General features: G+C 33.1%; 5 protein-coding genes across 8 annotated transcripts; 1 reads left to right on the top strand and 4 right to left on the bottom strand.

The window, feature by feature from the left end:
- Positions 1–17,215: 17,215 nt before the first annotated feature.
- Positions 17,216–18,502, bottom strand: LOC126691655 (histone H2A). The gene is made up of 2 exons (XM_050386704.1): positions 18,182–18,502; positions 17,216–17,644 (listed from the first exon to the last, which is right to left on the bottom strand). Exons 1-2 carry the CDS (start codon positions 18,389–18,391, stop codon positions 17,402–17,404), a joined length of 453 nt encoding a protein of 150 aa, XP_050242661.1. The 5' UTR covers positions 18,392–18,502; the 3' UTR covers positions 17,216–17,401.
- A 7,352-nt stretch (positions 18,503–25,854) lies between these two features.
- LOC126691654 (uncharacterized) lies at positions 25,855–28,380 on the top strand. The gene is made up of 3 exons (XM_050386703.1): positions 25,855–26,520; positions 26,952–27,281; positions 27,824–28,380. Exons 2-3 carry the CDS (start codon positions 26,967–26,969, stop codon positions 28,205–28,207), a joined length of 699 nt encoding a protein of 232 aa, XP_050242660.1. The 5' UTR covers positions 25,855–26,520; positions 26,952–26,966; the 3' UTR covers positions 28,208–28,380.
- A 585-nt stretch (positions 28,381–28,965) lies between these two features.
- LOC126691653 (arginine biosynthesis bifunctional protein ArgJ, chloroplastic-like) lies at positions 28,966–38,316 on the bottom strand. 3 transcript variants are annotated; one of them, XM_050386701.1, is made up of 17 exons: positions 37,973–38,316; positions 37,736–37,864; positions 37,471–37,594; positions 37,191–37,264; positions 36,833–36,877; positions 36,503–36,553; positions 36,334–36,402; positions 36,110–36,168; positions 35,820–35,889; positions 35,284–35,364; positions 35,113–35,199; positions 32,368–32,490; positions 31,776–31,838; positions 31,194–31,271; positions 30,974–31,119; positions 29,867–29,937; positions 28,966–29,143 (listed from the first exon to the last, which is right to left on the bottom strand). In XM_050386701.1, the coding sequence occupies exons 1-17, from the start codon at positions 38,057–38,059 to the stop codon at positions 29,061–29,063; spliced, it is 1,440 nt and encodes a 479-aa protein (XP_050242658.1). In that variant the 5' UTR covers positions 38,060–38,316; the 3' UTR covers positions 28,966–29,060. The 3 variants fall into 3 exon arrangements, with proteins under 3 accessions (XP_050242658.1, XP_050242657.1, XP_050242659.1); XM_050386700.1 differs by having other exon boundaries at positions 37,736–37,870; positions 37,973–38,314; XM_050386702.1 differs by lacking the exon at positions 31,194–31,271 and having other exon boundaries at positions 37,736–37,870.
- A 793-nt stretch (positions 38,317–39,109) lies between these two features.
- LOC126691652 (organelle RRM domain-containing protein 2, mitochondrial) lies at positions 39,110–41,554 on the bottom strand. Its single transcript, XM_050386699.1, has 3 exons — positions 41,315–41,554; positions 39,612–39,680; positions 39,110–39,523 (listed from the first exon to the last, which is right to left on the bottom strand). The coding sequence occupies exons 1-3, from the start codon at positions 41,442–41,444 to the stop codon at positions 39,288–39,290; spliced, it is 435 nt and encodes a 144-aa protein (XP_050242656.1). The 5' UTR covers positions 41,445–41,554; the 3' UTR covers positions 39,110–39,287.
- A 1,333-nt stretch (positions 41,555–42,887) lies between these two features.
- Positions 42,888–52,652, bottom strand: LOC126691651 (uncharacterized). 2 transcript variants are annotated; one of them, XM_050386697.1, is made up of 20 exons: positions 52,314–52,652; positions 51,188–52,210; positions 50,975–51,043; positions 50,690–50,888; positions 50,245–50,329; positions 49,821–49,937; positions 49,624–49,692; positions 49,440–49,521; positions 49,295–49,354; positions 49,120–49,172; positions 48,874–49,040; positions 47,734–47,917; positions 46,755–46,812; positions 46,600–46,656; positions 46,269–46,517; positions 45,895–45,956; positions 45,004–45,060; positions 44,802–44,895; positions 44,503–44,643; positions 42,888–43,563 (listed from the first exon to the last, which is right to left on the bottom strand). In XM_050386697.1, exons 2-20 carry the CDS (start codon positions 51,998–52,000, stop codon positions 43,477–43,479), a joined length of 2,703 nt encoding a protein of 900 aa, XP_050242654.1. In that variant the 5' UTR covers positions 52,001–52,210; positions 52,314–52,652; the 3' UTR covers positions 42,888–43,476. The 2 variants fall into 2 exon arrangements, with proteins under 2 accessions (XP_050242654.1, XP_050242653.1); XM_050386696.1 differs by having other exon boundaries at positions 49,821–49,946; positions 52,314–52,651.
- Between the last annotated feature and the right edge of the window lie 19,437 nt (positions 52,653–72,089).

Raw genomic sequence — 72,089 nt, 5'->3', positions numbered from 1 at the left:
TCGTCGACTATGGTCGCCAATCAAATCAAGAAGGATCTGGTTGTTTGGATCATTGCAGAACTAGTTGTGGATGGATTTTGAGTTAATTTGTCGAGGTGGGGTAGGCAGTGGTGATGTGAGAGAGTGATTCTTGTGTGGACCGTGTGTGAAAGAGAGAGAGAGAGAGAGAGAGTGTCTTGGGTTTAATTGTTTCGGAAAGGAAGACTCTGTGTGAGAGAGATAGTGGTTTTTGTTTGAGGAGAAATAGTATTAATATATTAGACAACAAATTTTACACGAACTAACGTGAATACTCTAAGAAATCATCATAGACAATATATTAGTATGTTAAATGAACATATTCTATATTTTGTTATTTAGATACTTAGGTAACCACTTAACCTATTTAAGTTTTTTTTTTTCAAGAACCAATTTATTAAACACAATTATGTCACTATACTTAATCTTATTTGCTAAAATAAAATTATAGCTTCTTACCATATTATTCTCCAATACATGAAACAAGTCCTCAAGAAGCCACAACCTACTTTGCCTTCCAAGCTCTTCACGTGATTGTTGACGAACAATTTTTTCACCCATTGCTTGTAGTAGATCATGCATCCCCAATCTTTCATCATATCTTGTGACAGTTAGGAGAGATTTGTCCAAGAGAACACTTATACCAATTCTTGCCTGAAAACCACAGTTCTCTAATATATGTATTACCTTCAATTTGGACCACCCTTTAAAGAAACATGCAATATCTAAGAATATCTCCTTCCACTCTTCCTCCTCTAGTCCATCATAACTTATTTTAAGTATATCAAATATTTCTGTTTTAGATTTTTTTTTTAACCAAGTCCAATGCACTTTGCCATTCATTTATTTTTCTTCCAAATAAAAAGGAACCCAATAGAACAAGAGCTAACGGAAGGCCACTAGCATATTTTACAAATTCCTGAGAGAGGAACATATAATCTTCTTTGGGTTGCTCATTATTGAAGGCTTTCGAACAAAAAAGTTGTAAGGCATCATCATTATTGAGTCCATTAGGCTTATATATTTTAAGAACTCCATGTTTGGCCAACAAATGTTCATCTCTTGTTGTTATGATGATCCAACTCCCCGATCCAAACCACTGACGCTCTCCAGCCAAATTTTCTAATTGGTCCATGTGATCAACATCATCTAGGACAAGTAAAACTTTTTTATGACGTAACCTATCCTTGATTATGGCAACTCCTTGATGAACATTCCATATCTCTATAACCCCCAAACTTTCTTTAAGAAATTGTTTTTGTAATTGAAGCAAATCACCTTTTTTTTACTTTTCCCTAACATCAGCAACAAAACTAGAAACATCAAATTTATCAGAATACATTTCACAAACAACTCTAGCAAGAGTTGTCTTTCCAATTCCCCCCATACCACAAATCCCTATCATGCAAACATTATTCCCAAAATCTAAATATGAAGTGATCAATTTGTCCACGATAGATTGTATCCCTATCAAGTTTTTGTTAATTCTTGAGAATTTTGGACTCAATTTCTTCCACATTTCTTCAACGATGTCTTTGATAAAGTTTGACTCATGCCTACAAATAAGATAGAAAATATTCATGTGAAGGCCAAACCAAATATTTTATTATTTCTCACAACGTGTTGGATGAATTCTAACTCATGCCAATGAACAAGATAGAAAATAATTACATGATGGTCCAAACCAATTAAAAAAAAAAAACCCCGAGAGGAAGAAAAATATTAGTATCCTTGCTTAAACACATTTGAATTCATTTGCTTAAGTAGCGTGGATAGAACTACCCATATAAGAACAGAAGAGAATTACGTGGACTAAATTTGTGGATGTAACTACCCTTAGTGGAAGCAAAACTATAAAATAAAGAACATATGAGAGTTACGTGGTTTAGTCTCGCAGTATACATCTACAAAGGAAACTCTTAAGAGCTACATCTTTAATACATGAGTGAAGTACAAATCTTGTATTACAATGAACCCAATCAGGGGTGGAACCAAAATTTTTTGTTTGGGGGAGGGGGGTGAGACTAAACTATCATATTAATTTGCAATTCAAGAAAAACTCAAGTTACTATATATCTCTATATACACAAAAGTTACACATCAACAAAATTATCTTATATGAGAATTGTACATCCTTTCTAAACTTTTCTTGAGTGTACATGAGTTTTTCAATTTGCCATAGATATATTTAACAAATATTCAAAAAAAAAAAAAAAAGCATTTAGCATCCTCCATTAAAATTATAATCATCAGTGGTCTTTCATATAATAAAAATCCATCCATTATCATCTCCATTGTGAAATTTTGAGCAATTTCTTTTTCAATGTAAACTATCAATTAAACATTATTAAGGTCACTTTTTGCTCTAGATTTCTCATATCTTTTGAACAACCATTAGTACATAACATTCATAGATATTAAATATAAGTATATAACAAAAAATTAAATTTAACAAAAACACTATAGGCAACCATAAAATAATGGAGAAATTACACTTTTCCACCCTAAATTATACCCCATTTACACCTACTCCCTTGAACTACAAGACTGTATGATCACCCCCTTAAACTAAAACTTGTGCAACACTTTATCCACTTCCTTCACTTTTCCAATTAAGTTAGATAAAAAAAAACATAGTCACGTGAAACTCATGTAACACTTGCTAACATGGATCCAATAATGCCACTTGGAATGACCGAAATACCCCTCATTATTAGTAACTTAAAAAGGGGAAAGAAAATACAAAGACATAATAGCCAAGCGCATAGTTTAATTTCTCGTTGAACCAAATTAAATAAAGAGAAGTAAATCTCTCTCCAAAATGAATCCATAAGAGTAAGTGAGAAACCAAAAATAGATGGATCATTCTCCAAATTCCTTCTCGTTGAACCTAAATTCCCTCTCACTGAACCTAGATTGATTCTCTCTATCTCTTGGTTTGTGTATAGACTATTGACATAATAGCTTAGCACATAGGAACCACACACCCAATAAGCCTTGAAACAGACCCGAACCTGATTACCCAACCACAACCTGCCGACGACAAAGAGAGAAGCTAGTTGTACAATAACCTTAACCTAAACTCGTCAACAAGAAAGAGAAGAAGCTAGTTGTATGAACCCACAAGAACAATGTGGTCAAAAATGGTTGTTCTCCCACCATTCCGACCATCACTACAACATGTGTTAGGTTAGGGTTTGGGTTTTAGCACCTCCTTCAATTTGCAATTATTCAGTAGTTTTGTCGATTTGCTACTTGGGTTTGAGGCAATCAACCTAGAATTTTGACATTTAGGTGAAGGGTTTTCATATCTAGTTGCCTATGAAGCCGAAATAGAGATTTGAATCGAGTCTGGGTTTGGAGAATTGGGATGAGGTTTATATCTAAGTTTGATTTGATGTTGTAATCTTGGGTTTGCTATTTGATCTCTTTGTGGCATAGTTCATTTTCTGGGTTTGTTGTTAATGTTTTGGGTTTGTTGTTCATCTGGATTTGTTGTTTAGCTCAGTGGGTTTGTTGTTTAATCTCTCTGGCATATTTCATTTTATGGGTTTGTTATTCATTCAGATTCGCTGATCATCACAATCGATTTGTTATCTGATCTCCTATGGCATAGTTCATTTTCGAGGTTTGTTGTTCATCTTGTTCATTTTCCTTTCTTTCCAGCCAAAAAAGATTTTAGGGGAAATTGGAAATTTGCTTTTGGTTTAAGGAGGGCATTGTGGTCATTTCAGTTGGTGTTAATGGGTTCCATGTCAACAAGTGTCACATGACTCAAGTGCTTTTCCCTCCAACTTAATTAAGAAAGTGATAGGAGGGGGAAAAGTGCTATACAGGTTTTAGTTTAGGGGGCTGATAGTGAATCCTTGTAGTTCGGGGGGTAAGTGTAAAATAGGGTATAGTTTATGGTGGAAACATTTAATTTCCCATAAAATAATTTAAACTCAACCAAAATAGAGATTTAAGGCCAAAAAGGGGAAAAAAAGTTAATATCACTTTTACATTTAAAGGCATTGTCAAATTTTGAATAATCAGGTGGTGCCCCTACTAATAATTGCACCAATAAATTTTCATACATCAAATTTTCTTATATATAAGTAAAATTTTTATTAATCAACTAAAAATGTACCTCCATGTACACAATAAGAACACAACTTCAGCATGAAATCTTTTTTCATTCATCAACTTCAAGATTTGCTCTTCTTCAAATATCAAAGCCAAATCCAATATTTTATTTCTGACGTGTGTATAAGGTTTTTTTTTTGATAAGTTAGTGCTACCAATTGATTTAATAAATTGAAGGAAAAAGAAGAAAGAAAATTATAAACTATAAGATAAATAAAAAGAAATTAATCTAAAATATAATTGAAAAAGGAAAAGAAGAATTTTGCACATTTCAAGATTTTAATGTCATTTTTTCCTACCTACAAATAAGAAACTTTTTATTAAGGAAGAGGGATGAATTGAGTGAGAATGTGAGAGCATTTGGATGAAAGTGAGAGGCTTTGCCTTTGGGGAATTTGGTAATTGGTTCCTGTAAGAATTTTGAGATATGAGAATACAAAGGTGGCTTCTAAAACAAGCTCATACAAAAGGCTAAGGATAAACTAAGGTACGATACCTTAAGCATAGTACATTAGGTTCCTAAATTAAATTAAACACCTTATTGCATTCACCAATAAATACAATATTATTCTTTCCAAGAATAATTAAATGCAGTGCAACTATGTTTTTGAAATTTAATTAGAGAACTTAATGTACTGCACTACACCTATAAATTAAAGGCTAAACATGTGAGGGAGGGAGTTTCAATTCAATAGAAAAAATCAAAATAATAATAAAAGCAAATCAGTATGTTAAGACGAAGAGAAAGCTCAAGGAAAGTGTGGTAGCTGAATTCGAGGACAACTAGGCCTCCTAGAGATAAGAGAGGAGTAACAAACGAGCACATTCTTATTGCTTGAATCATTATACAGATTGTTCTATGCTTTTATAGATTTTTTTATTGTGAAAATAATATTTTTTTTTTAAGTAAAATTTTTAACAAAATTGGACAAAAAGCCTGAATTGAATAAATTTTGTTGGCTTATTTAGTGACAAATTTTATGTACTTATTCTCCCATTTTTATGTAGTTTTGTTGTGCATAATTGTACATAATATATGAAACTTTTTTATTCAGAAGGGAATCATCATCTGAAACTAATTTCTCTATTTCATTTCCATTAAATTATCTAACTAGATTTATCATACACAACAGCATGAATAACTAAGAGTAATATATGAACATACTGAAAAAATGTGAATCATTAATATATGAATATATACATATAACAGTATGAATATCTAAGAATAAGAATTCTATGTCCCAACATCAAGAAGCTACATGCGTTAAACAACAAGCTTTCTTAGAGCATCTCCAACAGGAGAGCTAAACACAAAATGCTCTCTACTTTAGAGAGTAAACCCACAAAATAGGCTACTATTCTTGGCTCATGAACAGTAGCTCATCAAGTCTAATAGGCTACTATTCATTTTTCAAATATTTGTTTTCTATTATAATAATAAGATATTGAATAAAAAATGTTGGAAGATGTGTAGTTGTTAAAAAAAGAATAAATAATGAATGAAGAAATAATATTTAAATGAAATAGAGAATCTGTTGGAAAGTGTATTTGAAAAAGTGGGTAGCTAAAAGGTAAAAGTCACTGTTCATTCTCTAAACAGTACAAAATTTTGCCTAATCTGCTGGAGATGCTCTTAATTGTGTTGATTTAGTACCTCAAATTTCAAAATCAATCATGTCTTCCTTCAGTCTCTTTTCCATATAAAATTTAATTAAATCAGTAATTGAAATCAAGGTTTTGAAACCCAGACCAGACCGTACGGTCCAACCGAGATAACCGGAAACCATTCACTGAAATGGTTCTTTTATCCTCAAAAATCGGCATATATGAAAAACTCAGTGAACCGTGTGAACCGCGGTTCAACCTCACAGGTTTGAAAACTGTAGATGGTTGTCGCGGTTCTTGTAGGTTCAGTTGATTCAGAGTTTTTTTTTTGTACTTACAGGCTCAGCCATTGATGAAGCTTCAACCTCAAACATTGAGATCACACCACTATTTGTTCTTATTCTTCTTTTCAGTCTCGCTCGCCTTCTCTCTCTGCGTTTTTGCTGACTGCTTTTCTACATTTTTTCTTTCTCTACGTTTCGTTTGTTCATATTCTTATTTAGTACAAGTTTTGTTGGCTTATTTAGTGACAAATTTTATGTACCTATTCTCTCATTTTTATGTAGTTTTGTGTGCATAATTGTATTTGGGAAAAGTTTTGTCAAAGTCGTTGGAATTGCATCTGTGACCTACATCCTGGTTTGTAAACTGGTCTCTATTTTACCATCTAAAAGGTTACGTTATCCATTATACCAACTCATTTATCAACACACCCTATATCCTCGTTTTTATTCTTTAACCACTTAAATTAAATATTATTTTTTTAATTCTTTATTTACCATTTCTTTATTTTTATTTATTCTCTCTCTCTCATTCTTTCTGGACAAGAACCACCACAAATCTACTGACACCACCACCACCACTAGCAACCCACAAAAATCCACAATCCACCATCAACGCCCAAAAAAAAATTTGAAGTGGATAGACTAGCACCAATCCACCATCAACACCAAATGCAGCAACCTAGAGTCCCCACCACTGTGAGCAAAACCCAAACTCACGGCAAGCAAAACCCAGACCCACAGCCACAATCAACAAACACCCCCAACCACAAACCCAAAACAAGAAACCCATCCACCATCCACCACTCACCTCAAACCCATTGGAACAAATCAAAACAACCACATCACCACACCCAAATCGGAATAACCACATACCCATACCCAAATTGGAACAAATCAAAATAATCACATACCCATACCCAAACCCAAACCAGAACAACTAAACCCATACCACCGAACCATCCAACTAGCCACCACCACTGAAAATCTGAAGAACACCACCCTCAGACCTCAAACTCCAACCATCAACACCATAAAATAAAAACAACAACCCACGGTCCCCACCACCGTGAGCAAAACCCAAACCCACCAATCCACCACAATTAGAACACGGAGAACTTAGAGATGAGAGAATCGGAGATCCTACCTAAAATCACGAGGGAGAATTAAGAGAGAAGAGAGCTTCAGAGATTGAGAGAGCAGTGCAGAGAGTTGAGAGAGACGAGAGTTTCGGAGATTGAGAGAGACTGAGGAAGAAGTGTAGAGAGACAAAAAGTGAATAATTTTTTTAAAAAAATTTCAGAATAAATTATTATTATTTTGTTTACAAACTCGTGAACAGTGGTTTGTAAATATAAGTACTTCCTGTTCACGGGTTCTAAAAATTGGTTCTAAAATTTTTAAGTCCTTATTATAAAAAAAAAATTAAAAAAAAAAAAAAATTATGTCCCTAAGTAAAATAGTTCTTTTTTAATTATTGCAAAGAAGCGTACCTAAGTCCAAAGAAGAGGTCTCACTAAATATAAATTAAAAAATAAATAAAAAAAAGGTCACATACTATTTCTAATAATATAACAAAAATTTAACAAGTATATGTTGCAATATTTCAATACATGCATAATATGCTACATTTTTTAATAACTATTTATATTATATACTTCATGATATATGAAATAAGACTGGGTGTTTAATGTTTATATATGAGAAATAAATTTGTGATGAAAATTATACCTATTTTGTAAATCCCAACAAGAGAGATTAGCCACTTCTGTCAAAGTAGATTTCCATGTTTCAACCTTCTCTATGCTCTCCTTACAACTTTCTTTGTATTTATCAAATGCTTCTGCAAAAGTTCCCTTTTGTTTCCGTACATGAGATGGATCCATGTGGTAAAAAATTGGAAAAACTTCCAATCCTTTCTCTTTCCTGCATCTAACAATATGCTCTAGTTCATCCAAGCACCACGTTGAAAATGCATAGTTTATAAAGAAGATAACAATAGCAAATCTCGATTCTTTTATAACTTTCACGAGCTCTTGTGAAATGAATTTTCCTCTCTCAAGTTCTGTATCATCCCTAAAGGTAAAAATGTCTTTTCTTATCAAAGCATTATATAGATGATCCGTAAAGCCTTTACGGGTGTCCTTGCCTCTAAAACTGAGAAAGACATCATATGTCCACCGAGGTATTGAAGAAGAAGACGGTGATGAAGTTGAGGCTCCTTGGGTGCTCATGGAAACCTGTAAATCTTGAGCCATAATATAGATCCACGAAAAAAAAAAGATACGTTCAATTAAAATGAAGAGAAATATATTAAAAGAAAAGAAAACTAAGGAAAGAGAAAACAATTTGATGCGGATTTTTCATCTCAAGGGCGAAGTGAAAGGAAAGATATAAAAGTGATGAATGTGAGAAAATTGTGAACATACGGATCGAAACTCTCCTGAAACAACGCCTGATTTAATTCCTACTAGATAAGTTTCCTGTTTAGTAAAGGAATGAATACTGTTCTTTCTCCGTGTGTGTGTGTGTGTGACAGTGTAAGAGAGAAAGAGGGAGATTATTCACAATTTCGCATCCCCTGTTCTGAGTCGCCAACATGTCTTCTTTTTTTTGGGTAATTTCGCAGTGGCTTTCGCTATAAACAATATGCATCACAGCGTTTACCAAAAAAAAAAAAAAAAATGCATCACAGCTGGTTTGTCTTTCCCCTTAGAAAAATAATGCTTCACAGCGTGGCAAAGGTCAGAGTAACTTCGTGGTGACCAGCTGTGAAATACCGTTTAAATTTCTTGTCTAATGGTTATAAAATACTAATATTTGCTATAAAATTTAAATTTGAGTGAAGTCACTTATAGTATGAAAGTCACTTTCTAAAAGTGACATACTTCGTTACGGTAATTTCGCAGTGACCAGGCTATAAGTTGTTAAACATCACAGCTGGTTTGCCATTTCCCTTAGAATAAACAGTGCTTCACAGCATGGCAAACGACAGAGCAACTTCGTGGTGACCAGCTGTGAAATACCGTTTAAATTTCTTTCCTAAAATGGTAATAAATACTGGAGTAATATTTACTATAAAATTTAAAGAGAAATTACACTTTGTCCAGTTTTCTTGAAAAAAATTTTCCTATTTGTAATTTAAAAATTGACATTTTATTTATTAGAAATTAGTTCTGTTTATCTCTTGCTACTCACATCTATTAAAAATATGGATAAATTTGTATTTTGTTATCTTTTTATGTCTCTCTCATTTCAAAACATAAAAAAAATTCAAAAATCAAGAGAAAATAAGATCTAAAATGGTGGTCTTGTAAAAATTAAAATCTAACTTTTACATTTTCTTTTCATGTTTCAACTTTTAAATCTTCTATTTTAACACATTAAAAAATATAAATTTGAGCTAAATTAATATTCTTGAAGCCTCTGTCCAACTCCAAATGAAAAATGACAAACCCATTAAACTGATGATATAATGGGACTAAGGCAGCAATCTCAACAGAGATTGGGATGAGCACGAGCTTTGATAAACAAAGGAAGAATCGATAGAAATGTTCATTGGAACAAGAAGATCAAAAACAAAAACAAAATGCTAGGAAAACTCTGAAAATTCTACACAACAAAGTCATGGTTATTTGTATTTATTAAAAAGAGCAGCGGATAACCACATCTGCTCCTAAACAATAATATAAAAAAAGAGAGATATATTTCAGACCACCAAATGCGATTTTCAAACAACCCAGGATATAAAACCACATCTTATTAAAGAAATAAATTAGGAAAAACACTATTATTATTTTCGTGTGTGTTCTAATAAGTATTACCGTTTACTAAAAAAAAATAATAGAGATGTTTGTTTCACATTAGTTATGTGTATCTAGTATTCGTTATTTATAACCACAATTTACAACTACAAAGGTTAGGCCCTTTTGTAGTTGTATTCTGGTTATGTAATATATTATAAACATAGTTCAAAACACTATTATTATTTTCGTATGTATTCTAATAAGTATTAGTATATTACTGTTTACTAAAAAAAAATTAGGAAAAACAAATAAATATACTAATAAATAAATAAGCAATTAAACTGAAAACCTTGCAGCAGGCAATACACTCAGCAACTGATCAAATGGCTTGAAAGGTTTCCCTAATGTGAATTCAATTTTTAATTGATCAACACCACTAAAGTCTGAAGCAAACGGGGCATAATGATATGGGTAAAACCATTGCCAGGAGCATACTCCGTAGTAGTAGTAATGCATGACCCAGCAATCCCTTCAATATATTTTAAATCCGCATGTCTCCGAATTTTCAGACCACCAAGACATGAGACACCCAGGAAATCTAAACAGAACATGATGTAGTAGAACACATAAAAATAGAAAATCTAAAAGTTGGAACATGAAAAGAAGATGTAAAAATTAGGTTTTAATTTTACAAAACCTACCTTTTAGATCTTCTATTCCCTTGATTTTTGAGTTTTTTTTTAAAAAATGTTTTGAGAGGAGAGAGATATAAAAAGATAACAAAATACAAATTTATTCTTATTTTTAATAGAGATGGGTAATGAGAGACAAACGAAGCTAACCTCAAATGGGTAAAGTGCCAATTTTTAAACTACAGATAGGCAAAAAAAATTTTGGGCAAACCACATGTGGGCAAAGTGTAATTTTCCCAAAATTTAAATTACAAATTGCAAGTTTTAGGGTTTGGCTTACCTACAGTACTTTTTTAACTAAAAATGTTATTTTGTTTTAAATATACAATGACAAGTGGTAGTGGGTTTTAATCTTCACATTTTACTCAATTAATAGATGATGTGGCAATCTCTCATTAAAATGAAAGTAAATTCCTTTTTAAAAAGTATTGGAGGTAAGCCACACCCCAAGTTTTATTTGTTTAAATTTAATTTATAGTTTCATCAAAAAAATCAAAATGTTAATTCAGAGTGCGTGCTCCAGAGTTCAATTCTCATATAGTCATAATGCCCTTTTTTCCAAAAAATAAAATAAAATAAAATTGTTGCTTGAAATTTAATTTAGTCATGTAACTTTACTTTTATTTAATATGGTCCTTTACGTTTCAATTTTTTCCATTAGCCTTTTGTCAAAATTGTGCGTTGGCGACCCTTAAAAAAAAAGATCTAGTTTTTATTTTTGTCAAAATTGTGGGTTAGTGACCCTAAAAAAGGATCTAGTTTTGATTTTTGTCGAAATTGTGTGTTGAGCCTTTATTTTTTCTAAAAATTATTTTTATTAGTTTTTCATAATAATTAGGGTAAAATACTATTTTGGTCTCTAAACTTTAAGAAAAGTTTGTTTTTCATTTGTAAACTTTAAAAAGTTATTTTTTTTCATCCCTAAACTTTGTAAATAGTTTTTTCAATAGTTTAGAGAAAAAAATAGGGATGAAAAAATAATTTTTTTCAATAATTTAAGGATGAAAAAATTTTTTTAGTAAAGTTAAGGACATAAATAAAACGATTTCAATGATTAAGGGACGAATGATGAACTTTTCAATAGTTTAAGGACGAAAAATAAACTTCTTAAAATTTAAGAATGAAAAACAAACTTTTAATAAAATTTAGAAACTAAAATAGTATTTTACTCTAAAAATTAATACGAAGCATTAATTTTTTTTTTTTTTTAAAGGAAGAATTACACTTTATCACCCTAAATTATATCTCAAATTACACTTTGCACCATAAACTTTTCGAATGCATATTTTGTACCCTAAACTATAACCCTTGTTACACTTTGCATCCTGACGTTAAGTTTGCCGTTAACTTGGATAGAAAAGTATGACATCATGTGAAATGACCAAATTTCCCCTATTCTCAATCCATTAAAAATAAAGAAGAAATTAAACTTTACCATTCTAAACTATACTCTTAATTACACTTTGCATCCTAAACTTTATATGTTTATCCAAGTTAACAGCAAACTTAACATTAAGGTGCAAAGTGTAACAAGAGTCATAGTTTATGGTGCAAAACGTGCATTCAAAAAGTTTAAGGTGTAAAGTGTAATATAGGGTATAGTTAAGATAGTAAAGTGTAATTTTCCTTAAAAAAAAGCATTATTATTTATGAAAAATTAATAAAAATATTTTCTAAAAAAATCAAAGTCTCAAATCGTATCTAAAAAAACTTAATATGTTTCTCAACAAAGTTCATATGCAAACTAGTGTAGAGAAATTTCTCCAAATTGGGTTAGGAAGTATTTATAAAGTTGACATAGGTGCTTAACTCGAGTATTCCAAAACCCAATCCCTCTCTCTCTCCGCTTGTCTGTCTTTAAGCAAGCAATCATATGATCTCTTTCAATAATCACCCTCTATTATAATTGAAAGTTAAGCTTTTTCTTTTTCTGCATTGCTTTTCATTTTTTTTTTTTTAATTCACATGCCATATGGTGTGCATGTAGGGACGGAGCCAGAACATAAAGTTTAGGAGGGCAATTTTACTATTAGTTGCGTGCGTTAGCTCTAGCTTCCTCCTTAGTTGCTTAACAACTAATGAATTTTTTTTTTTTTTTTTTGTGTGTGTGTGTGTGTGTTTTTTATGTGTGCATCCAAGTACGAACAAAATTATTTTTTTTAAATTTTTTGGCAAAAATACTATTTTAGTCCCTACATTTTGGGGTCATAGTCAATTTGGTCCCTGTTATTTTTAATTTGCAACAAATTTGGTCCCTACCGTTAAATTGTTAACGGAAAATGTCTACATGTCAAATGGTTTGCATTGTTGGTGCACACGTGGCTACAATAATAATTTAAAATCAAATAATTAAACATTAAAAAAGCCACCTTAGCATTTTAATAAGAATGAATAGGCCATGTCAAATAATAAAAAACTGAAAAAATTAATTGGAAACAAATCAAATAAAATGAATTATAAAAGAATCAATTTATTTTCTTTTCTTTTTGTATTCATTCACTTTCTTAGCTACCAAACACTATACCCAGCAAGCAATATAGTAATCTGAAAACTTTGAAGCTTTATCAGTGCTTCGGTCTGCTTATCGGAGCGAATAGTTTGAAAACTTTGAAGCTTTATCTGTGCTTCGGTGATTGGGATAAGCTAAAGGAATGACTGGAGTTGAGATTTGCCAAATGATCAATAGGATATAGATTGGTGCCCATGATGGTGGGCAAAGCCTTATTCTCAACCGAGAAACCTCTAGTCATTATAAAACTAAGTCCAGATTGACACCGTCCACCAAGGAATGATGCAACATAATCAATATTGTGGAGAAGACAAGTCTCGTAGGCTTGAGTCTCAATTCTTGGAAGAAGACTAATAACCAATGATACAAGATATGTTGCCTGGTGTGAGTTCAAAACAAACACCTCCAGCATAGCATAAAAAACTCTCATCAATACCTATGAGATTTGCATAGAACTCTCAAACTAAATTTGCTGTGTATCTAGACTTGGAAAAAATGAAATTAACCTTTCTCGATGCTGAAGAGAGCTTAGTGGAAAGAGCAGATGCATATATCACCATACAGGCTACAGCACTAACCAGTAACTTCTTCTGGGCTTGAAGAGATTACTATTTGTTAATTCAAATAAAATCATCCTAGTCTTCCTAGTGGCATAAGATTGATAAGTTGGAAAATTACCTAATTGCCTTGAACAACTATATTTGGTAATCATATTGATATCTTTTTTTTTTTTTTTTTTTTTGATAACCGGTCAGAAAATATTGATATCTTTTCTAAGTATGGAATATTATGGTAAAGTACGGTCAGTCTCCGATCTGCACAGCAGAGTATGGTCAAGCACCCAGCTTCTCCATCCCTAATATGGAAAGCCAAAAAGGCATTATAAGTTTTAGTTCCATTTGGTGGAGGAAACGTTAATTCCCCCCTCAAATTTGGGTCCTCTGTTTTACCTATAAAATAAAATAAAAAAAGCAAGGGAAAATTGGTCAAAACAAATCGAGTGGCAGGTATGCTGATTAAACCAAATTATTAATGAGATATGAAAAATCACCTAAAAGAAGCTTGTTCTACTTCAATTCTACAGATCTTGCTCCATTTCTCATCAGCAAGAGGAATCATGCTTCATTCTAGCATTCGCTATCAGCACATGGACGAATAAAAAACCAAATGAAATGCAAACAAGCTTGGCCTCCCTTCACAATAACACAACTAAAACCCCGTGGGTTATAGCATCATTGTGAAGCATACATAACATGGTCAACTTTCTAAGCTTTTCATAACCACCTTTACAGAACTAGGATGCAAAACAAACAAATCATAGGGCAGCTAGAAATACAAATTAGAATAGGAAACATTAATTCGAAACAAATTATATACACTACCAAATTCATCAAATACCATTGTCAATTGCCACACAATCTCTCTCTCTCTCTAAACAATAAAACAACTCTTTATATTCTAAAATGGGTTAATGAAAAGGAAAATCCAATGCAGAATAGAATTATGAATAAAAATTGGTAAAGCTGTGAAGGGGACAACCAACCATACCAACTGTACTTAAGTTTGACAATAATAGCTCTTCTATCATAGTATACTCAAGTAGTATTCAATTCCCTATCATTTTATCCATCATATCCATTAGTAGAGGGTCATATTAGCAATATCATTCAAATGAGTTAACCAAGTCAACTAAGATCACAACTGACGGCAAATACAAAACAATTCATTGTACCTAAATATCTCCACACCTAATTGTTTAAGAAAACTGTGTATTCTTAATTAGATGAAAGAACACATTTTTCTAGACAATGCTTTCCTCTAAGCCAATTTGAAGGATGTCCTTCAACTTAATATGTGGTTATCAGATGATCCTTCATGTGCATTTTGATTACACTTTCTTAAACAAGTTATATGACTTAATAAGACGTGAATAATTGTTTGAATTTTCACGTATTATATCGGAGAATTCTATTACGTTTTCATAATGTAAATGATGAGTGTTTTATAAACTAGCTGATGATGATGACAGGGGACAATGGTGATGATAACATAGTGTGTGTTTGTGTTCAACTTAATTCACGTCCACGTTTTCCATTGCGTTTTTGTTCTTTTTTTTTTTTTTTGGTTTTCACGCGTTTTTGGAGTATTGCGGTTACTGTTCATTGAACAGTAACTGCAAATGTGACTTTCTGCAGTGAACAGTGTATATGTGCACTGTTTACGGACCCATAAATTTCATTTTTTATCAATTTTTTCATTAAAAATGGGTCCCACAGCACTATTCACACATTTAAAAATTATTTTGCTACAGTGTTTTCAGTTTTCAGTTTCAGCAAAATAAGTTCTATCCAAACACACCCATAACAAGAACAAGATGCACGCAAGCATCAAACTGATTGGCTTATTTCAAATTATTATATTACACTCCGCAACACATCTTTATTTTTTGTTGGTAGAGAAGGCTAATACTAACAGAAATTACTCGCCAATGTTAACAAGTACAATTCTGGAGACAAATCAACAAAATAACAAATATCAACCCTGGAGAGGGGATTAGAAAAAACATCTTCAGCTTGACTATGAGCCAATCGAGCCAAAGCATCAACACTTTACTTAGCCTCCCTAAACATATACAATATCTTTTTACAAGAGAAATGGTGGAAGAGACACCTGTAATCATCAATGAGGGCAAATAAACCAAGATTAGTTTTCACCGAACCATTTACAAAGGACCATCACTAGAGCAGCTAATTCTACAACCAAACTAGTGAACCTCAAAGAGAGCACAAGATATAAACCATCACTTTTTTGCCCACAATTCAACCACAACACTAGAAGTTATGCCTCCTAGAAAACCCATAGATCCAATTACCACAATAATCCCGTTGTAGGCCCCCTCAAGTAGCCAGATCAAGACTGCCCAACACCAAAAATTTGCATTCAACTTAACTCAATCAAGATCCAAATGAATCAACAAACTTCCATAGACATCTCTAAGTGATTAGATTTGGCATTCCCCAAAAGAGCATAAAGTTCAACAGCTCTATGCACAGAGTGGAGACAAAATAGATCTAGAAGAAGCTCAAAAGACTAAATTGTTTCTGTCAAGCTAAAGACTCCAAATCCATGGGAGACAAAAATTTCCAATGCACATCTTCTTTATGCTTTACGACCTTTACAGAAAGATCTGCTCTAATTTGACTACACCTATTGTCATCTTCGTGCTTTTTTAAGGAAACATGAATTACAATATTATACTTGAACTTCTAGTGCATCCAAGGTCAGTGGCTCCAGTAAGAACCTTAGTTAAGCCTCAGTTGATTTGTGTGGGGTTTTTTTTTTTTTTTTTTTTTTTTTTTTTTTTTTTTTTTATTGAAATTCAATAGTTACAACTTACAACTAGGGGAGGTGGGGATTTAAAAGCTAGTTCTCCTAATAAGGTAGAACATATTGTGGCATTACACTGCAAGGCTCTTGGCAGTTGATTTGTGTTTCTAGCCTGCCTTTGGGTCAAATCTTTTATTTTCAGGCAATGAACCAAAGACACCTCAAGTCTCTTCAATATGAATTGAAATCTTCCACAATTAACCACCACCAAGGCTCCACCAACAAGAACTCTTATGCTATGTTTGGAAGTTTGGAGGATAAGGAAAGTAAAGATGAGAAAAGAGGATAGGAAAATGGTTATCCTCCACCTTGTTTAGATGTTTTTAAAATTAAGTAAAAAGAAATGAAATAATTAGCATTTTCATAATTTGCAATTTTGTTAATATGATAAGAGTAAATTTAGTAATTCATTTGGTCAAGCATTTATATGCTCTACTCTCCCTCCAAATCTCTCTAATTTGGGAGAATTAAAAATGAGAGATTAAAAGTAGTTAGAACCCCTCCGAACCTCTCCCTCTCCGCCTCCCCCCTTAAAAAACATCCAAGTAATTTAACTTACTTTCCCTTCCTCTACTCCTCATCCATCCAAACAAGCTATTAATTTTTGAATGACAGCTTTCCTCAATGCTCTGCTCCTTACATTAAAACCAAACTTTCATCATCCAATTCCACATACATTACCAGGACCCCTTCAATCAACATCCACATGCAGCACAATTCTTAACTCACATGTGTAAGCTAGGATTTTTCTTCTATACACTTAACACAACAAACCAAATGGTCAAAACCACAAACAACCCAAATTAAGCCTAATTACATTACAACAACTTCAACCAAAGTAACAAATGAGAATACCAAACTGGGCTGCAATTTCATTTCAATGACTTAAAACAAAGGATGTTTTAACACTACAATGACATGGAAACAAAGAGTACAAATGGTCCTAACTCCTAACAACATTAAAAAGCTTCCCTACAAGCCACATACAGATAGGAAATTACATACAGTGACACAAAAGACTGAATTTGTTTTAACACATTAAGCTTTCTTGGGCGATTTAGTGGCCCTGGCTGGAGACTTGGGCTCCTTTGTGGCCGCCTTCTCGGTCTTCTTCGGAAGAAGGACAGGGTTGATGTTGGGAAGTACACCTCCATGTGCAATGGTCACACCTGCAAGAAGCTTTCCAAGCTCTTCATCGTTCCTCACGGCTAGCAACACATGCCTCGGGATAATCCTGTTTTTCTTGTTGTCTCTTGCAGCATTTCCAGCCAATTCCAAAACCTAAACCAAAAAAAAAAAACAATATTCTTAAAAGTGAACAAGAAAACTAATTTACACGTTAAGACCAATACACACAAATCATAAGTTTAAGCAAACATATAGCAAATGTAACAAATTCATTAACCTATGCCGTCATCATTACTTTATATCATCAAACCAAAATACCAATCGATTTCTGGTTTGGACAGAAATTGAACCCCAAATCTCTTATTCAAGAGACAAAACTTTACTAATTGAACTAACTAAAACCCGCAACAAATTCATTACTTGAGACTACAGTAATGCAAGATCTAACAGAATCATAGTTCAGAAAACCAAACAAATAAACTAATTTAAATGTTTGGTTCTAATTAAAACCCACAAATGAACATTAAATTAGCTTCAAATTCTTAAGTTCCGAAGTTTGAAAACCTAAATTACTTCTCCATTACAAGTTCTACTTTTTTTTTCATATTCTTTATAACTAAATCAAGCAGAAGCAACTAATTCAAGTAGAAACCCTAAATAGTCAAAAGCAACAAAAAAATATTTGGTTACCTCAGCAGCTAAGTACTCGAGCACGGCGGCGAGGTAAACCGGAGCACCGGTACCGACACGCTGAGCGTATCGGCCTTTCTTCAAGTACCGACCGATCCGACCGACTGGGAACTGTAGACCGGCTTTGACGGACCGGGAGACGGGTTTCTTCTTTGGACCGCCGCCTTTTCTTCCTCCAGCTCCTCTCTTCACTTTTCCACCTGTATCCATGAAAAAATCACACAAAAAGAATTTTCTCGAGAAACAAACAGGGAGTTAGGGAAAGAGTGGTTGGACTGGAAGTGGGAAATGGAAATGGAAATTGTGTGAGCGAGCGGTATGGTTGGGTGGGTGAGATTTAATACGGACTCGGCGAGAACCATGGTCTGTGGTTGGGGGAATCTGGGCTGTTGAATCTGGGTCTAATCGACGGTTGTGAAGTGATGAAGTGGCGATCCGTGTGAAGTGGGATGGACCAATGAGGTAAGGACGTGGGTTTAGATAAATCAAAGACCAATTTTACTATTTGGACCCTATAAATATAATATAGGAGTATCTTTGCTTGTGTTTTGGGGTTGACATGGTCTATCGTGATTCACGAAAGTTACTTTCATATGTGTCGATCAATAATCACAACAGGTTATATCATAGTAATTGTAAAAAAAAACTATGTAATTATATATATTTTTGTTTTTGAGTAGGATATATATATTTGTTGGAGAAACAATTAGATTTATTATATAATTGCATTTAGAAGAAAAAAATTAAAAATTCTGTGACAGACCACAAAATTAGTTATTTTTCATAGAGATAAAAGAAAAACTAAACCAGTTAAAACATGATGTACTCCAAAAGTTATAGGTACAATCCATCGGTCCATAAAATTTATACTTTTTAGTGTGTTTTATGAGTAAGGAGTGGAATTATAAGGTTTTATTTTTGGGGTAAAATACAAAAACTACTCCTATGGTATGAATTAATGCAAGTTACCACTAAAAATTTTCAAAAATATATAATTTACCCCCTAAGTACAAATAATACTTAACATTGTTTGAAAGTATCCTACTCCTTTAAGTTCTTTGCTCTCTTCCTATTGCTTGTTTTGACTATATAATAGCAACTATATATTATATACATGAGGGGGTATTCGAGCAGCCAATGGTAGATACATAATAACCAGATATAGAGAATGAAACGCAAGAAACAAAATTTTAAAATAGTGTTAAGTAACATTTATGTTTAGGGAGTAAATTGGATCTTTTTGAAAATTTTAGGTATTGCATAGCATTAGCCTGAACTTCAAAATTTTATTCTTTTATTTTATATCAATTTTGTTTGGAATCATATTAAAATCAATTTTAGCCTATATTCATTTTCAAATTTAAAAATCTATTCTTCAAGGAATGTGCATGTAACTAAAAAACAATATATTATTGTTGTTTGATTTTGTTATACTAAACACTTCTTTTAAAAAAAAAAAAAAAACTGTACGTTGCAAACGAATAGGTTTATTTAGCCCAATGAATAAGTTTACGGATATAACATTTTTTTCATAATTTTTTACAGTTATTTATATAATGCATTGTGATTGGTGCATAATAAAAATAGTGTTAACGATGAATTCAAATGAAAATGGTATTACTTAAATCACAACAAATCATATCAACAATTGCAAAAAATATTTTATTATTAGCACTACTCTTTTATTTAACCAACTTATTTAAAAATAAATAAATAAAAAGTCCCATTACTAGATCATGGAGTTTAATCATGAATTTGACTTTAGAGATTTCGTGGAGAATCTGGAGATAGACAACGAAAGTGGCATACGGATTGCAACGTAGGCAAAGAAACACGATCGTTTTGGATAAGTTTTACTTTTGCTTTTGAACCAATGGGCTCAAGAGTGAGACTGCGAGTTTCAGCTGCTCTCCGCTTTGAACTATATCCAATCGATCAACCGTTCTAGGTGAGTTTCATTGCATGATTTTGGGTCGGGCCTAACTGAAGCTCGAACAGCAAGCAAACGATGTTCAATTATCCAGGTCCAGTTCAAATAAATATCTTGGATTGGAGTAGAATCCAAAGTTTTTTTTTTGTTTTTTTCTTATACAAAAATATAAATGCTTATCCGTCCGATTTAAGTGCATACTGTATAAGTGTGTAAATCTTTCTCTTGGCGATTTGAACACCAAATTTTGTACTTGTAAAGTAATTATCATGCTAAGGATTCGTAGTGATAATCTAAAAATTTGTTTAGTTTGACTGAAAAATTGGAGGATAGAAAACTAAAAAGAGAAAATGAAGTGATTATTATTTTTACTATTTGGTGAGGAATAAAATCAACAAAAAAAAAAAGGAAAGATGGGTGGGTATATCCCCATTGAGCCCACAATTTTTTTTTCTTTAAAATAGAAATAAAAACCTTGAGAAAAATCCTTAGGAATTATAACAAGAATGTAACTCACACAGACTATCTTTTCCATACTCTCATTCTTCCTCTCAAACAAACAAATAGAAGTTTTTATTTATTTTCTAAATTAATTTGCAAATTACACCTTTTACATTTAGGGTCACAAACACCATATTTACAATCAATACTAAAATTTTAATTTAATGGTAAATGAACATTTCATAAACTCAATGGTTAAAATATCATCTTCGAGATTGAGAATTCATTTTAGAACATTATCAAAAAAAATTTTATGTGAAATAAAAATCCTACTTTAGTTTAATCTTAAGTGTATATGTGTGTAAACTCTCTCTTGAAGATCTTGTATTTATAATGATAATCATGCCAAGGGTGCACGATAGCATCATCAAAACTTTTAATGCTCAAAAAGGCATTCATTATTATTAATAATGTGTCACATTCTTAATGGTTAAAACCCAAAGAAAGAATGTGCTTTAATGCATGAAATAAACTTAACATAAAATTAGATGTTTTAATTAATTTAATTAATTATTCGTTTCCTAAAATGAATAATTATTTTTTATACAAGATAGAAATTCTACTCTAGCCTAATCTAGGTGTATATGTGTGCGAAACTCCCTCCTAGAAGCTTAAACCCTGACCCTTGCCCCTCACACCTCACACCCCTCCCCCACAAGCTTACTAATCAAAAATCCTAATTAATTATAGGGTTAAAATATCATACAATGGATCAAAGTAGGAGATAAACTTAAAAATTATCCCCCTAAAAATATTTATAAAAAAAATTAAAAAAAAAAACTAAAGCAAAATCGGATAAACTTGAAAATAGGAGTTATAAGTGAGAATGAGACGAATGGGGCAGTGTTATTATCCGTACAGCAACTTAGCAAGGGTAATCCGTAACTTCAAGAGAATAGTGCATGGGTATTGGGTGGTAATGATTTTTTTAAGTTAGGTTTGGTGGTTGGACTTTCAACATAGTGGTTCGATCGATTTGGCATGGTGCTCGGGTCGACTTTGGAAATATATTGGTTTATGGGTTTTGTTCAAGGATAGGTCTTGGTGAAATTGATCAATTCTAGATGATGGCTAATGGATTTGGCCGAAGATGTTTGCGTGATAATAAACCTAAAATCCACGATTGCTCAAGTGAAGAGGCAAATTTAAAGAATTAGATGTTAAAGAATGACATTATAGGTTGTGTAAAATGGTGACTAGATTGTTCTACCATGTTGGCTTGGATTGAGAGGGCCGGCAAAGGCTAGTAGTGGAGATTGGAGAGAGAGAGAGAGAGAGAGAGAAAATGGACATAGAAAAAAATAATAATAATAAAACAAAAACTGAAGTTTGAAAATAGAAAATAGAAATGAACAAATCTATATATATATATAAAACCGAAGCCTCTGCTGGCACCACAATTTTCCACGTCAGCACAAACCACAATTTTCCACGTCAGCACAATATTTAAAAAATAAAAAATAAAAACTATATATATATATATATATATAAAACCGAAGCCTCTGCTGGCACCACAATTTTCCACGTCAGCACAATATTTAAAAAATAAAAAATAAAAATAAAAACATTATAACACCTCAAAACCCTAGCAACCTTACCCCTCTCTCAAGTTAAGAAATAAAACCCTAGCAACCTTACCCCTCTCTCAAGTTAAGAAATATAAAGCCATAGTTTCTGCAAACTCTCTCTCTCCAAACGTAAATATCAAATTCAACCCCTTTAATTTCTCTTTATATTTTTTAGGCTTCTATAGAGTTATAGTGAGTTATGCTGATTTTGTTTTTTGTGTATGTGTGTATAGATGGTCATAATACTCCGGTATTCCAAGAGAAGTTTGTGTTTTCGTTAATTGAAGGCCTTAGAGAGATAAGTGCTGCAGTTTGGAAAAGCAATACAAAAGACGATTTCATTGGCAGCGGAAAGTAATTACTTTGTCTCATATTTTTGTTTTTTGAATTGATTTTGTGTGCTTTTTAGACCCTTTTGGATCAATTTTGTTAATTGGGTGTTTTTTTTTTTTTTTTTTTTTTTGATAGGGTCCAATTGGGGAAGGTTATTTCAAAGGGCTACGACGACCGCACTTGGTATCTGTATACTAATAGTGGGGGGTAAGTACTATAAATTACTAACCCTTTTAAGTGTATTAGTTAGAATTATTTTCAAATGATTGTACCAATAAAAGTGAATGTGTATAAATTTTGTTTAACTATCCCGTGCATCGCACGGGTTAGCGACTAGTTCTTTTTATTACCTACTAAATATATTAAAACTACATCTTTTTGAGCTTAAATTATCTTATTTCTTCTATAAAAAAATATTTATTTATTCTTATAAAAAGCTTTTAAAGATATTTAATGTTCAAGTCAACAATGCCCATAAATGGTACGATTGAAATTAAATCCTCGTATAACCTTAAGATCTAAAACCCTAAATTTTAAATTAATTAGAACAGAATCAAGATAATTCCAAATTTAAAGGATTCAATTTACAATTTATGATCCGTTTGTTCAGGCATTAATATTTTATGAAAAATAATCATTTTTCAAAAAATAATTTTCAAAAAATTATCTCATTTTCCTATATTTGGTAGCAAGCTTAAAATAAGAAAAACAATTCTATCTTTTGCCAAGCTAAATAAGGGAGTTGGCATGCCTTCGGAACTCTAGTGTTCTTGGACACTAAAGGCAACACATGCACAATGCATGTTCTAAAATGACCAAGTGCACAAGGCAATTTTTCATCATTTCAACCAAGCACACCACAATAATGCTATAAATACAAAAAATTCCACAAAATTTTCGAGACTTGTTAGTTATCAATGTGATAGATTGTGATTAAAATGTCACTTTTATTATATGATAATCACAACTTGCCATCTCACCCATTGTGAAATATGAAACTTTAATGCCAATTTGAGATGCCTCATAGTGTTATTAAATTTGTACCAAACCACTGGTTAAACCGTTTAGTCCAAGAACCAAAGTATAATCCAAAATGGTTTGTTGTAAAATACTAAATGTGAAATGTCCCAATCTCAAACCGTGTAAACCAACAGATTGCAACCCATAGATAAAAGAAAGAATATAGTGTGAAATTGTGAAAGAAGATTGAACTGAAGTTATTGAACTCTAAAGACTAAATAGAATTACTGAACTACTGAAAATTGAAAAGGTAAATTGATAAAGATTAAAAACTAAAAAGATAAAGTAAGAGTTGTGCAGTCCATGAGACGAGAGTTGAGAGTGAAGAGATAAAGAGATAGTGATAAAACTATAGAAGTATGTGATAAAGTGATGAACTTAAATATATATTGTGGGGGCCAGTTAATTAGGAAGTATTGTTAAAGCAGTATTAATTGGGTCTATGGCCCTATCCGAGGACGTTAAACCATCCGAGGAGGTCCAAATAAGATTATGAGAAGAACAGAATGAAGAGAGGAGTAGAGACAATATGAAATAGGTCCAATAAGCATCCGAGGACAAAAGCCTTCTCGGCAACATGTGTCCGAGGTAGATCTGAGTGTCATATCATCACGGACTTACCTCGGAGTTACATCACAACTAAGGGTGGGACATTGGACTAGGGGTAAGAAAAGAAAGGTAAATAAATATCTTCAAAAGCTGCTACCTCCGCATTAAATGCTTCTTAACCAACTCTCTGGCCACATTAATATGAAAGTGATGCCTGAACAGTGATCAAGCAGCCTTATAGCTACTAGTTGATGGTTCTGGGAGGTGCTGGATGGGACAGAAAGGAGTCCCCTGGATCTAACCTACACGTGTATGGTATGGATGACACTAAGATTGTAGTATATAACATGAAAAGATGTACTGAAAAAGGGGAGAAAAAATCAAGGAAAAAGATTGGAACTCTGGTACAATTTTATTGATTCAACAACACCATATGATACAAACTATTTAATCTATTCCGAAGATAGATTTTCTCATCTTACTTGTATCTAACTGTCTTGAACCGTTAAATCTAATCGTATTCCTTCTGGGATAAATCTAGTTTTTCTATCCACGCTCTACAAATTTATTGTTTGGGCTGCTGGGGTTTGAGCTCAATCTGGTTTTGGGACCAATCCAATTTCAGTCCTTACATACATATATATATATATATATATATATAGAGAGAGAGAGAGAGAGAGAGAGAGAGAGATGGAAGAACTTATACACTCTAAAGATAGATATAACTTTGTGGATTCCATCGATTCGTTTGCATGAAACACAAGTGATCAATATCCCAACGATAACACCTTATTTTAATCATCACTTGTATTTGGAGATTTAAATAATTTTGTTATGCTAAAGATTTATTTTGAACTTCTATGAGATAAGTTTTTTTAAGACTTTTGGACTATATAACTTAGTTATTGGATGATTTACATATGAATGATGTGTTTCTTTTTTCTCTAACTTTATTTCATATGATATTTTTTTTTTTGTTATAATTTATTAATTTATGTAAATGAAGTATTCTTATTTTATTTTAGTTGCTTTCTATAATTATAAAATATACCATTTAATCAATTAATAAACCTAAATTTCAACCAATGAATCACTGGTTGAACCAATGAACCAATCCTTCAGTCGGGTTAACCTCTAGTACGATTTTGATAACTATAATAAGTCAGTTTATTGCTTATTTTTTCATACTATTTGCAGATCTCACGTAAATCACAATCACCTACTTATTTTATTATACTTCTGTTTATTTTTCTTCCTATTTGTGGATACCATTTAAGTTATTTACTTAATTGATTTAGCTTTTACCTTTTATCTATAGTAAAAAAAAGAAAATTATTTAAGCAAAAAGTTAAATAAATTATTCCCAAAGAGTTACTTTAAACTTAAAGAACACACTCACAAACAAATAAATGTGAGAAAATAAGGTTTTGACTTTTAAGGCAAAAACACCTCACAAACTCAACTTGGATAGGATAAGAGAAGATCGAAAAACACTATAAAATGTCACAAATTTGTTACTCCTATCTTTTATCTGTAGCAAAAATATTGTGACAGCATGTTGTTGTCGTCGTTTTTTTTTTTTTTTTTTTTTTTGAGAAACGAAGGTATGTTGTTGTGTCCGTAGAAGTAGAACAACAAGTCATGGTAAAAACGTGTACGTCCCTGATTTGGTCTGAGACAACGCCACACGTCTAGGCGATACACCCATTGGCCATTGACCAAAAGACTCTCTCTCTCTCTCTCTCTCTCTCTCTATATATGTATATAGTAAACCCTCACCTGCTCTTTCTCATTTCCATACCCAATATCTGCCTCCTTCTCCGATCTTTCTTATCTTCTTCTCCGATCACGCAAATGTCTCTCTCTCTCCCTCCGATCCATTTCATGCTTTGCCTCCAAACTCGCTGATTTCTCAGACCCACATCCCCACAATTTGTTTTACCTCTTATTTAACTCCAAAAATCTGCTTTCGCTGATCAAAAAAATCGCTGCAATTGTGGCGTATTAGAGGAGTTTCGGGGTTTTTCTTAACTGGGTTTCGAAGAGCATTGTGAAAATGCCTTCGGTACCCGTTGAACTCTTTATTCTTCCTTTGGTTCCTTCTTTGACTTGCTTTCATGGTGGTTCATCTTTTCATCGTCTGAAACGTCTTGAGAAAGGTGATCGTCGTGGTAATCTTAGTTAACACTTGCTTTATTTTTCTTTCTTTTTCTCTGCTGTTGTTGTTGTGTTTTTTTGTTCTTTCGGTGAGATATTTTCCCGGTCATTCTCGTTTCGTGAGCGATCTGTACGAGATTTGAAGTGGGGTTTTTGAGAAATTCAAGATCGAGAGGGATTAAGGTTTTGGGTGGACAAAAGCTGAGAAAGATAGTAGATTCTGTTTGGTAAAATACTAAATACGCGTTCCTGGTTTGTCATAGCCCGGAAATTTGTTTAAGGTACTTTTTCTTTTTTCTTTTATTTTTAATTTCATGTAGATTTCAATGTATATGAAATTTCTGACTTTATTGAGTATTGATATGATAATCCTCAAGCTTTTTACATTCACTAGCATGTTTAATAATAACATTATTTTAGTTTTATGACTTTGGGATTGTTGTGCATTCAAAAATATTAAGGTTTAGTTTAGTTGGATGTGCGTGTTGTCACTTTAAATTCTTCTGGAATTCAAGGTTTGTTTGGTTTTTGCTTTGATGGGAATGAGGGATATCTTAAAGATTTTACTGTTTGCTGTTTATGTTTACCACATTGATTGCCACTATAGTTGTCTTTTGAATATGAATGTGATGCTCTTGTTCTTGTAGAATCTAATGATTACCATTATACTTGATGTTTCTAATCTTCATGTGTTGGGCTCGAATTTTTGTAGAAGCTGATTTTGGCAATGGACAGTCAATCTTCTGATGTAAATGCCCTTGGGGATGCTCTTCACGAGTCGCTAAATATCCAACATGTTCAAGTGTCGGAACCTGCACCTGATGGGCATGAGGGGGAGGAAGACATACATGAATGGAAGGAAACTTGCCCAAAGAAGCATTTAATCAAGTCTGAAACCTTTCCATATCCAAAGTTAAGGTTGCTTCCTAATTCTTCTTCAGATGAAGAAGGTGAAGAAGATGAGGAACCTGAAATAATATCACAGGGCCTCCATTCTGAGGAATCTAACGATCATGCCTACTCACGATCGATATCGTTGCCAGTAAGTTCTCATCTTTTTGCTAAACTTGTTACTGAACTTGTATATATTTACACACACACACACACACTTGTATTTACCTCCTCCTGCACTGTCTTTTCTGTTGTGAGCTCATAAGTGCCTTTCAGTTTTCTTCTAACTAAATATTCTTTGCTGTCATTGTATCTTGGCTGGAAATGTTTTTAGCAATAGACCCTAAATGTGAATTTTAGATGTGACAAAATAATGATGGGGAAATAACTGATAAACACCTGGGAAAGCTGGTTCTAGCATTCAAGCATTAATTTGGGGATGCGTCAGATGATGGAGAGCTCTTGGAAGTTGGAACCTTGCTTAGTTGGTTTAAGTTGAACTGATTTTTATTTTATCGTTTAGGAAAACCTAGATGTGATTGATTAGAAAACTTAGGTTTGGTTGCTTAATTTTTGTATTTCTTCTGTAAGATGTCATTTAGATTTTTCAAAATGGCTGCACATTATTATTATTTAAAATATGCTGGGGAATCATTGTAATGCTTTTTTTATTATTAACTTTATACCTTCCAGACTCCTTTGAAGCTTGTGTCTGCCATGAAAGGTAGCCGTAGGACTCAGGGGATTCCGCCGAAGAAACTGCCTGTGAAATGGGCTCCTGATGTGTATGATCCAAGGCCTACTTTGATGTCACACTCGGTTAAAAACAAGAGCTCACAGAAGTATAAAAACAACAAGAAAAATGACAAGAAAAATGAAAAGAAAAATGGAAAGAAAGGGCAGAAGAACTCTTCACATGGGATAAGTGGCAAGGACAAGAAACAATCTCGCAAGGCTGCTAAGGGTTCTAATGAATTTGAGGTTTTTGAAGTTGGCAGCTCCAACTCCCACTGTGGGAATAGCTTCCTTAGAAAATCACACACTGAGATGCACTACCCTGTTGCTGAAGCATTATGAGTCGACATTTCTGTACGATGTCCTATCTTTTGTTCCTGTGTGTGTGGATAAATAAGTATTTGCCTCAACTGTTTTCATAGTTTTTGATGGTCTAAGAACTTTGGATGATACATGCACTACTGTGTGGTGATAACTTTTTAACTAAGTTAATATATGGTGTTTGATGCTTTGTATATAGCAGTATTAATTTCAAAGTTTGTATTGTTGGTAGATTTGTATCCATGTTTAGTCTTGATGAAAGAGGCCTCCTTAGTGCTAAGTATATGGTGAGGTCCTTCTTGTTTCCACGACAGGTAGAACCTTGTTTTCATGCAAGTCTAACCAACATTTTGATGGCTTTGCTGAAGCCTGGCCCCGTCAATTCCCACTAATTAAACTAGAATGAAGGACCAGAAATCACTAAATCAGTGTTTCCAGATCCAAAGCCTTTCACAAGTCTTGTAAGTAGGTGATACTTTTCCTTTTCAAGGTAGAGATTTATATTCAGACTTAAGTATGGGGCTGCTTTGGAAGGGGAAAAGAGGTTCTGTTTCTGTTGCAGACTTACCACAAATGTGTTATCGTTCCTACTATCGTGTAGTGATTATTAGGAGTTTTTACCAGAGACCTCCAGTTCAGATGTTTGATTTCCTAGAATGTCTCCTAATTTTTTCTTATGATAGTAGGAATGAGCTCCAAAATTTATTTGCAATCATGCAAGTGTTGATTGTTGAAAAATGTTTTGCATAAGCAGATCTACATGAGAAACAACAATGACAGAACATTAAACCTATAATCAATATATGATAAAGAGGGTTTAATTGTTTGGAAATCCTGAAGTGAGAATAAATACGAGATGGCACAAGTGTTTCTTTTATGTTGTGTATTCTGCATTTATTTTGACATAATCATAACTTAAATCACATCCCCAAGCTTGCCCACTTCCCAATCCATCACCTGTTTGAAAGAAGAAATGAGGGAAATTAAATAAGATTAACACCAAAAGATGTAAAATCTCATTATGCTCATTTATAGTAAAGTATACTGATGCAATGAGAATATGAGATGACAGATATCTTTCTGAATTTCTTTTTTTAGACATTATCTGTTGGGTAACTAAACATGAGTTGTCAACTATGCACTAAATCTTTATTATGATAAGATCGCACTAAATCTTTATATTTGAGAAGATGGCTGCCCAAATGAGCAAATACTAAATTCAGCTAGCCAACTTGTTCGAACACAAGAAATACAGCCCAGATTAGCTACCGAATGGCAAAGAGCTAACACATTGTTTTCCGTTCTTCTTTTTAAAAATGAATAGTAGTTATTTAACTTGAAGAGAATTCAGGAGTCCTAGCCATTTAACAACTATGCAAATCTGCAGCCTAAGCAGGGACATAAGCATCACCCTAACTGAATTGTTTGGATTCAGTCTGAATATTCAGATTATGGACAAACATTCTAAACCAATACTAGTATTCATTGTGTAAACAAAGGTTAGCAGGCAAAATTGCATTTATATTTTTTTCTTTTTTACAAAATTATGTGGATCCCACCCTCTAGGGGAGGGTTATCCCTTAACTGGCTAATTTTAGTGGACTTGATAATTCTGGATTTAACTATAAACAGGGAGAAAAATTAGCATTTGTATGTTTCATGAGTACTACAGAAGCTTACCAACTGATATATGTATTTTAACTGTACTGTGGGTTTCACCAGCCTTCCTCAGATAGTTACTTGCTGCAGCCCTGAAAACATCTCCAATTACTCAATACATTGTAGGTACAAGCTGAAAAGAATTTGCAAAACAGAAAGTGACATGCTTAAAAGGCAATGTGCACATGTAAAATGCTTAGGGTACGTTTGGTACAATGAATGTAAATTACATTAGGAATAGTAATCTTTATTATTGGGAATAGAAGACATTGTAATGGAATAACTATTACTGTTCATAAGTTTGGTTGTTACATATGGAAAACTTATAAAAGATGATGTATAAGGAAATTTTATATTTTTGGAAATATATTAATTTTCAAACCTATTATATATACTAAAGAATAGCTATTACATCCAATTTAAAGAGGAATAACTATTCTTCAATTTAGAGAATAGTCATTCCAATGTAATAACTAATCCATGTAATAAAGATGCAACCAAATGATCGAATTGTTATTACACATGAATAACTATTCCATTACAAGAGTTATTACAACATACCAAACGTACTCTTAGAAAAAAAACGTGCACTTGCAACCATGCCTTCACAGAATCAAACCTGCACTCATCTATACAGGAGAGTCCTCTACCTCAAAAAATTCAGTTCTAAAACATGGGGTATAAACTAGCTTGGGAAACAAAGTGTTTACACTGGAATTTGATGATGGCTACATTTTGGGGCTCTCAAAACTGCAACTATGATCGCAAAGTTGATTGCCTTTTTTAACACAGAGCAACCAAAGAAGCATTGTATAGAAAAATTTCAAGATGATACCCCGTGCTGTGACAGGTACCAGATTTTAGTGACACACCGATGTTAACAGTAAGTTAATCAAAGGAACCAGCCCATTCTCTCTTTCGCTCTCACCCCCACCCCACCAAAAAAAAAAAGATAAGAATAGAAACTTATGATCAACTTCCACAGAGCATTGGAAATAAGATATGTACACTGGGAGGAACTAAAATGAGGGGGAAAAAAAACATATGCAAGATCAAATCTTATAGAGAAAAGAACTAGTTCTTGGTTATGCCCCAGATTTTAACATAAAAGTCAAGCCTTAGAATTACCGGTCAAATGGTTGTGGTTCCCCAGCATCCATGAGCAGACTATCACCTAGCAATACTCGAAGCTTGTTTTGGTGGAAAGAAATCCCTGCATAGCCTGCAGCAGCAGCAATGCGCCCCCAATTTGGATCTCTGCCATATACAGCAGCCTGCTTAACAAAACTGACAGAAGATTAGACTCTAATGTGAGAATTGGAAGGTTGGTCAGGTTTAAAAATCCTGCCTTAACAAGTGAAGAAGATGCTACTGAGCGTGCAATCTTTGCTGCTTCAGCCTCACTGTCTGCACCTGCCACACTTACCTATACACTAAAGATAAAATTAGATAGAAGATTTCAACATATCAGCCGGTCACTTCCCTAAAATCACATCATATTGCTGAGTTTGAAATCATAATTAAGTCATAAAGATTATTTTTAATTTGCAAGTTATATACACACAATGGATCTTTAACCCACAACGCAGAACCTCACCCTCCAACCCATTATTACAGGAGGAAGTGCCATTTGAACTAGAATAAGTCATAAATATAAGCTTCAATTTTTTTGCCTTTTCATTCTCTCTGAAAAAGTCATGCTGGTTCTTTGTTTTTTTAATTAATTAATGCGTAAGAGGATACTGCTTCATAGATATGAGAGTTGTTCCCTCTCACATTGCTCCCCTAAGAGACTTGTTTCTTGTTCATAGTTGTGTTCAAGAGTAGGTTTGGTAGGTTACTATTAGATGTCCAATTTTATAGAATGGGGCAAATGTACAGCATCAAATTTGGCTCATAAGCAGAGATAACATTAACTTTAGATGCAGACCTCTATTAAGCATGTTGCTCCTTCTCCATCCCAAGCTATTGATTTGGCAAGACCTTGCATTACCTGAAAATTTGAAATTGATAAAACTTCGAATAAATTGAACTCAATACCTGGTTTAGATCCATACAATATTACAATTTAAGGCCCGTGACTAATTATGGCCCTTCTCATGAAATTATATAAAATGCAGGACCAAGTCCTAGGAACAAATTTGAGCCCTACCAATTTTATTTTATTAAAGCACTAGCAATTGAAAAGAGTTAGTGCAACACTACATTTTTTTTTTTTTTTTTGTCAAAAAAAAAAAAAAAAAGGAAAGAAAGATAGATAGATAGAAACAAGAAGGAAAAAAAAAAAAAAAAAAAAAACTTTACAATGTTAGTGAACAAAAAAATTTCAGTAATGTTGGATTAGGAGATGTAAATAAATACAAGGGTTTTGTTAGCACCAGGAGGAAGGGGAACAGAGGCATCCAAATACAATGGAAAGTTGGTGCAAGTTTTGCAGAAAACAGTTCTTTATCAATGAGAAGCAAAATAATACTTGTGAATTTATATGATTGAGTGAATAGTTTAATAGCAGCATAACTTACCGCATCAAGGCATGCTTGGAGTTGCAATGCCTCGTAACTGTCTATAGAAGCTATCCTGGTTGATCCAGATAACCCACTAGCCAAAGCAATAACAGTATCATTGGTACTAGTGTCTCCATCTACCTGTTGCAACAAATCGACCACCTGTTATATTTACAACTTTCATAATGTCCCAGAAGTGGGATTAATCACACCATGTCAAAAAGGAAACTTGGGTACTTATTCATGGCAACAAGCGTCTTGCCAAAGAGGACATATAGTTCATAGAACAGGAACATTATATGCATATTTATAAGATAAGAAATTAGGTCATGTATATGCCTATATTCATCAATGTGAACTGGCAAAATTGTGTTCATTAAATATCTTGGAAGCAAAAACCTCTCTTAAGGCTAAATTATTAGGGGGAGAGGAGGAGCTTTCTGTTAATGAATAGTGGTGACTAAAAGAAATATTGATTACACAAAGAATCAATTATCATTAGGAAAAAAAGAAAAAGAAAAAAAGAGAGCAATGAACAAATTAGTTAAACCTCTGATTAGCATCAACTGAATGTAAATAACTTGGAAGTTCACACACCTACAGCAGACGTGATGGGCACTAGGAGAGCAACCATGAACAGAGGAACTGCACCAACCCAATCTAGAAGTTACCGGCTTGCTTCATTTTTCTTTGAATTTTGGTTATATTTGGGTTAATAAGTTTTCGAACCAATTGTACTCAAATTCAGTTCCAGTTCAAGTAGTCAAACCCCAACAAGAACTGAACATTTAGTGGATCACACATCATTCAATAGAAGACATCACCCCACTCCACATAAAGAGGACAATTTTACTTATCAGGAGAGGGAGAGTGTTGTGTCCCAAGGCCAAATGGCAAATAATTCTGAAGTAGTTTAAGAAGTTTGAATTTGAATAGAATTCTAATAAAATTATGTAGTAGATTAGGATGAGGAGTAGGATTTAATTTCAATTTGTATTTAAATTTAAGTAGGAGTTGGATCCTATGTTTTAGGACTTGGTTGTGATGAAGGTTATCTCCTCACTAGTATTTATGTACGTAGGAATTGTGAATGAAGCAAGCAGAAAATTAATAAAAAAATGTTTATTTCCTCTCTCAAGTTCAAGAGATAAGTCATCTCGAATTGACTACACTATCTTTTATTTCTCAATTCACAACATTTGGTATCAGAGCCAATAAATCCATCTAGTTTCTTGGAAAAAAAAAAATTTCAGTCATATTCTCATCCCACACTATCACACTATCCCACCATCTACAACCCAAGGCAAACAACAGCCACCATAGTTCCAGGCAGCCGCTGCAACACCCAACCAAAAAAAAAAAAACCCACATCTATCTATCAAGTGTGTCAATCCCAGCAAACAAAGAATGGAGAGCATGTCAAAGATTGTCAACCGAATGTTAGATATTACTAAGGACATGTCCAAAACCATAGCAAGGATGGAAGCAAAGATGCAAGATTCGTGGGATCAAATGATAGAGGTCTTAGATAAACAATCCAATGTACTTTTAGAACTCAAAGAATAATTAAAAGATTAAGGATCTCATGAAATTTCGGAGAATCAAAGTGAAGTGCTCCAAGTATCACCAACAATTCAAGAAAGTAATATGTTGGAGGGTGCACTTTCTACAAAAATTGAGTTTGAAGATCAAAGGTTCAATGAAGTGGAAAAGATTGATCAAAGGGATCTTTTCATGAATTCAAATTAGTCGATCTCAAGCACACACATTGAATTTGTCATTCCCAATGAGTTCAAGGGTATGAGAAGCAAGATATTTTTGTCTCTAGTGCTCACAAAAATGGTTAAAGAATTGGTGCAAGTCTCCACGATCATAATTTTCCTTCAACACTTCAAAATCCGAGGCCGAGTATTCTCCAATCAATGTGACCAAGGGTTAATTTCTATGTTGTAGAATCCTGAGGACAAGATTCATCTGAAGGGGAAGGGAATGTTGTGTCCTAAGGCCAAATGGCAAATAATTCTGAACTAGTTGAAGAAGTTTGAATTTGAATAGAATTCTAATAAAATTATGTAGTAGATCAGGATGAGGATTAGGATTTAATTTCAATTTGTATTTAAATTTAAGTAGGATTGGATCCTATGTTTTAGGACTTGGTTGTGATGAAGCTTATCTCCTCACTAGTATTTATGTACGTAGGAATTGTGAATGAAGCAAGTAGAAAATTAATAAAAAAATGTCTATTTCCTCTCTCAAGTTCAGGAGATTAGTCATCTCGAATTGACTACATTATCTTTTATTTCTCAATTCACAACAGAGAGAGAGAGGAAAACTTTAATTGTTTTGGCATTATGATTAATTGTATTGACAATGAAATTTACAGAGAGCTTTCATATGACATAATACCAAGACAAAGATGCACACATAGAATATATAGAAATATTGATATTAAGGAGAGGTAAAGGATGTGCAGGCCAAAGATTCGCGTCTAAACATCAAGCAGTCCAATATGAGGTAAAGTTCATCCCATTGACAGGAGATAATAAGAGAAACTGTAAAATGGGTATAAAGTTAACTACAGTGTGAATTACTGCATTCACAAATGGGTGCTCATTACATGCAAGAGACAAAAGAGGAGAGTTACTTATGATACCTAAATTAAAGGAAGTCTGTGTAAAAGAGGGCACAGCGAAAATTACAAAAATGATAGCCAAGTCAATAATCCTATAAAATAGACGGGATTAAAGCAATGATATTCCATACAGTTATCTGGTTGAAACTCCTGTTTACAGAAATCTGCACCATCTTTCTCCAAATATCACTTGTAACCAGGGCATCAGTTGTTATTACCTGGAACACATAAAGCAATATAAAGGAATGGAAAAGAAATGTATGCTTCCCATAAAGTTGCAGGAGAACCATGAGGATACATACACCAAGCATGGTAGCCATATTTGGGTGGATCATCCCAGAACCTTTTGCCATTCCCCCAACTCTTACTGTTCTCCCTCCAACCTGAGGAATTTATAACTTTTAAAGGCCTGTCTTTGGCAGGAAGTTAAATTTCCAAGAATAATAATATAGAAGAATCCTAATTTCCTGGGATGCAAGTTCTGTAAGGTTGAGATAAGGCTATTCTATACAACAACATTTTCTACAAAGGAAGGATGTTAACTTGCTTATTGCTTTTTATTGACAAGATACAGCCCATTGCTGAAACAAACCATTTTCTTTAACATTAGATATTGTCCTTATTAAACTCTAAAGAGTCACCAATTATGCATTAGAAATCAAGAAACCAACAAGAGTTACTCCTGTTTGGTCCTTGATCCAGTATCCATATTCAGTGCCTCATTTAAGCAAGTAGCACAATTACCTCTCAAGATATGCATGCTGATAATCATTGGTTTAAATTTGTAACGGTAACACATATGCATGCAAATTGACACAGAAAACAAGTACTTGCACACCTGAGATTCAATTGCAATGCTCTTGCTTACAAGGTCAGTCGTTGTGATTGCCACTGCTGCAGAATCTGCCCTGCACATGTGCTGATAATATTCAAGAATGTTTTAATAAACATGACATAGGAGACTAAACAACCTATCAAGGAGATCATTTGAAGCTTATACATTTTTCAAAACAATAGAAAAAATCAACATAGAAGATTGGAAGTAGAAAACACAGACAAGCAGGTGCCTTCATAAACATGGATTAACGTCAATAACACAAACTAAAATGAAGAAAGCATGAGCATTACCCCTCAGTTGATGATGAGAGCAAAGCAACTAGTTTTGGAAGTGACTTTAAAAGCGCTTCCTGCATGTGCATTAGAGTATCAATTATATGTAAAACATTGAAAGAAACAGGGCATGTTATTAATCTGACAAAAGAAATTGCGGCAAAAAATTTTAGCTGGTCTATTTGGCAGGCATGGTGCACATCAATGTGATCAGTATAACATACATAAGGTCACCAAGTTACCTTCTTTATTCTTTGACCAATTACACCAGTGGATTCAATCAACACTTCTTCTGGTCTCCTTTGAAGTAGCTGCAGCAAAGAATATTCTTAGTCTAATTAGCAAGAAAAAATTGAACCTGCACAACCACAACGATGGGAATGAAGTGTTCAGACTCTGAAGGTAGCATACCTCAGCAAGCATGTTGGCAGATTCTATCACATCCTGGTATCCTGCATCACCCTGGACATCATTGGTAGGTCATTTAGCCACATAAGACTTGATTCACACTCAAAGCAACAACATTTTTCCCCCTATTCAATGAATCTCTCAAAGTAACAGGCTGACAGCAAATAATGTGGTTGACTTGAATAAACCCCTAGTCTTTGCACAGACATGGCCTCAGTGCCCCCGGGGGGAGAACAACCATTAACTTTGGTATTGTACCAGATTTTGACTGAAACTATGCAGTTGCTGGACAGGAATATACAAGCAAAGCATCAATATACTCAGATATCTTACCGTTGCTGCATTGGCTTGGCCAGCATTTATTAACACTGCACGTGCCTGATGAGTTGCCGAAATTGAGTCATTAGCAGATAGATAAGAAACTGAAAACATAATATAAAAAAAATCTGAACAGCAACCACTCAAAAAATCCCTATTTTGATTTATAGGCCATACTATGGCAAAATATGTGTAGAATGAATAACTTATACATCAAATGTTCAAGGTAGCAAGCCCTTTAAAACAAAGTATTGTCAAAAGTATAATCTAGCCAGAAACAAATAATAATCATAATAATATCTAAAATTCATGCTAACTACAAGTCATCCCTCCATTTATTGATTTATGGTTGACAGAAAAAGGAGTTGAGTACCGTTTTTGAAATGTCTAACACCTTCTTGCAGTATAACACTGGTGCAGCAGCAACCACATTCGTTGTGAACGCCCCTATAAATAAATATTGACATGAAACAGTATCTCCAATCAAATCCTTTCCTTTCTTAAATTCTCAAAGAGCCAATATTGTACCAAGTGCACACAACTCAAGAAAAATACTTAAGACCATAAACAACTGGAAAATAAGTTTTACTACAAAACAAAAGCATAAAAATGATTGAAACTAAATTTGCTTAGCAACATGAAAGCTAGCTAACCTGCAGATGTGGCATCCACCTCACAAGTGACAAGGGCAAGGTCAGGTTTCTCGCCTTTAGCACGCAAACCGCCATACATACCGGCAGCTTTGAATCCCTCTGCGGCAGTAACTCCCCCAGGAATCTACACATTGATTACATATTTTACCAGTGACATTCAAATGCTTTTTTTTTTTTTTTTTTGATAAATATGTTTTTAAAAAGTACTTTTTTGACAAATATATGCAAATTATGTTTCCCAAACAAAGAAAAGAAAAATGACCACCTGCTTCCATGGGCCTTCGGGGAGAAAAATCGGCGCCTTTGGAATGTAATTGGAGGCGTCAATATTCCCAGTGGTTGAAACAGCACGTACTTTGAATTCCCTCTGAGACGAACTAAACGAGCTCCAAATCTGTGACTGAGATATATACAGTTCCTTTATTCAACTATTTTTAAAATTTTCTTAGCAACCAAACAGATTGTTGAGGCGAATATTACAATGTGAGAGAGTGACACTGACCTTTGGAGCACTTAGTGGTGGTGGTGGTGGCAGTTTCATCATGGAGACGCAGTGAGAATGAGGAGCATATAGACACAGATTATTCATGTTTGTTTGCGACTGTAAAAGTATTGTTTGGGTTTAAGTAAAGCCGAAGGGTTTTGTTTCTTTTTTCTTATTTGTAGGCGTTTTTTTAAAAAAAAAAAAAGACGAGTGTGACAACCTCGGAAGGTGACAAAAATTGTTCAGACCAGTTCACCACCTTCCGAGGTTGAAAGACGAAGTTGAGACCCTCTGCCAACTAAGTAGCCTCACTTCTCTCTCTATGCTACAAAAAAACCAACAAAATTTCTTAAGATCACTTATGGGTTCTTTGGGATTTAGTTTTCATAGCTTTATTGAATTTTAATTAATCTCTAATTCTCTATCTGCCTTTTTTTTTTTTTTTTTACCTTTGTGAGAGATAGTTTTATTATTACATTCCCTTATTATAATAATTGTTTTTTTATCCTTAGACTAATTTGACAACAAAATCCTTTACTAGTTGAAGTAACTAGTAAAGGATTAATCTCTAATTCTCTATCTGCCTTTTTTTTTTACCTTTGTGAGAGATAGTTTTATTATTACATTCCCTTATTATAATACTTGTTTTTTTTATCGTTAGACTAATTTGACAACAAAATCCTTTACTAGTTGAAGTAACTAGTACCCAAAATTTTCTATTGGTCTTAAGTTAAAAAAATGAGTCTTATTGGTGATATGACAAACATTTTCATTATCAAACAATTACACATCAGCTTAAACAAATTTGGAACAACTATTTCTGTTACCCACTCGGATTCAAAAAAAAAAAACTAAAAACCTAGATTGGAGAGAGAGGGGCCTTTGACAACCTGATGGGAATCATGGGATCCCTCTCAATTCAACCCATGGAAAATTTCGAAGGTAAAAGGACTTGGTTGTGTCAACAGACATTGAACTATTATTCATTTTTCAGTGTCGATATAGGTACCCTGGGAAAACATTAGAGGGCCTTCTGAGATTCAGTGCATTTCAACTGAATTTGAAGTCGGAATCCTAAGAACCAGTCACAGCAAGTTCCATACCACGAAAACAAAATTTTAGCAACACAATGAATAACAAAGCCTAACAGGCTAATAGCAATAAACCAACTATGCATTGAATTAAAAAAGGTCAAAAAGTTTCACTTTTCTCAATGGTTAATGCAATAGTGTTCCATTTTCACCAATTCAACATGTATATTGGCTAATAATGTGTAGTATAGTCTCAAACAGTCCTCATATCCCAATGAGATCCACTACAACCTCTAATACATTCATCCACACCATCCAACAGTCCTGTTTGTTCTGAAACCAGTTTCGGAAGGCTCTTGCTGTGGCTGAGGTGGAGGTCTGGGCTCCCTTGGTTTGGCAGGGTCAACAAAAATAACCCATCCATCCAAGAACTTAGCATTCATTCCTTCTCTGGCCTTCTCAGCTTCTTCTATGGTTGCATATGAAACAAACCCAAACCCCTTTGATCTTCCAGTGGCTCTATCAGTTATGACTTTTGCTGCAGAATCATTAAGCTAGTTGGTCAAAGTGGAAGAATAAGGAAGGATGCAAGGAAGAAATATAACCAAAATATGTTTGCCTTTTACCATCAACAAGCTGGCCAAAAGGAGAAAATGCCTCTTGAAGCTTTTGATCTGTTGTAAGTCTGGAAAGACCTGTTTTTGTTACACAAGGATAAAAGACAGTCATGCTTCAAAATAAGAATTTCGTGTAAAATGTAAATTGTAGGTAGATGCCCACTATCTTCAGTCTGTTTTACGTAGCCTTGAGAAGAGACACTAGGCAATAAAATTGCTACTAATCCAGTAACTATTCCATAACCCTTGATGCCATTATGATAAAATACATTAGTTTTAATAATGTAAGAAACCGGTAAGTTACATAAGCTGATGATAAGTTGATAACCTCATAAGATGAATTAGAAAAGAAATATCAACTGTCCATGTGTGCAGAATTCATTTGTACTAACTACAAGCCTTATACTGCTTCTCCAGTGCTAGTTTGATAGCAATTGCCAAATTTTGAGTAGATATGTCAGGTTCGCAGGGAAGATGCACCCAGCTCAAGTTATTGGGGGGTAAAGACAAGCAGTATGGTTACTACTGGGCCATGCTCAACCTGTCTCACCCACCTTTAAACCCATAAACATCCAACAAATCGTAATGCATTTAAAGAAATTTATACTTATGTAATAAACAAACAAATAAATGTTAGATTTTAAGATACACCTCTTGGAAAATAAAATTTATGACTAACTTATTCACACAATCACACCTTTGATTTTAGAACTAACTCAGATGGTTCCATACCTAGATTCTCTAATTGGTAGCACTAGCTATAAAATGGGATTTGAGATGAATGAAGATTGATAAATATTTATCCTAAATGTCAGTGATCTTAAGTAGCAACAATCATATACACCATCCTAAGGTACGATAATATTTCCTTGAACAATAAACCAAGCTCTACATTCAAGTGACAAAGGACAGATGGTGTTATGAGAACTAAGCACCTGCAAACATGATCAGGCAGATATTGTGAATACTTCCACTTGTTTTTATCAGAAATAAATATACATATCCCTTACTTTGAACAAGATCAGAATTCTTAAATTTAAATGAGCATCGCTGCTAAAACACGAACAAGATCCATCAACAATTTCATGACTACATTGGTTCGCCTTCATTTACCTAGAGATCAATTTAATTGGCAAGTAGTAGCGTCATCCAGGTAATTTGAATACCCCAAAAAAATAAAATAAAAAATCAAATGATCTATACTTTAAATTTCAGCTCAAAATGAATCAACTCACTTTCATTTTAGAAACCCCAGAAGTCACTTTTGTTACAGATATTCAAGCAAAATAATGATCTATTTTATATTGAGCTTAAAATTCAGAGCTTTGAAACACAGAAGATTCTAAATGCTACAAAACCGAGACAAAGATAATAATCAGAAAACAGATTGCACAATTGCTAACTCACTTTTTTGAAATGTAAATTACAACCGGTTGATTACTGATTAGTCTGCTAAAGCTAAAGCACAAGCAAAAGACATATCAACCTCTAAAGAATCACCCAGAAGAAACTAGAATTTCCCATTTGATTGCTGGGAAAATGGGGGCAAGAAAGAGATATAACTATTTAAAATAAAAAATTAGAAAACTGGTCTAAAATGGATGACCCAAGATTTCCAAATCAAATATAGACTCACTTTTGTAACATTTACCGCACAATTTTCCCGGGAACAAAACGAAAAGCAAACTTAGAAAAGAGTGAATGAGACGTACCGCTGATAAAGAGCTTAGGGGAAGTAAGAGTAGTATTGAAACGAATGGAAGTGTAGTGAGATTGAAGAATCGAAGACGCAGTGGAAGATCCTCCACCAAGAACGCGTCGAATGCCAGAGACGAAGGCCATTGTAGGAATTTGGGAATGATACTGATTTGGGTTTTAGAGGATCCGCAAAACCCTAGTAAAACCCTCGATAGGACAGGAAGGTTGTGAACCCTTTGATGTTGTTGCTTTTTTTTTTTTTTAGTAGTCTACTACGCACTCTTGGACATATGTGAAAAAAAAAAGTGTATATTGTTATAAAATAAATATGAAACCGAGTGTGTGTATATATATATACATATATATATATATATATATATATATATATATATATATATCTTAATTGGTCATCCATTCTCTCATATTACCCAAAAATACAACAAAAGCTTTCCTATATAATAGTTATCTATCAATTTACAGCGAAACTTTCATATATGAGAAATGCTAACGGATACCTTAGAACATTGGTTAACAATTTATTTAAAGAAAGTTTTTATGAGAAAAAAAATTAATATTCTGATAGTTTTTTTCATTTCCCATAAAAATGTCAAAATTTTCCTAAAATAAATTGTTAACAATTGCTGTAAAGACTCGTTATATATATATATATATATATATATATATATATATATATATATATATATAACCTTAGTAAGTCTGTTGGTTTTAGACTAATAGGAGATTGTTGAAGCAAATGAAATATCATTGGAGAATTGTTGTGACATTAAGGGCCGAATTTTACTGCTAAAAGCCGCATAATAGAAGGCCAAATTTGGGAAATGCATTGCTGTAAAATTCAGTTGGCACTTTCCAACTTATCTCAATTTCCAACATATATTAGTATATGTGTAACATAATTTTTCTTTTTTTCCTTTTTGTGAACCCCTAGATGTATTGATCCTTCTCCCACCTTTTTTTTTTTAAATAATTTTTTTTATATACTAGAATTTCAATCTATATCTCGATATGGATAAAAACCTATGACAACATGGAATTGGCTTTATTTTAGTAGTGCTAAAATTCTTTGCCTACGGAGAGAAATGGATCCCTAGTAAAGACAATGCATTTCCACTCCTTCATTATCAGTTTAGATAGACATTCCATACTTTTCTTTTTGGTTTTAAACTATTAATCAAAAACACTTATCTGCTTGTGATATAATCCTTTTCTTCCACCTTTTACCTTATCTTAGATCTGCTCCACTATCCTGGCTAACAATTGTTGCTTTGATTTGTCTTGGCTTATGGGGACCCAAAGTATTTCGAGTGCAGAGTTGTTGATTTGAGGTCTAAAAGAGTATACTATGGATCTTTGGTTTAGAGACTTGCTTTTGTTAATAGAAAATTCCATGTTACTACGCTAATAGAGTACCCAATAATTTGCACAGGTTTAGTTTTCATTTTGCTTTTTTGTTGGGTGTTAAAAAGGCTTATACATTATCACTCAAAAAAAAAAAAAAAAAACCATATACTATAACAGTAAATCAAAAAAAAAAAAAAAAAACTAGGCAGCATGAAGGCCAAAATGTAAACCGAAAATAAGATTTATATAAATATGAACAACAATCTGACTTCTACAAGAAAATAGCTTTCCCTTTATCAGGATCTTCAAGTACACGATAATGCCAACTAGATCAACTTTTCTTTCCTTTTTTTGATAAATAAAGCCAACTAAATCAACTTTCTTCCTGAACAAAGGGTAACTGAGTTTTTGATAGACATTTTTGTACATATATGGAACTAGAGGGAAAAATAAAAATAAAAAAAGAAGCAAAGTTTCAATAATACAAAAATAAAATTTACCGCATGCATGCGCAATAAAAGGTTAGCATGCACTGTTTTTCTTGTTCTACTTCCACCTCTTCCCTTCTTTCTTTCTTCTCTTTTTTCTTTTTATTTTTTTTTTTTCATTTATTTAACACTCCCTTCTCCCCCACTCTACTCCACTCTACTCAGTTCTCATTCCTAGTTTGTACAAGAACAAAACAATGTAGCTGGCTGCTGGCCAAAAACAAAATAGCAGCACCAATACATGAAAATAGAATCACTTATACAAAAATTAATGAATAAGTCTTCCCATCTTCATTGATGGAGTCATTTTGGACTTGGAGAAGCTATCACTCCATTCTTTGCTGCACAGCCTTCTCTAGCATTGCTGTTCCCTTGAAAATTGTCAGCTGGACCTCCCTCATATACTTCGACAACTAGCCAGTAAAATATATTTATCAGTCAATAATTGTTTCACATTCACTATTTACCAACATCAAGATGGAATATGAAGTTCAATACCATTCTAAATAAGACTATAATGTTAAAAAGAAAATACGTCCACCATCATATTTTATTAACTAATGGGCAATGAAAAAAAACTAGACAATAGACACTCATGTCATACAGATCTCTAAAACGGGAACTTAATCAGACCCTTCAAACATTCAGACATTTTCCCAAAGTTTCTCCTTTTCTTTGTACATGTTATTTATTGGGGAAATCATATTTTTTATTTTGAGGTGATTTCAAATTAAACCCCATATTTTTAGAAGATTCAAATAAACCCTATAATTTATAAAAGTTTCAACTCAAACCATAAACCCACTACACAAGATGTTTTAAATAAATAAATAAAGTACTTATATAAAATGACACTATACGTATTGGATTAAATAATGATCATATATAATAGACTCGTGTTCAATAATCACAAAGTGTTGCTTTTTTTAAGGGGTGTAAAGTTTCAATTGAAACTTTTTGCAAATGTAATGAAACTTCTGAAAGTAAAGAACTTAATTTGAAATCACCCCTATGGGGCTTAAAATGTAACTTATCCTATTTATTGTGCACAGCTCCATGGCTAAACAGCACCTCCATCCTCCATAAGAATGAGATGGTGCACAGGGTCATGGGTTGAAGTCCCATGGTTCTTTCACTTACCGATCAAAAAAGGAAAGGCAGCTTAATGTTTTCTCAGTGTTCTTTAACCTGTTCAGATGACTGTTTCATTCTTTTCTGTTTATATATATATATATTTTTCCCTCTTAAAGTTGTCTGACATTCAGATGACCAATAACTAATTTGTCCAAAAAAAAATCAGGTAAATATATATTTTTAATCTGCATGAGTGCACTGTCACAGAATTCACTTACTCTCTCCTCACTCATCTTTCTGAAGCCTAATTTCTTTGTCCAAATTGACTCAGCATCCTCAGCAGCAGGGAGCACCAGGTTTTGCACATCCATGGAAATCAGCAACCTCTCTATACATGAAAACAATGCTTGGAAATAACCCTAAAAATAAAAATACAATAAAAAACAAATCATATGATTACCCATAAAAAACATGTAATATTCAGGAAAAGGAGGGAAAGAAAGGGGGTGGGGGGGCAATATTAACATCTACAACATAGCAAATTTAAAAAACAACATGAAACTGAGAAAGTACTGACTTTTCCTTGATGTTCTCTACTGGTAGCCACTAAAGGAAGCTCAGCGACCTCTCTGCCAAAAATTCGGAGAAGACCAGCTGATACAACAACGGACCTGTGCATGCATTAAACCATTAAACATATGATGATTGAAATGTCTAGAATAATCTCAAGAAACCCTAAACAGAAACAATATCAACATTGTGCCACGAAAGAAACATACTTCACAATTAAAACAACACAATACATTCCTCCAAACTCTTGCCCAGATATATTTCTCCTGCAAAATACAAAAGAAAAATAAAAACACATTATGGAAATTGCCAGAATAACCAAACATTCAAAATAAAGTCATAAGAAGTTTAATATTAGGCCCAAGCATGCAATTAGAATTTCTAAACAAACTGTTTAAATGGACCTAACTGCAGTGTTTAAATGAGATGCTAAACAAATTGTTAAGGTTAGATAAGGAAAAAAAAAGGTAATTAGAATATTCCTGTGTTTAAATGCAATATTCAAAAAGGTATTTTATTTTATTTATATTTATTTTTAAATCATCCTGGTTAACCAAGGAAAGATAATTTTATGGGTAAATTTCTTTTGCTTCTAAAACATCGAATAATAAAGAACATTATTTAACTTTCCCACATCTGATAGTAGTAGCCATAATAATGTGTTTGCTCATAAGACCTAGGAGAGTATTAAAAAAAAGGTTGTTTGACATCAGTGAAATAGCAAGATAGGTACCCACAATACCTGCTATATAATAGTGTTCCAAAATATAATGTCTCACACATCAACCGTTAAACAAAACATATGCTAGTAGCCTAGTACAAGAACCAAATGCCTATATTCTTCTCACCAACTAGTCCCACATTTACAACAGAAATGCCTATATTCGTCTCACCAACTAGTCCCACATTTACAATAGAGTCATACATTTAGCCACCTCAACTCTTTTTGGGGTAAGTAAATGCCACTTCAACTATCACAAAATATTTATGGAAACCATCATAAAATGCTAGCAAAACACACACTGCACACACACACACCCACAAGAGAGAAGAATGAAAACAAAAGGCAGTGTAATAAGCACATGTCAAATACTACTTACCCGTAGACCATAACAGGAATTAGATCACGACCCGATTTTGCAATAATAGGGTCAAAACACTCCTGGCAAAAATATAGGACAAAAAATTAGTCAAAAGAGGATAACAATTAATAACTCCAATAACTATAGTATAACCAAGTTCTCCAGACACAAACACACAATTATAAGATTTAACAGCAATGGGGAAAAAGGAATGACAACTAAAATATTTTTCATCGAACAAGACTTTAAAAGCAGATAATCAACAATGGGGAAAATTTGGTTCATATTCATCACATTTTATCAATCAAGGTTCCGAGTGACTCTTTTCACAAGATATCACTGTTTTGTTAAGAGAACAAGTTGGGATCCAACAAAGTATATAAACAACTTACTCGAAAAATAGAAGTAGCTGTTGAAAGCAAGGGTAGATGCTCTGGATAGCGACTTTTTCCACTCATAATTTGCCACTGAACATCATTTGCATCCCCATCAATAAATAATCCTTTCTCTACATGCTTGTTGTTTATTATGTTAAACAATGAAGCAGGAACTGTCTCTGTTCCATGGGAAACTGAATTCTGTAGAGCCACATGGATCTTATCACAGTCATCACAGCAGAACCACTTATCCTTGGGGAGTTCCTGAGATATGATTCAAGGAAAATATATAAGCCCCTTTAACAAGCCTTATAAGAAAAAACTATTACAAGGTTCCCAAACTTACTTCTAAATTGCATAGCCCACTGTCTCGCAAACATCCGACATGGAACTCCCTCTCACACTAAACAGAAATAAAGAGTCAGGTTAAAAAAATGTCTAAAAAAATTATCAATACTAAAATTGATGCTTGCATGCTTAAGGGGAAAATGAGAGCCATACTTGGTCACAGAGCATAACTGTTCGCTCGTCGAATTTAGCGACGCTGAAATCATGAGCCCTAGGAACAAAACAAAAATTGTCGAACAGTTGGTTAGCCTAATTATAAAATCAAAAGAGGAAGTGCATCGCTGGCACATAATATAATGATAACTAATCAACATAAACAAGAAAACAAATGAATAAAACAAACTTCCACTTCAAAAGGCAAAAACAGATCTTCCACCAAGAGGAAGCCCCTTCTTTACTAGTTTTTTCTTCTTTGATAGGTACCCCTTCAGTAGGGCTAAATAATCCAGTCCATTCACAAAACATAAGCAACTAATCTATAACATTTTAGAAACAGTTAACCCATTGCTCTGTCATGTATCCATTTTTCCGCCCAACATTATTGATTTAAATCCACATTTATTCCATTAGTTCCCTGCACCTGCTCCCAATCACCAAAAAATTCTTTCAAGAACTTTGTAGGACAATAATGACCAAGTGCTGAAATTAATAACAGGTTGATAAGAACCCTTTCCCAAGCAATTACAAAGTAAAAAAGTATCTAGCAGGGGGAAGAGAGATAAAGAAGATGAGATGAACCAGAAAAATAAAGACCACAAATCCACAAAGAAATGCACAGGAAGCATTTTTTATTTGGAAAGAATAGGATAAGAAAAATAAAACTCCCTTGTGTAAACTGAAAATAGCACATAAATGAAAACAAAAACGGGAAAAACAAAGGATAAATCTGTTTCAATCACCCACTACACATCAAAGGGGAAATATAAGGTTAATCACATCTTAAACGTGATTCTATCAGATGCCAAACAATTTAATCAAGTCAAAGAATGTCAGAGATACTATATTACCAAGACCACATTTGGCACCAAGTCACAAAAAATTGTGTATCATCTTCTCACATAACCAAATAAAAAATAACAAACAACATTTTGCTATTTTCAGGGATAACAAATTATGAATTAGAGCAACCAACCTGCAAACAACACAACCACCATATTCAGATTCAGGTGCTTTGACAACTCGTGTCAACCGTATAACAATTGGTCTCACAAGACTTGAGGATTCTCCAGCAGCAGATTTTCTGCCAGGGCCAGGTTTTTCTATACAATTTGGACAATGCCAATCACCTTCAGGAACACACTCTAAATCCAAACAAGCTGCAACACAAAAAAAATCCAACTGAAACATAAATGAAAGAAAACTGTATACTGAAAAAGCATTAAGAGTAATTTAGACATAAAGGAGTAATCATATTGACCAACATCACCACCATGTTCAAAAAATAATGTTTGGTTCAATTCAGATCCAAATGAAGAGTACAATATACATACACACACACACATATACATATACATATAAAAGAAGAAGAAACTGACATGTCTTTCTAAGGTCTTTTTCTACATACAAATGTCTTTTTAAGGTAATTGGAAATGATATAATAAGGTATTCATCTCTGAGAAATTGGGCTGGCAATATTGGATTGCGAAGACTCCTCGATGTAAAACAAAGACCATTCATTATCTAGTGGAAGCAATATGAGTCAAGTTATATGTCCTGTTAGTGCAAGATAAAGCTGAAGAAAGATGTGAGGCAAGATAGTATGAAAAGATAAGGTAGCCTTTATGTTTTATGCATAATTCAAGTGTACCTAATAAACTTCAAACAAAATTGAGAAACCAATATAACACATATGGAAAGCTAACACATATAGGGTCTATTTGAATACCGCTTATTACTGAAAACTAAAAATACTATAGCAAAATAATTTTTAAATATGTGAACAGTGCCGTGAGACTCAGTTTTAAAGAAAAATTTGCTGAAATCTGTACTTGCGGGTCTCATGAATAGTGCACGGGACCCACACAAAACGCCAAACGCAGCTGAAAATTTCATTCTCAGTGCTATCTAAACTCACACATAATGTACAACTTATTTTCATTTTTGAATAGAATGTACAACTTTTCAAAGCATCACCTTTTTTAAGGTACAGCTGCACTTTTGCACAATAAATAAAACAAACTGATGAAAGCAAGCTCATCCAAACACACTATGATCTTTAACATCAACTAAATCCAAGCATAAAGCAAACAGAAAATCAGAAGCTAGGTACCACCTGCATGAAAAGACCGTGGGCATCTATCACAGGCAATCAAATCCCCCCCATCTCCACACACTGCACACATATCATCACTGCCACCTGTGGTAAGGTTTTGTCCACTTGCCAATGAAATAGCTATATCATGGAGTGTCAAACCATTAGAGATATAGATGTGGCGGTACCTGCAATAAGACATATAAACTAATTACATTACAGCAAACTAACTCAAACAAGAATCACAGTACTTTAAAGACTACTCACGGTTGACGCCTGGCAGCCATTCCAGCATGTGCTTCAAACTGTGAAGGGCTAATCTGTTCACAGGTACAAGTGATAGTATTGCTAAGCAATAGAGAGAGGGAGGGAGAAACAGGTAAACAAGGATGCAATGCAAATTTCAAAACTTGATGTGGTCTATACAACTCAATGATCATACCTCTCTGTCACAGCATCCACAGACAATACCATTCCCCTGCTTGTAGCCACCTAATATTTTCTGTAAAAGACAAGAATAAAGAACCACATCAGCAGAACATCCACCATAACAAGAACCAATCACCAACACTGAAATATTTCAATACCTGTCCTTTAACATAGTAAGCCAATTCAGCACCATCTGGAAGTCCATTTGGCATGAAAAGCAACCGGTGTAGATCATTATCCCTGCCAAGTCAAGAAAACTCCCCAAGTAAGCAAGTATAAACCCCATTAATAAACATCCTATTGAAATTGGGAAGAAGCATAGTAGAAGATGAAAACAAATACCTTTTCCTAGTGCCACCATCAGTAGTTTTCTTCTGTTGTGTAATTGAGCTAGAAACATAGGAGTTTGGTCTACAAAACACGTATAATGTTAGCGTCCAAAACAGAACGACGCATATAGTTCAATAAATCAATTTAGTGAAGAAGAATGTAGATTGCTGAACGAGAAATGTATGGAGAAAAACAGAGAGAGGGCGTACTTTTTCATTGCATATTTCTGCTCTTCATAGGCCTCTTTCATATACATTTTCCTTTCAAAATGGTTGTTCTGCACAAAGGAACATGAAGCAGGGCTAACACTTTCTTCAAAAGCTGGACTGGAGTAGCTAGAAGTTTCAAGAAAGCAACATTGTTAACCCAAATAATTGATCATAAACAAGTTCAGTTGCCATGCCCAAAAAGAAAATTAGAAATCACCAAAAACACAATCAAGAAAACAACTAGAATCTAGGCTTAATAAAATCATGCACAAACTTTATGCAAATTGATGGTGTCTTCCACAAATATCTACAAGTAGATAAACTAATTCCTTTGCTCTACATGAACCAAACCAACCAAGCCCTGTGGATCAATCCAAAGGGCAGCAGACCTTGCACCCACAAATGGAGCTTAATAATGTTTTACCTCATATGTGAATGAAGCAACGGAGGAAGCTTGCGGTTATAATTTCGATTGGATTCAACCTTTCCATCACTCTGTTGAAGACTTTCTGCAGGGTACAAAAGAACCTCAAAGTCTGAACAAGACCATAAAAGAATAGACACACAACATTTGTTTTCTTCAACTTCTCTCTTTTCCTATGCAAGTTCTCATTACAAGTATATATATGCAACCTATCCCCCCCCCCCTTTTTTTCTTCTCCTCTTTTGGTTCATTAGTTCATATGTAACTAAAAAAAACATTTTAAATGATTTTTTTTTATATTATTCATAAGTCACACACGGTCACATGAACCTAGTGGGTTTGAAACCATAACACCTCACCCTCGACCAACACTTGTGAGGGAAGGAAGTGCCATTTGAGGCAGATTCCAAATAAAACAATTTAAAGATCAAATAACAGTCATCACCTTTCCAAAGCTGGAAGAACTCCTCATTGACAGATGATCCGGCCGAATCCTTTATCACTTGATCAAGTATGCTGAGTGGTGCAGTCTTCAGTTCTTGTATAATACTATAAATTGGCCTCCCATTCTCCAAGTATATGTGATTATTTGGATGTCTGGTCTTGACACCAGCATGCTGCTCAAACTCATAGGCACTTAAAACCTGTTCATACCATTCAATCAATCATTAATCACCACCACCAAACAAAGGCCCCAGTAACCAGAAACAATTAAAACTGCACGACTTACTCTCGAAAAATCACAAGATGAACAAGAACACAAATATCCACCACCATTTATGATTCCCTGAAGCTCTATCTGACAACCATTTAAAAACAACATATCAACCCCAAACAAATATAAAACTTTAAACAACGACCCAATGAGGTTGAGGATTCAAAACCCAATTGCACACGTGTAACATACCAACAAAATAAAAAATCATATAGAACTACAATTTACCTTCCCCGAAGTAGAAACATACTTCACTCGAGCCCCATCAAGAATACCAGTAGCTAACAGCTTCTTGACATTCGTAGGAACAACCTTCTCAGACACATTGAACTCATTATTAGAACTACCAAAACCCGATTTTCTTGGTCCGAGGTACTCCTTCCCATACGTGCTTTCTACCATGACCCTACCAGAATCAATCATCTCCGTCGAATAATCTTGTTCAAAATGGACTCCATATGACATGCCAATAGCAACCCCATTAGTCTCAGGCTGAGACACCACCGAAGCATACGACTGGTTATCATAGTCCTCTCTTCTTTTACTAAACTTAAACGTAATTTTTCTTATTCCAGTTGACCGAACGTCCTTGGGAATTTCCATCACAACCCGGGACGTCTCAACAGCACCGGAGGCAGAGGCCGAGGCATCAGCGTCGTGAGAAGTGTCATTGTCATCGTGGTGGCTCAATGCCTCGTCTGAACTCGAACTCGAGTTACTTCCCAAACATGTGGAGGTGACTTCACCGCACTCCACCTGGTTGTTACTCCCATTCCCATTCCCAAGTCCAAGTGATTGGCTAGTGAATTCCTGAACACTACTAGACCCGTTCTGCTTTGGCGAACAAGTGTTGGGGTTCGAAACTTCTGACCGAATGTCTTCGTTCGAAACCTCCTTCGCTTGCTTCTTGTTTGGAAACAATGGTTCCGCCTCGTCCTCTAGAAGATACTGATAATCGCGCTTCAACTCATTCGTCGTGTTCTCGTTTTCACTGACTCCAATTGTCAGTACATCCAAACACACTGCTCCTTCCTCTCCCATTCAGCCACAAAATTCAATTCCTCCCAAACAGCAAAACTGAGCGAGAGCATTCAAAAACAAACAGCACGAGAAGCCAAAATCCCCTCTTAATTATGAACTGTGAACTCAAAGCAAAATATATTTGAATTTGAATTTGAACTTGAATTTCAACGTTGGTCCTCTTTATAACAGAAAATATATATATATTTCGTAACCTCCACGCTAGAAATCCTAAAACAAACCAAACACATTAAAAAAACCGTTATTGTAATCAATAACCGCCTGAACTGCTTTTTTTTTTTAATTTGAAATAATGAAAAGAAAAAAAAATTACCTTCAAAGCTTTGAATAAATCCAAATCTGCAAACAGAAATCAAATCGAGAAAAACAAAGGGCCTTGGAGTGAAATTTGAATCTTACAGATCTGAGATTTGCGGAGAGAACGAAAGCTTTTTGGTTCTAAAGCCAGAGATCCAAATAAGAATATAGCGCGCGATTTGATAGGATTAGGGTTTTTGTGTTTGTGTTTGGGAAAAAGGAAAGGGTAAAAGAAAACGAAATTGATAAAAAGGCAACGTGCTGAGCGGCAACAAACTGAAACGAAAAGCTGGTTTCGCGGTCGAGATTTAATTTCGAGGGAGAGAGATAAAAGAGTAGGAAAGAGTTGAAAAGACAGAATAAAATATTATATTGTAACAAAAAATCAGGAAGAAGTTTTGGAAGCAACGAGAAGAGAAGTGGATATACATGATGGAGCCCACTTTAGCTGACCTGTAATGTGTCTCCACGTGGCATATATTGCGGCTTGAAACTGAGGACCCATCACCATGAGTAATAAAAGTCTAGGATCACTAACCTGTCACAAACAATTTGTCACAACTTAAATAGGTGGCAAGCAGAAATTTAAATTTTTTTAACCCTCTAAAAAAAAAAATTTTTTACCAAAAATAATAAAACCCTTTAAAAAGTCTTAAAAGAATATTATTAGATAGAAATATAAATTATCCATATTTTTTAAAAAATTTATATTCATTAATTCTAAATTTTTTGGTTTTTATATGGTATTTTACTTTCAATAAATTAAGTACTGACTAAAAAAAAAAATTACTTTTTTTTAATAAATTTTATCTTATTTAATAGATTATAAATATTTAAGATAGTAATTAGTACTTAGATTGTGAAATGTGAAGTTATTTATTTTTTCTTTTTTTCTTTTTATATGGTACTTTACTTTCAAGAAATCAAGTACTGGGTAATATTTTTCATTTTTTTTTCTTTTGTAAATTTTATATTATTAAGTGGATTATAAATATTTAAAATAGTAATTAGTATTTAGAATGTGGACTATGGAGTGATTTATCTTTATCCTTTTTTTTTTTTCTTTTCTTTTTTATATGGTAAGTTATTTTCAATAAATCAAGTTGTGGGGTCCAATAACTGACGGGCCAGGCCCATTTGCTGATGAAGGGTCTAAAGGCCTGAGCCGAAAAAAGGTCATGGCCAGAGTTCAAGAATAGTATGGCCCAATTGGCCCGGAGAAGCAGCCGAGGATAGTGCAGTCCTCGGCTGACCCAAGAATAAGGGCAGAAAGGTAAAATGACGGGCTTGAAGGGAAATCTAAAATATCTAAGAAAGGCTTCCTTTGCCACCTTCCCCATGCATATCTCTGCGCCTAACAGAACCTTATCCATTAACCTTATCAACAACTCTCTACGACTTAGGTCTGGGACTGATGGGACAAGTATCAGTCTTGGAAAGGTCGACCCTACACGTGGACGAAGGAAATTGAACGCATGCTAGTATAAAAGAAAAATATGTAACCTAAAGAAAGAGGAGGGCTCCAGTCCCACGGAAAAAGAGGAGGGGTTCCGGAGGTGGATACACCTGAACCATATGTGAGTTCCTTAATAAAACCACAGCCGAGTAAATACGACTTAGCCTTTCGATCCCACTCTCTACAAATGATATTGTACGGGCCCATTTACGTGTGAACCCAACTCTACCGCGGTTTTACGCGAATCGTGTCCCTACACAAGTACTAGGTAATTTTTTTTTCTTTTGTAAATTTTTTTTTATTTATTCATTTCTAGCAACTATATTTTTCAAATTCTCAACCACTATATTTTTTAAATCTCCCAAGGTTATCATTTTTGGTAACATTTTAATTTGAAATTTATCAAACCTATATAATTTGGAATGAAATTATTCATTGCTTTTTCCCTACAAAATTCATTAAATTTTTTGCCTAGTTTTATTTTTTAGGTCATGATTATTATTCATTGTCTTATCATTATCCCTTTCTAATTTTTCATTTAAAAAACCTATCAAATTTTAATTTAAGGGATTAATATTACTATTTATTAGAAAATATCTCAGATCATAATCAAGTAATGCGCGTGTTCAAAAGCTAGTTTTACTAAATATCAATGAAGATTGATGTTTAAGTAAGTAATATAATTAAAAGAGCTTGCGTTAAGTGTCCAATTCTACTAGACGTGTTGGGATGTAGATATATATTCATATCCCAACGTGTCCAATAGAACTAAACACTGGACACAAGCCATGTTTATGTAATTCAATCGCTAATTAACATATATGTAAATTATGTTGACACCTACCCAATATAATTTTACACCAATTAAACATTACGAATGGTGATATAACCATAATTTATTAACAAATATGCAAGTTGTGTCAAAATATGTCAATACCTACCAACATAATTTAACACAACTTAAACACATAATTAAGTAGTAATTAAATTATTTTTCATTAATGTATAAGTAATATAATCTAATCTCTCGCTATCAAGTTGTGTTAAAGTGCGTCGACATAGTCACCAGACACATCAGACTTTATTTTTGGATGCAGTGTCACGTCTTGTACAGGTGTACATAGCAATTCTCATCGAGAGGATAGAGCGTTGAGGTTTGGTTCAGTCTCTTTCCTTAGTGATGTGTACGAAATAACACATGCCGCCATCAGTGCGTCGGAGTTAGTATAGGCCGTTGGATGGTCCATGCAATTGCATCACATATTTTCAATTGCTTTCTGAGCCGTTGGATTTCAGAAAGTTAGTTGGGTGAAAGAGACGTGGGAGTTGGGACCGTGTGAGATTTTGAAGCCTTGAGGGATAAGGCTCCTGCATGCATGCGTACGTGTGGTGAAATTCGGCCCAAGGTAAAACTGTACAAAGCCATTCCTCAAGCCAGCCTACTTGGGCCTCATATGGGCTTAGAAATTGCTCAGTCATAGAAACTCTTACCAAAAGGATATTGGGAAATCTGTTTCTAACCCTAATGTTAGGAATTCATAAATGAATGAAATCAAATAAAATAGATAGAAAATAAAAGAACGAATTCTATAAAAAAAAGAATATAAAATAATTATATAATTATATTTTTAAATTTTTGAAGGGGAATGAATGGAAGGAAAAATAACCTTAAAATAAAAACGAATTTTAGTATTTTTAATTACCTTTTTAGGTTTTTAATTACCTTTTTAGGTTGTTCGAGATGTTTATGGATAAATTGTTACTATCTCGAGATAATTCTCAAGGTATGACAACTAGTTTGAAGTGTTATCTAACTTTGTAAATTAGGGTATGAGGTACGAAAATGCTTAACCTAATAGGACTTTGAAACATGCACTGGCTAACAACTAAAGAGATTAAGAAATGCTAAATGGCAAAACTCTTAAAGTGACTATGTTAACTAATTGACTATAAAACATGTTGCATCATCTTGAAATCAAAGGGCTTAAAGTAAATTGAAGCATATCCTCTCAATTAAAGGAAAATCACAAGAATTCGATTAATTCAATTCTAATAACACTATGTTGCATTGAAATGGACATTCATATATATCAAATTTTCACAACATGTACATATTGCATTAAACTTAAATAAAAGTATTAGGACATAAGCTTACAAGGACCTAATAACCTAATATAAGGTCTCTAAAATTGCTCAGATATATGTTGTGAATAAGTTCTTTGGTTTGTCGATCTGATGGTTATGTTCCATCTCTAGCACCACATGTCCTTCTCCGTTTTGTTCTTTTGCATTTGTTCAATCTCTAGCTTAATTTATTTGCATATGTGTGTGAAACTCCCTCTTGGAAATTTGAACTCCAACCCTTGCTCCCCACCCCCCCTCCCCCTCACACACTCCACGAGCACTTATATTTATAGAGTAACCATTACGCCAAAGGTGCGTAGTGATTCATGCATCCTTTACTTAAATCATCAAATGTCTATCTTATGTCAACTTAAGTGAATCACTTCCCATAATAGCTTTTGTTTCCAGGCTTGCCTATCATTGTTACTATATGGGCTTAGCCTATTCTTTTACTCAAATTAATACTTAGCCCAACATGTTCATTAAAACACAAAAAATAAAAAATTCATGTTGTTATTTGATATCGGAATTGTATGGGGCAACCCAAACTTATCTGATAGATAAGCTCACTAACAAAGCAAACCCAAAATAATATAGATATCACCACCCAAAGGAATTTAACTATGGATACAGAATTAGATTGGCTCACCACTCAATGAGATACAGAATATCACCACCCAAAGAGATATAGAAACTCGCCACATAAAGGGATCCATTCAAGGGATAAGAGTTAATTTAGAATAAATCCATCTTCTGAAAAGCATAAAGGTTAATTCTAAAAACAGTATAACATGATTTTATTAAATTCAACCGAATGACTTATATAATGCTTAGAACAACATTCTAAGCATGGAAGAATGAAATTAGCAATTAAAAACATTACATTTTCAAGAACTTGACTCATAGAAACTATAAACAAAATAAATAACTTATCTATTTAGGAGAACTAAAACATAATGACTATATATTTCATAGGAAACCAACATTAAATACTCTTTGACTTATTGGATTAAATGACTTATTATTATCCTTCAAATATCTTTTGAATTACTGGAAAATTTGTTCAAAATAATGGCTTTATTTGTTAGGTTTAAGAAATTAATTGGATTGGGCTGTAGGCTTGTTTGGATACTCCTCATGTCACCATGTTTGTGGTTGCCACTTTACTCTGGTGCCATTATTTTACACTTTGTTTGGTTGTAGACTTGTAGCTAGGGAGAAGGATAATAAAAGTAAAAAATGAAGGGAAATTAAATGATAAAGAAATGGGAAAATAAAATGTTTCCCTCAAATATGTATGGTTTCAAAAACCATAACGGTTAGAGAATTAGGAAAGGGTTTGGTTCTCCTTTTTTTTTTTTTTTTTTTTTTTTTTTTTTTTTTTTTTTTTTCTCCAGTTTTTGACCAATTTTTCATGGTTTTAACCAGTTTTTTTTTTTTTAATCAATTATTCTAGTTTTTACCTAACCATTTCTAGGTTTGAGTCAATCAATTGAACCAACTGGTCGAGTGTGATTTTTAAAATAGTGCGTACATGTCTAGAAATAGGGATGGAATGAGAAATGAAAATTATATATATGTCCTTATGTTTCTTCTATTTGGTTTGTAAAGGGAATAGAAATAGAAAGCAAAAATGCGTGTGTGTGTGTGTGTGTTTTTTTTAGCATATATATCCTCGTGAAGCAGAGAGAGGGATGAAAACTAATGTCCTGTTTGGAAGTTTAAAAAAGGAGGGAGAGTAGAGTAGAGGGAGGGAGAGTAATTCAATTACCTTGTTTGAAAGTTTATTAAGGAATAAGGGGGAGGAGTTTGGAGTGATTTGGAGGGGTTTCAACCACCTCTAACCCCTCATTTTTAATTCCCCCAAATTGGAGAGATTTGGAGGGAGAATAGAGTAGATAAATTATTGACTAGATAAATTTCCCAATTTACCATTTCTAAATTAATAATAGACCAATGTTGCAAGTCCATTTTCAAATAGGGGTAAATTTGTCTATTTTAATAATTTTCTCTCCTCTCTATCCTAATTTTTAAAACATCCAAACAAGGGGAAGGGCTAATTATTCTCTTCCCCCTTACTAATTTTAAAAAACATCCAAACAAGGTGGAGGGGAACCATTCCCCTCTACTCTCCTCTACTCTCCTCCCTCTCTAAACTTCCAAACAGGCCATAATAGACGAAAGTGTAATTTTGTGAGCCACTAAAAAGTTTAAAAAAAAAAAAAAAAAAAAAAAAAAACCAACTGTACCTTTTTCATTATATAGCTTTCTCCCCATTTATGCCCACTTCTCTCAAGCTCAACCAAACATAATTTCCCTTCCCTATTATCTTCAATTCACCCAATCCAAACACAGCATAAATGATTTTCACTTTATTCATTTTTATCATTTTCCATTCGATTAAATTTAACTCATCTTCTATATTCCAATAAGTTTAGACAAAAGGATAACCAAACATAATTTCCCTTCCCTATTATCTTCACTTCACCCAATCCAAACACAACATTAATTAATGATTTTCACTTTATTCATTTGTATCATTTTTCATTCGATTAAATTTAACTCATCTTCTACTTTCCAATAAGTTTAGGCAAAAATATGTTGACAATATTATATTTTATTTTGTTATATATATATTGAATAACAATTTTATAATGGTATATGTGTTGGTACACTATAAAAAGTCTTATACTCTTATATAGTTTATTGGTATTATCCGATTCTTCACATAAAATAAATAATTGAGTTCAAAATTTCAGTTCTTACTTGCTAGGGAAAAATTATTATTATTATTATTATACAATAAAAAAAAATGTTCTGATACAATATGTTTGCTTTTGCAAATTATGAGTCCCTTTACAGACAAAAAATGTCAAAAATAAAAGTTGAAATCTTTGTATTTGGCAATAACATATAGGCTCAAAAGGTTTGTTATATATCAAGATGTGTATGCCCACATTTTTTGAAAATGTGAGATAATTCATAGCAAGATTAATACAACAATATTTCTTAGAATCCATTTCCAATTACTTAATATGGTTTTAAGTAAACTCAACTCGTTCTATTTATAAACAATTCAAACTTTACTTAGGCAAAAACTTATTTATATTTGTTTATTTATTATCAAACAAATAAAATTCAAGTTCAAGTTTAGGTCCAACTATCAAACTATCAAATTTAAACGGGATAACAAGCTCATGAGTGTTAGTTTCAATTTGAATAAGTATAATATTATATGTTTATATAAATCATATTATCTATTTATAATATTTATATGTATAAAAATATATTAATATTATATATGATTTGAAATTAGAATGCGTACATTTGTAAATACTTGCATAAGATATCAAATTATTACTTGTAATTTATCGATGATATAAATAGTTCATATTGTAGTAAAAAAAAAATGTAATTATGAACAATATAAGTTTTTTTTTTTTTTTTTTTGGGTTCTGTATATAAATTTAATTATTGCAACAAGTGAGGGAGGAGGATTCAAACCTTAGTTTTTCTCATAAAGAACTAGGCAATATCACTTAAGGTACGAGGCACTTGGCAACAATTCAAAGTTAATGAATCTAGTTTATACCACTGCACACCTTTGGTGCGGTGGTCACTCCATAAATATAAGTGCTTGTGAGGTGTGGAGGGAAAGGGTTAGGATTCAAGTCTTTAGGAGGGAGCTTCACACACATACACTTATATTAAGCTAAAGTATAAATTTTATCTTGTATATAAAAAAAAAAAAAAAAAAAAAAAAAAAAAAAAAAAAATCTAGTTTATGAAAGTTCGTTTTCTAAAAAAAAAAAAAAAAAGTTTATGAAAGTTCTTAAATGAAAATTGTAGGGGCAAAGGCCCAAGATCACACAATGGGCCTTGGGCCCCATATAGAAAATTCGATCACGTCCGAGAAGAAGGTGTGAGTGCCAAAATGGCCCCCGGCCCAACTCTAGTGGGCCTTAAGAGGGCTAAAAGGCGGTCCGAGGAGAAATGTCTCCACGAACGTACCAAGCATGGCTCAAATATGCACTCTGCCTGCTAGAAAGATCCACACCTACGAGCATTGGTAACAAGGATGAGTCCCATAAGCCCATAAGAAGGAGGAAAGTGTAGGACGTTAAGGGAGAGGCTACAGTTGCTACATTAAATGCATGACAACTACTTTTCTGGCCGCATTAATGTGGAGAGGACTTGTGAACAGTATTGCTTTAGCTACCACAACTCATAGAAAGATGAGGGGGGGGGATGTCCGATGGAACAGACACTTAAGTGGAGGTCCAGATAATTAACAAATGTAAGGCCCTGATGACTTCGAGAGGGCTATATAAGAGAGGGAAGTCCCCATGAAGAGGGGACGAAGAAAAAAGGGAACTTAGAACAGAAGAACAGTGTTAGGACCATAGCCTTTGAGCAGGGACTGATATACGTCCTCCACGTCTCCTCGGATTGAACATCTAATGGACATGAAGGGGATTTTCTTATTCTTGATTGTTGCATGACCCAATTTTAGCTAGTACCCACTCCGTTAAGGCCTAGTTCTGCAGCCTATTCTCTAGAAATTCATTGTTTCAGGCTCCTTAGGCCAGAACCCCATTCCTGTTGGGCGTGAGCCCTGAATTGCGACCCTACAAAAATCATTTTATCTAATTAACTCAAATGATTAATTTCTATAATATTTTATCGGCCAGAAGACTTAACGTAGCCCACGTAGAGTTTATCCTACTTGATTGATTAATATAAGTTCGGATTTTTTTAATATATTTAATAATAGTAATAAGAATGATATACAATAACGAAAAAAAAAAAAAAAAAACCTTGGCCTATCGTATCGTGTAATTTTTTTCTCTTCATGGAATAAAACTTGACCTATCGGTCCGGATTCTCAAAAAAAAAAAAGAAAAAAAAGAAAAAAGAGTGATATAAAAACTCGTTTTATTAGGAGTCTATTTATGAACCAAAACTTAAAACGTCATTTGCTTAATAGACGTTACTTTTCTGTCCAATTCTTGACTAATAACAATCAATGATACTTTTTGATGGGAGGATTGAGAAGTATAGATAGTGTATCGGCATTAAAATTGAGGGGGTCTTTGGTAGGCCCAAGGGCGTAGCCAAGAATTTTTTATGGGGGTCAAGGTAAAACTATCATTTTGATTTGTAATTCAATGAAAAACTCAAAGTACAGTATATTTATAACACAAGATTATTGATAAAAAAATTTTGTCGGTGTAATTCTATAGCACTTAAATATCAAAATACTAACAAGTTAATTGACCAATTGAGCATCTTAAGTCTTTTTTTTCATGAGTTTCTGCTATTCTTTTGAAAAACCATAAGTCCATAAAAATCATAGAAATCAAATATAAGTATACAACAAAATTGCAGAAGAAGAAGTTGGTATTTCTCAATATTTGCTTAGCTTTAAATAAGAAAACTCTTTGTTAAGGAAGAGGGAGAAACTAATGAAAATTTGATTATGTGAGAGCATCCCATGGAAGAGTTAATGAAGAGTAACTGAAGAGAGAGCACCAAGTGAAGAGGAGAGTCTTTTCAGTGGTTTTTAAGTGGAAAGGGATATTGTAATAGTTTTGAGAAAGTGCAAAACTTAAGTACAATATCCTAAGTGTACTACATTAGGTTCTTCAATTAAATTCAAGCGCATGTTTAACATGATCAATAAAATACAAATAATGTTATTATTTTTAAGAACAATTAAATTCAATACATATAATTTTAATCAGGTAATCTGATGTACTACACCTTAGTTTTATCCCTTCACAAAAATTGAATAACTAAATACTAAAAAAATATGGATGTGGCTATCATGCTTTAGCGAAGAATGGAAAAGACAAAATGAGTTAATTTTTATGATTGCACAGTTGGGATTTGGTGTGGGAAGAATTTTATGAGTGACGTGTTGGAGGGGGGGCCGATCTTTTAATCTTGTGGGGGCCAACTCTTAACTCACGCTCTGTTTGTTTCAGCATTAACGTTTTCTAGAAAATGATATATTTTCCAAAGAGCATTTTCTAGAAAACTGTCTTATTTTCCAGTGTTTGATAACAACCTTAAAAATGAGTTTGAGAATGTTTTATGATGTTTGGTATGCAATTTTTTCTAAAATATTTATTGTATAATTTAGAACATGTATATTATGAAAACTAACTAACGTAATCATTATAAATAAAAAACCAAGAATAAATTTGGTTTTCATACTAAAATTTTGACAATAGATACAATCAAAATTAATTAGTTGTCAAATTTTCATGATCTCTACCATTTATTTTGCTTGTACAAATAGACAGTAACATACACACACACACACACACACACACACACATCAACCATTTGTCTACTATGGTCAACCACAAGTCTTCAATATTACTCTAAATTATGTATTTACATAATGTACTACATAAGATATCATCACTGCATAGTGTCTGCCAACAAAAAAAGTATTTGCCAACAAATGCAATTCTCCTAAACAATTATCATTCATTATATAACAATATTATTAGTCCACAGTAAAGATTGTCCCATGTAAAAGCAATTTAGAGCAATATAGGTACTATGTTTAAAATTTTCATCTTTTCCTTCATTCATTCTTTCTTCTTCTTCTTCTTTTTTTTTTTTTTTTTTTTTTTGCACTTTATGTATGAAAAGGAAGTAACTTCTACCTGGAATCCATCAAACCAAAAATTTCTTAGAGAAAAAAGAAAATCGAACTTGAAATTCAAAGTAAAGAATTGGGATTTTGGTAGAGAGAAATGAAATAATTACTACTGCAAATTTGTTCTCCTTTGCAAGTCGGAGCTATTGACCGATCACTGAAGGAAAAAAAAAAAATCTAATATGAGAATTGTGTTACAGAGGGGAAGAAAAACATGGAGAAAAGAGAGAAGGGAGACAATTAAAGAGAGAGATCTATGGGAAGAGGAGAGACCAGAGTTAGTGATAGTGAGGGTATGAGGAGAAAAAAAGCAAAGGGAAGAGAGAAAAAGCAAGAAAATTTACCATGAGAGAGAGAAGGCGCCAAAAAATTATGTTTCCCACATGTATAGACGAAAATAATATTTATAGGAGATGTAACACGTGAGAGAGAGATTGTTTTCCAAAATTTTTTTTTGGAAAACAACCTATAAAAAATAAGTCTTATTTTTATTAGAGTTTTTCGTTGACCAAAGATAGTTTTCCATTGATCAGGTTTTTTTGTGCTACCAAACACTAGAAAATGTGGAAAACCATCTTTACATAAAGTTTTCCAGCGAAACAAACAGAGCGTCAAAATGATTCTAGCCTACTTTTACCTATAATTAGAGAGGTTTTAACAAAATTTGGAGGGGCCATGGCCTCCCCAATGCATAAGGTGGCTTCACCCTAAGGCCATAAATGAAAAGAATTCCTTCACCATTATGCAGTGGATTTTCTTTGTACATTAATTGAACAATAATGGCATGACATATCATTTTAAATTTCTTACATGTAAACTATAATTCAGTTATTAATCATTAGATTTGTTAAAGGGTAATAGAAATTAGGTGCGGTGTTTACTACATAATATAAGAGAAGATTATTTTAATCAAGTAACTCATAAATAAGTTTGGATTTATTTGACAAGAAATGACCAAAATTTAATCATGCTATTTAGCTTCGTGAGGAGATCAAATTTGACTTATGTTTAACATAAAATTAAATGAACCAATTTGGAAATTTTAATATATAGTTTGACTCAACTCGTTTACAACCTTAATCGTGAATTGCATGAGAATGTCAAATTAATTATGGAGTCACTCACCTTGATTATAGGCTCTATGTTGTCCAACACCCTCCACAACAAAACCATAAGTGGAGAATGGGAAATTCAAAACTAAATTCTCCTCATAAGGAAACATGTCAATCATATTTGGTTACAAGGATTTTAGACACTTTCTTATCCACAAAAAGGAGGAAAAAAAAGCATCAATGCCTTGTAGGGGCATTTATGCCATTATGATTTTTTTTTTAAAATGTTTTGTTGAAAATACTAGTATGGTCCAATCTTGGTGCATGATATTTATCTTCCACTCAAAATAATAACTTTTTTTTTTTTCTTTATTAAATAGATAGTCAGCGGCGGGGAGAGTTTGACGAGATTTAAGATACATAAATGAAGCATCACAATATCTATCAATTTAACCCAAAATAATAGATTTAGAATCTTATTAAGTGAGAGCTTTATATAAAGAAAATATGTGTTTGACAGGTTCGTTTCATAGATAAAGTACTTAGGAGTTCAAGAGTAGAAATATTTAACAATAAATAAATGTATTTCTAACAACCCCAAGGGAAAGGAAAAAAAAGTATTATCAAGACATTAAATGCTTATGCTTTGCAATTTGGAATTGCATCTTGTGCAAGATATTGCCCACGAATCCCGGTGCATTGGATAACCCTTTTAAGACATTACCATATACAAAAGAAGTCAACTATGTATTGTGCAATATAAATCTAGTGAACCCCCACCTTCTCTCTCATCAGCCTCTCTTGCTTTCCTTCCCTGCTTTCCTTCCTCAAACTCCCATATTTGTTTCTGTGATTCTTATCAGTTTGCTTGAAGAAAAAAACAAGAAGAAGAAGAAAAATGTCTCAGAAAGTAGGTCGCCACCAAAGGAAGCCATCACAGAGTGTGTTCATTTCCCTTGAAGACCTCTCAGCTCCTCCTTCGGACAATGCTGCTGCAGACAAGGCTGTTCCACATCCACCACCCAATCAGGCTCTGCCACCGCGGCAGACTCTTGCTCCTCCTCCCAGCACTCCGGCTCCACCATCGGCATCGACTGAGTCTTTGCCAAAAAATGATACCAAACCAGCTGATTTGGGAAACTAAAACTAGTATATTGTGCTTTATTTTAGATGAATGCAAACTAGCATTTGATTTGGGTTATGGAAGTATCTAAACAGTTGGGAACGTTCATAGTGGTTAGCTTTAAACTTTGATGGTATAATACACAGTTGGAAATGTATTTCCTTTTCTATGTTTTGTTCTCTTTGCTAAAAAGAAAAATCTGTGTTTGTTTTTGTACTGCTAATATATATATTGCTTGCTTAATTAGAATCAAGCGTACGTTGTTTGTTTTGTTTTTAATTTTCTGAATAAACTCATATTATTAACGAAAAACATATATATATATATATATATATATATAAAACAGATCTCCGTCATTCCCCTTAAGCTTACAAAATCATGGGCTAAGAAATTGGCTTCCCTTACAACATGAATAAAGGCTAGAGAGGAGAGAACCAAAATATAAAAAAAAAACCCAATCCAGTATCATCAACGTGTCACGTTGTTTAATGGTTCAAAGCCGTATTTGTTATTTAATCTGGCAATAGATGATGGTCAATGGAGACACAAATAATAATGATGATGATGATGATGATGTCCATATTGACTAAAGTACGATAGCAAGGATGTACCAGAGCAATTACCCTAATAAAAATTTCAAAAAGTGAATGTCTATTATTCAAAGACAGCAATTTTTTTTTTTTTTTTTTTAATTATTGATAACATAAAATATCGTTAAGACAAGATCGACCCTTTGAACCCGCCCTTATTTAAGTATATTATTTAAGTATATTATTATATCATACAATACGGGTATTGGATCTATAAAATAAAGTCTTACTAATGTATGAACTCTTTATAAGCTTTTAAGCTTTTGACATGATATGCGGTTTCAAAAAAAAAGCCATAATGTTTATATTTTTAGAAGAAGACGTGTTAAGTTAGTATAGGAAAAAAATAAAAGATTGAAAATAAATCAAAGTGACTGTCTATTAATAACATTCAAAGACAACACGTTTTTATAATATTTTATTTTAATTTTGAATTATTGATGACATAAAATACCGTTAAGACAAAATTCTTTGAACCCATCCTTATATTTAAGTATATTATATCATACAAAAAGGTTCTTGGACCTATCATGTCCCATTAGTAATGCGTGAACTCTTTAAGTTTTTGACATGAAAATTGGTCAAAATAGGCATTTGCCCATTTCGCCAAAACTTTTCAACAAAATGTCCCATGTCTGAAGCTATTTAGGGAAATGCCCCTATTTTGAAAATCGATTTTTGGACAATCGAGTTATAGCGAACTGAAAATTAAATAAATAAATTTTGTGGAACTCGAGTTCCAGGAATTTTTTTTCCCTAAGTTCAATTTCGCTATAACTCAATTGTCCAAAAATCGAGTTTTACATTTGAAACTTGACTTTCTAAAAATTGAGTTTCAAAATAGGGGCATATTCCTAAATAGTTTCAGATAGGGGGCATTTTGCTGGAAAGTTTGTGAGAAAGGAGTAAAACCCCATTTTGGCCCATGAAAATATGTTGTTTCACAAAAAAAATCGTAATATTTTATTCTTTTTAGAAGTAGATGTGTTAAGTTAGTATGTAGAAAAAATAGAAGATTGAAAATAAATTAAAGTTCCTTATATTATGTACTTACTAAATGATAAAAGTTAAGTCTTAGAAGTTGTAGTTACATTAAGTGAATATCTTATTTAATTGCCATACCATTGCACTGAATTGCAACAATTTTTTGGGATAAAATAGCGGCTTAACGGTTTTATCAATTTTTGGATAAATACAAAAGTTTAATTATTGTTTTGAAAGCTCACTACTTTGAGGTTAGATGCCAATATATATGGTATTACTTTGTTTTTGGTCATTAGTTATATGTCGAGATTTTGAACTATGGCTAGATTTTGTCGTTTGGAGATGCCTAATTTGGAGTTTTGAGAGTTTTGATACCATCTAGAATACGTAAATTATGGTATGTTATGAATCATTGATCATTTTTTAGTGATTTTTTTTTGAGAAGGAGTGAAGGACTGATCATATTATTAGGGGATTGAGACTGTTCAAATCAGCTTTTGTAGTGATTTTTATTGTTGAATTTTCTCTCTCAATCATCTAATATGTGGCCAAAAAAAAATCAGAGAGTAATCAATTTGTTGTTTGTCTATACTCTATATATGATATGACTCGCTGAAGAGGTTATTATTTAGTATTTACTATTTGTACATATTTACATATAGCTTGTGTATTTTGGAATAGGCAGTCATGTATTTAAGAAAAATAATAATTAAATACTATCTAAAACAAAAGGAGAGACTCGCGCTCACATAATTTGTTTTTCTCACATTTTTCATCACCACTAAGTTGATGTTTACTTCTTCTTTTTTTAATTAAAAAAAAAAAAGTAAATGACTTCAATTTGTCTTCAAGTTTATTGTATCAACTTACTTTTTGTATTTTAAGACTTTCTTCTCTTTTTCTGTGTGTGCGTTAAAAATACTTAATATTCTAAAAAAAAAACCTTATTTTTTGTGCAAGAATGAACTTTGTCCCTTGCCTCAAGATTTTTAGTTAAACTTGCTCTAGCATGCTCATCCATTGTGAGATAGTGCATCATTACAATAGAGTACATTAATCTTAAACCATATATAGTTATATTTTGCCAAAAATCTTGTAATTCAACTAGTATCTCATAATATTTCTAATGAAAATGTACATGGTTCAACTCTTTCTCAGATCCTAATTGTTGTAACTATCAAAATAAAATAATAATAAAAACTTTAGTTATAATTCAATTATTTTATGCATATTATCATGCAAAAATTGGTTGTAGGAAGTAACGTAATGTAACATTTTGATACATATTGGGTCATACAAAAGACATTTCATCATATTACCAATAGACTATGTTTGGTAGTTTATAGAGAAATAAAATGGAAAAATTTGTGTTTGGAATTTTATAAATAAATATTTCCTTGGGTTAATTTTAGCTTTCCATCTTAAACTATATTTTATTTATAATGTGTATCCAAAATTTTAAAATCTTACGGTCAATATCCCAAATTGAGAATAATTTGTGATATCCACCCTCCATCCAAAATTATGGCTTAAATCAATTATGCACATTACAATGCCCTCTACAACAAGTAACCATTTTGTTAGTTTTTTACACTAATTTATATTTGAGGTAGAAATTATAAATTAACATCTAATTAGGAAATGTATTGTAAAATTTAGAAATTTAGGGTATGTTTGGTAACTGTTTTTTTTCCTTTATTTTATGTTTTCAAAAACAATTTTATATTTTTGAGACAAAAAAACTTGTTTGGCAACTCAAAATGAACAGAAAACAAAAACTGTTTTCAAAACTCAATCTATGAAGGAAACTGAAAACATGCAAAATGCTATTTTCAGTTTCTAATTTTCAAAAGTCAATAAAACATGCATTTAATTTAATGAATCTGTCTCATTTAATGAGTTAGCATTAGAGTTCAAATCCTAGTAACAAAATATTTTAGTATTTTCTATTTTTTTTCAAAAAACTTTTTTTTTTTAATTTCAACTAACCAAACATGTTTTTTATTTCAAAAATACAAGAAATTTTTTTTTTCTTTGTATTCCCAAAAACAAGTTTTTGAAAACAGAAAATAAAATTATTACCAAACATAACCTTAGTCTACACATTGAAAACACCCTTATAGTTTAGGGCTGATTATTATAATGAACCCTACGTAGTTTAATTGTAGTTAATTACGCTATGTTTGTTTCGATGGAAAACATTGTGTATAGATAGTTTTTCATATTTTCCAGTATTTTGTAGCATCTAAAAAAATGAGTTAAATATAAAAAGTATGGCTTATTTTTAGAGATTGTTTTCTACAAATATTTTTGAAAAAACAATTCTATTTCAAAGTAAGCTAAATAAGGGAAGTTGAAAGATTGTTTTTTTTTTTTTTTTTTAACTCATTTAAGGTTGTTACCAAATATAGGAAAGTTAGATAATTTTATAGAAAATACTTTTTGGAAAATGATTCATTTTCTATATAACATTATTACTAAAACAAATAGAGCGTTATTCATCTATTAAAAAAATGAGAATAAAAACATAATTTCATAGCAAATAATGAGAGGAATGATTCACTTTGCCAACATTTTGGATGTAACACGTATAAAATAATAAAATGAAATGGGTACTAATGTATAACTGTTATATTTCTTCCTACAAAACTCCCAAACAAGAGGGGATCTATGAAATGTCTCTTATAATTTATTCAATTTACCTCCCAAACATATGGCTCAAATTTTTGTATTCTAATCGGTTTTCAAAGATTAAAAAAAAAACTCACGGTAGGCTGAATTTCACTATATGTATGACCGCTTTGGGCCTTTTAGAACACAGTCTAGTTAAGCTTTATATGACCCAACTGTGGGCTAGATCCAACTCAGGTGGCCATATTTAACTTATAGGTGGATGGATTGAACATAAAAAGATTGAATTGCAAGGAAATTGTTCCGAAAGAAGAAACATGTTTTAGCTACTACTGATACGCCTTCCTTTCTACATGGAACAAAAATCCCTTAATGTGACTTGGGCAAGCTGGGGTGGAAGCTAGCTAAAGATACTTCGATAACTAAGGGTCTGTTTGGATTGAGAGGGGAGAGAAAGAGAGTGGAGGAGAGTAAAGTAGAGTTGGCTGAAAATAAGTTAATTTTGGGCTAATTCTACTCTATTTTACTCTACTCCCCCTCAATTCAAACAGACCATAAGTTTTACAATATCCTTTTGCACTAAATTCCTCAAAATAATAGTGATCATAAATGGCTTGTCTTAGCCAATGGCCCAATAGGACTGGTGGGTTTTTATAGGGTGTGTTTGGAAAACTTTTGGTAGGAATCATGCTTCAAAAGCAGGTTTTATGAGTGTGCTAGAGATTGTTTCCTTTGGTGGACTAATGGGATATACTCCACAGTGGTGTGCATGAGGTAATATGTTGGGAGGGGGGGGGGGGCAGTCTCAATTGCAAATTTGTATGCAATTAAAAGTTTGTGAGACACAATAAATATTGATGTGAAGGGAGGTTGAGAGTGCTTGACAAACTTTCTCTTTATGGAAAGTTGTACAAATCGATTGAAGGAAAGATTTCCTCAAGCACCTAGTTGATTTGTTACAAGTGAATAATGTGAAAATTTGGTTGATAAGGTGGTGGGGGAAGGTAATGGAGGCCGAACATTGTAGAGGTAATTTTGAATATTATAACGGTGCTCAATCTATAAGCCTTGTGGTGCTCAATGTTGGGCTTATTGAACAACCCTTTCCCCTACTCCAACCATAATGATACATATATCGAACTCCATATGACTTTGTTCATTAACATAAATAATTTATTGTTGTAAAATGGACTATTGCTTAAAGAATAGTTTGCTTTAGTGACAAAAGATAATAGGTGTACTGTGTAGCCAATGGCATTTATGGTAGAACCTTCTCTTCATTTTTGTTGTTGTCCAATAATGAATGAATTATCTTTTTCCTTTATCCTCTTAAATGTACCATTTTACCTATGGACGGCAAAAATTCTCCATCTCGATTGACTCACCCTGCCCTACCCTACTCGAATTTTCCCTACCCTAAATAGGTGACAGGGAAGGGACGGGTTGCCAACCCATGTAGTCCTTAACGTGCATACATATGTTTTTAGGCCAAAATATTGTTTTCATCCCTAAAGTTTGCATGATTTTTTTTTTTTTCATTCCCAATCTATCGAAAATGTTACATTTTCTATTTTTATACTAAAGTATTTTCTTTATTGGTTTTATCCCTAGACTATTATAAATTAAGTTATTTTTTCATCCACATTTTGCTCCTAAGTTATTGGGGAAAAATCCAAATATTACAGGAGCAAAAAGCAAACTTTTAAAAGTTATCTACTTTTTTAATTTAGTATAATTTAATATTTTTTATTTATTATAACATATTCTATTACCATCCAAAAACACTTGCTTCATCTCTTTCGTATCACTCTCAAGATTGTTCCTCCCATTTTTATCTCATCACTAACTTGTTAATGTTGAAGCCATCTCATTAGGCATGACAAAAATACTTCCAACCCGTCCTGAGCCTCGTTTGCCCCACTTCTACCTCACATGAGTTTTCCTATCCCAAAAAAGGTATGAAACACCCCTAATTTGACCCACTTTTCATTTACAAATTATTGGAAACACTTGCAATTCAATCAAACTTTCAAAATTAGGTGATCACATGGAAGAACATGCTTGCAATATAACCCAAGTTAAATACCTGTACTTGGTATTGTTTTTTTTTTTTTGGCTAGAGATATTAATTATTATTATTAGCATATTATGTTCTTTATTATCAAAATTCAATATTCTATTGTGTTGGGTCGATGTGGAAAAATAATCTTGATGGGCCCTCACCCAAGCCAAGTTTGAAGAAAGTATCCAAAATTTTAGGATCACGATCAGTTCTACACCTCTTTTAATAATTTTTTCAATTGATATTTAGTATTTTCTCAAACTTATGATGTATGATGTAGGTAATTAGTTCTACACATTTTTTAATAATTTTTTTAGTAGATACATAGTATTCTCACATTTGCGATGTGTGAGGTAGGTGATTGTGAATTTTTGAAAAAAAAAAAAAAATCAAGAGCACGATCAATTCACGAAAAACCAAGACAAGATTCCAAGAATTGCTTCAAAAAGGGGAATTATGTTTTCTCAACAAATCAATGTTTCCTGGTGCTAGGAAAGATTCGGTCCTAAGCACTTTTTGAGGGGTGAAGATCAAGAGTTGTTAAAAGAGGTTATCTGGCTTTGGTAGCAGCGTGCTCCCCACGTAGCTGCCATGGCCTTCAAGGGGTCCCAAGGGCATGCCAAGGCCTTGGTAATCCACCCACGCGGCACATAGCCTAGACCATGGCATGCCTCGCGTGGGCACGTAGTCAAGGTCCTGGCATATATGTTGCCTAGGCAATGGTAGCCCAACATGGGCATGCGGCACACTTGTTTAAATAGTTTTTTAATAGATACATAGTATTTCTCAAACTTATGATGTATGATGTGATGATTGTGAATTTTTGAAAAAAATTAAATTTAGGAGCACAATCAATTCTACACCCGTTTTAATAAATTTTTAGTAGATACATTTATTTCTCAAACTTATGATGTACGATGTAGGTGGTTGTAAATATAAAAAAAAAAAAAAAATTAGGAGCACAATCCGTTCTACACTCATTTTAATAATTTTTTAATAGATACTTATTATTTCTCAAACTTATGATGTATGATGTTAGTGATTGTAAATTAAAAAAAAAAAAAAAAAAGGAGCAAATCAATTCTACACTAGTTTTA

Source organism: Quercus robur, chromosome 7, assembly GCF_932294415.1.
Source record: "Quercus robur chromosome 7, dhQueRobu3.1, whole genome shotgun sequence".
In the NCBI taxonomy this organism is placed as follows: Eukaryota; Viridiplantae; Streptophyta; class Magnoliopsida; order Fagales; family Fagaceae; genus Quercus; species Quercus robur.
Note: the sequence above shows the minus strand (reverse complement) of the source record. Positions and strands in the feature narration are given on the sequence as shown.

What these genes read in the sequence shown, in the direction of transcription:
- LOC126691655 (XM_050386704.1), bottom strand. Translation starts at nt 18,391, where the DNA reads ATGGATACAGGTGGAAAAGTGAAGAGAGGAGCTGGAGGAAGAAAAGGC. An exon ending in TCGAGTACTTAGCTGCTGAG is followed by an intron (nt 17,645 to 18,181) that starts GTAACCAAATAT and finishes TTTTTGGTTTAG; the next exon opens with GTTTTGGAATTGGCTGGAAA.
- LOC126691654 (XM_050386703.1), top strand. Translation starts at nt 26,967, where the DNA reads ATGGACAGTCAATCTTCTGATGTAAATGCCCTTGGGGATGCTCTTCAC. An exon ending in CACGATCGATATCGTTGCCA is followed by an intron (nt 27,282 to 27,823) that starts GTAAGTTCTCAT and finishes TATACCTTCCAG; the next exon opens with ACTCCTTTGAAGCTTGTGTC.
- LOC126691653 (XM_050386700.1), bottom strand. Translation starts at nt 38,059, where the DNA reads ATGAATAATCTGTGTCTATATGCTCCTCATTCTCACTGCGTCTCCATG. An exon ending in CACCACTAAGTGCTCCAAAG is followed by an intron (nt 37,871 to 37,972) that starts GTCAGTGTCACT and finishes TATATATCTCAG; the next exon opens with TCACAGATTTGGAGCTCGTT. An exon ending in GAACCACAACCATTTGACCG is followed by an intron (nt 29,938 to 30,973) that starts GTAATTCTAAGG and finishes AGATGTTTTCAG; the next exon opens with GGCTGCAGCAAGTAACTATC.
- LOC126691652 (XM_050386699.1), bottom strand. Translation starts at nt 41,444, where the DNA reads ATGGCCTTCGTCTCTGGCATTCGACGCGTTCTTGGTGGAGGATCTTCC. An exon ending in CCCTAAGCTCTTTATCAGCG is followed by an intron (nt 39,681 to 41,314) that starts GTACGTCTCATT and finishes TAACAAAAACAG; the next exon opens with GTCTTTCCAGACTTACAACA. An exon ending in TTTTGGCCAGCTTGTTGATG is followed by an intron (nt 39,524 to 39,611) that starts GTAAAAGGCAAA and finishes ATGATTCTGCAG; the next exon opens with CAAAAGTCATAACTGATAGA.
- LOC126691651 (XM_050386696.1), bottom strand. Translation starts at nt 52,000, where the DNA reads ATGGGAGAGGAAGGAGCAGTGTGTTTGGATGTACTGACAATTGGAGTC. An exon ending in CTTACTATGTTAAAGGACAG is followed by an intron (nt 49,355 to 49,439) that starts GTATTGAAATAT and finishes TGTCTTTTACAG; the next exon opens with AAAATATTAGGTGGCTACAA. An exon ending in GTGGATGCTGTGACAGAGAG is followed by an intron (nt 49,173 to 49,294) that starts GTATGATCATTG and finishes ACCTGTGAACAG; the next exon opens with ATTAGCCCTTCACAGTTTGA.